The sequence below is a fragment of the Coffea arabica genome, chromosome 3c (assembly GCF_036785885.1).
Source record: "Coffea arabica cultivar ET-39 chromosome 3c, Coffea Arabica ET-39 HiFi, whole genome shotgun sequence".
Classification (NCBI taxonomy): domain Eukaryota; kingdom Viridiplantae; phylum Streptophyta; class Magnoliopsida; order Gentianales; family Rubiaceae; genus Coffea; species Coffea arabica.
The window spans coordinates 24,611,257-24,683,345 of NC_092314.1; the positions used below are offsets into that span (position 1 = coordinate 24,611,257).

Here is a 72,089-nt window from a genome sequence, read left to right on the forward strand (position 1 = left end):
CACGCATCCGAATTGTTTGAATAATTACTAACTCATGTCTTTTTCCTTTTTCTCTTTTTTGAATAAATTGCAGAAATTCAGTAATCATTGGTTTTATCTAAAGAAGTCTTTTGCATTCTCAAGTAAATTTTCAAAATAGCTTTTCGGAAAAACCCCATTATTACGCGATCCCGAAGTAGAGCCCAAAGGAATCGTGTAGACATGAGTACTCAACCAGAATCATCCGATAAGGCCGTTGCAACTACCCAACCAGAAGTTGCAAGTCCTGGGGTTCAGTTGACAGAGTTACTCACAAAATTTGGGGAAATGGCATCGGAAATGGCCGCTCAGAAGAGGTTGATTGACGAGCTTGTTAGTAGCGGAGTGCAACCTGAGCCTGTACCCGCTACACAACCACAATCCGAACCATTTGTTATTCCTCCATTTCAAACCACGTTTGAGGGAACTTTTAACCCGCAATATGCTTTTACCCAAAATCCTCCTTTCTACCCTCCTTATGGTCAAGGATTTCAGTCTCAAAGCGACCCAAACATGCATTTGAACCCACCAGTTTTTTATCAGCCTACCGCAGAGCCCGTGATACCGGAGCACACTTTCCAAAATAAGCCTGAAATGGGGGAATCTTCTGCTCCAATTGATATGAAGTTGCTCAAACGTCTAGATCGTTTCGATGAATTTATAAGGAAGAGCCAGGGGTTGAATAGGCAGGGAGTCCTGGATTATGATGAATTGTGCCTTTTTCCGAACGTGCAGTTGCCTGAGGGGTTCAAAACCCCTAAATTTAACAAATATGATGGGACGGGTAATTCCAAGACACATCTCCGACTATTTGCCAACAAATTGGGAAAGCCCGTGGACGATGAGAATTTGCCTTTAAGATTGTTCCCCGAGAGTCTGGAAGGGGATGCGCTTGACTGGTATTCCAACCTGAAACTTGAAGACGTGAAAACCTGGATTGATTTGTCTAATGCATTTGTGAGACAGTACGAGTACAACTGCGAGTTGGCTCCCACCCGAACTACGTTAGAAGGAACGAAAAGGAAGCCTTCCGAGGACCATAAGACTTATGCCAAGAGATGGAGAAAAGTAGCTGCAAAGGTCGAGCCACCAATGACCGAGGATGAAATCATACGTACTTTCATAAAAGCTCATGATCCGCCGTACTTCGAAGAGATTTTTCGTATGACCGGATGTTCGTTTGCTGCAATTGTAAATAAACTTGAGGAGTTTGATGACTTTGTGAGAGTTGGGAAGATTGTCAATGTCTCCGCCCTCAAATCTCAGTTGGATGCTTTACAAGGGCAAGGAAGCAATGCGAAAAAGCCGCCGTTCAAAAAGAAGGAGGGGGACGCAACCTTTATTTGGAACCAAAACCCTTCGCCTAGACCCCGATATCAACACAATCCAACTTACCAACCACCTTATCATTACTATTCGAACCCGTACCCTGTATATACTACCAACATCCACCACCCTCGACCTCGCCCAAGCTATCCAAACCCACCTTCAGCCCCTTTTCAAATTTCTCAACCAAATCCACCCCAAAACCGACCACGCCCTCCATATAACCCAAGATTTCCGCCTCTAAATAGACCTGTTTACAACCATCCTCAACCTTCTGAACCTTACAACCGACCCCCTAGCCGTACATTTACCAATTTAGGTAGGCCTTTAGACCAATTATATGACCAGTTAAAGGCCGCCGGGAAAATTGGTACAGTACCCCCTCCTGCCTACCCATATGGCATGCCCGCGTGGTATAATCCACAAGCTGTCTGTGCTTATCATTCTGGGGCCCCCGGACATGCCACCTTTGATTGCAAGGCGCTTAAGCATAAAATTCAAGATATGGTTGAAGCCGGGGAGATTGTAATCCGGAAAAGGGAGGCGCCAGGGCCGAACGTAAATAGGAACCCTTTACCGGAACATGCTAATATCATTGGGGTTATTCTGGATGATGCGGAGTATGTGGAACCAGCCAGAGAATTGGCAAGGGAAGCTGAAGTGTTTGGGGTCACATACCAACGTGCTGCCCAAATTTTCGCCCGAGGGCTAGGTTTCTATTTGAACTTGTATACTTTTGTTTGGCCAATACCATGACCGGTTTTCCATTTTAAAACATGATTTTTCATCCTTGGGTTCAAACAACCCTCTTCTTACTTGAAAGTCATCTTTACACGTTTTACTCCTAATTAGTCGGGTTTCTTTGTTTCCCTTAAATGTTTTGCTCGATAAACTATAATAATGTTCTCTTGTTCAACCTTAGGTTTCATTGGTGATTAAGGGTAATATCCGGAAGGATATTTTGCACGATATTTTGCATTTCTAGGTGAGTGTTCCTTATTTGATTCTATGGCTTGTTGTTATCATTTGCTAATGTGTTAAGTGCTTTTAATGATTTCCAAAACGAGCTTTCTAGGCGAGTGTGTACTTTATCGCACTCGACCTAAATAACTGTGCAATTTTCAAGGATTTAATGATTGAAATGTTACTTGCGCATGAATGTAAGCCTTTTGGGCTGAACTGGCCATTGCCCCTTGTTACCGGTCGTCTCGAGCCAGAAGCGGACTCGGTCGGGCGATTAGGGATTTGGGTGAACGTTTGGTATACTCGAGTATTACCCTGTAGGTTGGTGGAGACTGGCCAACGGCCAGGACAGGGGTGAATGAATGAATGAATGAATGAACGAACGAACGAACGAGGGTTTATTGATAAACGAAAAATGCATTTTCAAATGATTGGAGGAACAAGGGGAAATGTCAGGAGAACGAATGAACGAAATAACGAATTGCTCCTTGTGAGCCGTATCCTTTTAATGAATGTGTTACTATCGCTTTCCATTGTAAATGTTTCTTGAATTATTGATACTCCATGTTTAATGTATTGGATTGATTATCTGATTATGTGTTCGGAACCTCACTGGGCTTTTAGCTCATTCCTTTAGTTTTGTTTTCCTTACAGGGGAAGGCGAGCGAGGACGTGAGCTTGAGATAGACTAGCCAATCTAGTTTTGTTTCTTTTGTTTCTTTTGTAGTGGTTCTCGCCTAGTGCTTGGCACGGGCTGGACGTATGAAGGATTGAGAACCCTTGTATATTTGATGTTTATATTCTCTTTTGGGTTGGCAATGTATATAAGTTCCGCTTTAAGTTTGGATCAATGCCCTATTTATTCTTGTGATTGATTTCAATTTTTAATTGAGGACTGTAGCGAATGACTGAGTCCCGGCGAGAGCTGGGCAGGCGGCCCGCCGAACCCTCTGGTACGCCTTAGGGGGAGGTGGGGTCGTTACACCAACCCTTTGTCATAGAACTGCCATTTGAAGAGGACGAGAAGCCCTTTATCTTGGATCTCACGCCAGCTGAGAGTGAGTCTTTGAAGCCGGTGGTTATTGAATTCCCGAAGCAGGAGCCTGTCCTGAGCCTGCAACAAGTACCATGGAACTATGATGAACCTGTCATACAGATTGGGGAAAAGATAATTGCAAAGGAAGAAGTGTCAGCGGTCACCAGATCGGGGAAAGTTGCAAGTCCATTTGAAGCTGCCATTCCGATTCAAGCAAATAACTCCGAGCCGCCCGTTAAACCAACAATCACTGAGAAAGAAGCCTTGGATTTCCTTAAGAGACTTCAGAGAAGTGAGTACAATGTAGTTGAAAAGCTGAGCAAGTCGCCTGCCCAGATATCCATGTTGGATCTACTCTTTTCTTCAGATATGCATAGGGATGCGCTGATCGAGGTGTTGACCAAAGCTCAAATCCCTAGGGACATCTCAGTTGATAATTTCTCACACGTGGTTGGGAACGTATTATTCACCAAACAAATCACTTTCTCTGACGAGGAATTGCCGGCGGAAGGCATTGGACATAACAAGGCCCTGTACATAGTTGTGAGGTGCAACGGAAAAATGCTGCCGAAGGTATTGATTGATAATGGATCCGCTCTTAATATATGTCCCTGGAGCACCTTGGAAAAGCTAGGATTGCATGACGTCAAGATAAGGCCTTCAGGGACCATAGTCCGAGGTTTTGATGGAGCGCAAAGAGAGCCAATAGGAGAAATTGATTTAGTAGTTGAAATGGGGCCCGCCCAGTTTCAAATAACCTGCCAAGTCATGCATTTTTCTAGTGTTTACAACGTTTTGCTTGGCAGGCCATGGATTCACAAGTCTGGGGCTGTGCCTTCTTCATTGCATCAATTGCTGAAGTTTGTAGTGAATGACAAGCTGATCACTATATTTGCCGAAAAGGATTGCCTTGTAATCACCGATTCTGGGACAAAAGAGGATGGAAGCCGCAATGTCACCATGACTCCTCATAGCACGGCTGATATCGTCTCTGTAAGTTGGATCACAAACGAGGAGCAAGTTCTACCAAAGGCCAGTGTTATGATGGCTAAGGAAATGATCCGAGGAGGTTATGAATTTGACAAGGGACTAGGATGAAATCTGCAAGGAGTTTTGAAGCCAGTGGAGATTATGGAGAAGAAAGATTCATTTGGCTTGGGTTTCCAACCAACCGCTAAGGATATCAGAGAAATGAAGGAACGTAAAAGAGCAGAGAAGGAAGGAAGGCAAAGGGCTCTTGACATTCCACCCCTGTATTATACTTTCCCACGACCAGCCGAGGTGATCATGTCAGAAATCAACCCAGTCGATGAAATTGAAGCAAGTTTGGCCCAATTGTTCGTTGGGGCAACATTTGAAGATAGTGTTCTAGGCGAAGTTGAATTTCCTGACATCCCCGAAGGATCAATTCCCAATTGGACAGCCGAGTCCCTGCCCGTTCGGAAGGAGTTTCGGTAAAATGAAAGGGGTTTATCATTCATGTGAATTCATGAAAATACCTTTGCATCTGTAAATAGCCAATGAAAACAATTTTCCTTTTTGACTAACGTTTGTAAATATTGTTAAGTTTTCATTTCCATTTGCTTTCAATCAAAGGTTTTATGAAAATGCACAAGTTGTTCTTGTCATTGTTGTGTTGTTTATTCGCTTGTTTATATTCATATTGCTTGATTCATTTGTTTGTTGTATGCTTATTTGCTTACTATCCCACATTCGTTAATTCTTTCAGATGGCCAAAAATAAAATTATTTGACCCTTTGGATATCACAGTTCTGGAATACGATAATGGCAATTTCTATATCACTCACGACTTGGAGGTCTGTGAATCCGAACTCCAAAGCGAGAGTGATAATGAGGAGGTATTCGATTCTTTTGCAAAGGACCTTGAACAATATGAGGAAAAACCAAAACCGAACCTGGAAGAAACAGAAAAGGTTAACATTGGCACTAAGGATGAAGTTAAGGAGGTGCAGATCAGTATTCACTTGAATGAAAGGCAGAAAAAGGAGATGCTTGAATTTTTGACTATGTTTCAAGATGTCTTTGCATGGTCCTATGATGATATGACTGGCATTTCAACTGACGTGGTAGTGCACAGGTTACCCACAGACCCTTCTTTTCCACCCGTAAAACAAAAACCCAGAAAATTCAAACCAGATATAAGCCTCAAAATAAAAGAGCAAATTGAAAAACAACTCAAAACCAACATTATCATTGTTTCCCACTACCCAATTTGGCTTTCAAATCCAGTCCCTATTCCAAAAAAGAGTGGAGAGGTGAGAGTTTGTGTTGACTATAGAGACCTTAATAAAGCCAGTCCTAAAGATGATTTTCCTCTACCAAATATTCACATTCTCTTAGACAATACTGCCGGGCATGAGATTGAAACCTTTTGCGATTGTTTTGCTGGTTACCACCAGATCTTGATGGCAGAAGAAGATAGGGAGAAAACTGCTTTTATCACCCCTTGGGGCACATTTTGCTACCGAGTGATGCCTTTCGGTTTAAAGAATGCCGGAGCAACATATCAGAGGACCATGACAACCCTATTTCATGATATGATCCACCGGGAGATGGAAGTCTACGTGGATGATATTATAATCAAGTCTAAAAGGGCAGAGGACCACTTGGTTGATCTGAAGAAATTATTCGAGAGGTTGCGGAAGTACAATTTAAAGCTAAATCCTGCGAAATGCGCCTTTGGAGCACCTGCGGGTAAGCTGTTGGGATTCATTGTTAGCAAGAAGGGCATAGAAATAGATCCGGCGAAAATCAAAGCAATTCGAGACATGCCAGTGCCAAAAACTCAGAAGGACTGAAAAGCTTTTTAGGGAAGATCAATTTTATCGGGAGGTTCATTGGCCAACTAACTGCCACATGCGAGCCGTTGTTCAAATTATTGAGGAAGAACGTGCCGTTGTATTGGAATGAGGAGTGCCAACAGGCTTTTGACAAGATTAAAGATTATTTGTTGCATCCACCAGTCTTAGTGCCACCCAAACCGGGCCGACCTTTGATTATGTATTTATCTGTACTCGATGGAGCAGTAGGGTGTGTTCTAGGTCAGCACGATGACTCTGGAAGGAAAGAACAAGCCATTTACTATCTAAGCAAGAAGTTCACGCAGTACGAGGCTAATTATTCATTCATTGAGAAAAGCTGCTGTGCATTGGCCTGGGCAGCCCAGAAGTTGAGACACTATCTGTTGAGCCATACCACGTATCTTATTTTCCGGTCTGATCCTTTGAAGTATCTTTTGGAGAAGCCGATGTTGACTGGGCGTTTGGCGAAATGGCAGATAATTCTCTCAGAATTCGATATTGTTTTCACTTCACAGAAAGCTGTCAAGGGGCAAGCTATAGCCGATCATTTGGCAGAAAATCCAAGGGATGATGATTATCAACCACTCCGTACTTATTTCCCTGACGAGAGGGTCCTATTTGTAGGCGCTGCAGATGATATAAGTGAACAAAGTCCTGAATGGAGGCTTTTCTTCGATGGAGCTTCGAATTCTCTCGGAGCTGGAATTGGAGCTGTTTTGGTGTCACCCGAAGGGAAGCACTACCCTGCCGCTGCCAAATTGCAATTCGCTTGCACGAATAACATGGCTGAATATGAAGCCTGCATTTTAGGTCTCAAAATGGCTTTAGAGATGGAAATCAAGGAGTTGATAGCTTTTAGTGATTCAGATTTGCTCGTGCACCAAACTTTGAAGCAATGGATAACCAAAGATTCGAAAATTCTACCCTACCATTGTAGTCTGCTCACTTTGGCCAAGCAGTTTCAAAATTTGGAGTTTAGACATCTCCCGAGAGCCAGGAATGCATTCGCCGATGCTTTGGCCACCTTGGCTTCCATGATCCAATATCCAGATGAATTGAAGATCGAACCAATCCAAATTCAACTTCAAAACAAGCCAGCCCACTGCTGGGTTGCAGACGAGTCCTCGGATACTATTCCTTGGTTTAATGATCTTAAAGAGTTTCTCAAAACTGGGTCCTACCCTCAGCATGCTGGTATAAAAGACAAGAGTTTTCTACGTAGAATGGCTTCAAAATTTTTCTTAAATGGAGAGGTGTTATACAAAAGAACCTCGGATTTGAACCTTTTAAGGTGCATTGATGAGGATGAAGCTCAATATATGATGAAAGAAGTGCATAGTGGCGTTTGTGGACCTCACATGAATGGCCATTTGCTAGCGAAGAAAATCATGAGAACCGGATACTTCTGGCTTACTATGGAGCATGATTGTATAGACTTTGTCCGGAGATGTATAAAATGTCAAATGCACGGTGACATTATACGCGCTCCACCCACTGAGTTGCATAGCATGACCGCCCCGTGGCCCTGTTCAATGTGGGGTATGGACGCGATTGGTACAATCGATCCTCCTGCTTCAAATGGACATCGATTTATATTGGTGGTGATCGAGTACTTTACCAAATGGGTTGAAGCGGAGTCATTCAAACATGTCACGAAGAAGGTGGTTGCCAATTTCTTGAGAGATCATATCATTTGTCGATTTGGAGTACCCGAAACACTTATCACAGACAATGCCAGGAATCTGAACAATGACATGGTAGATGGACTATGTGAGCAATTCAAAATCAAACACCGCAATTCTGCCATTTATAGGCCTCAGATGAATGGAGCTGTAGAAGCCGCAAACAAAAATTTGAAGAAGATTCTCCGCAAAATGACAAAAAAGCATCGCGATTGGTATGAAAAGTTACCTTATGCATTGATGGCGTACCGGACTTCTATTCGGACATCGACTGGGGCAACGCCATATTCACTTATGTATGGGATGGAAGCTGTATTGCCAGCTGAGGTTGAAATTCCGTCACTACGAATCCTTATGGAAGCTAAATTGGAGGAGGCCGATTGGATCAAGCAGCGCCATGAACAATTGACTTTGATAGATGAAAAGCGATTCAACGCCATCTGTCATGGTCAGTGCTATCAGAAACGTGTGGCCCGGGCTTATAACAAAAAGGTCCATCAGCGGACATTTGAAGAAGGTGATAAGGTACTGAAGCGGATTCTGTCAATGCAAGATGAAGCTAAAGGCAAATTTGCTCGAAATTGGCAAGGGCCGTTCATTGTCCAAAAGGTATTACCTGGCGGAGCGCTCATCTTGGCGGAAATGGATGGACGGGCATTCCCTCAACCCATCAACTCAGATATGTGCAAAAAAATTTTCATTTGATCATGCAAATTTTCTTTAAGAAATTCATGCAAATGGCGAAATGCAAGTCAGGCCATCTTCTTTTACACTAAAAACATTTTATCTCTACTTGTCCCCTTTGAGCCATCAGAATTGACAAATTTCGTTTGATAACCCTTGAGAATTGCAAACCCCATACTGGGGCAAATTTATTTCGAAAGAAAAAAGAAAGAAGAGAAAAAAGAGAGAACCCTTACACTGGGGCAAATTTAGTTTTCAAAGAAAAATGCAAAAGTGAGGAAAATGCAAAGAGAGAAAAGCTAATCAAAATGAGGCAAATTTTCCTCAGTTTTGGAGTTGTTTCCAAATAGTGCAATCTCAAGTTATTTCACCCCTCGTATCAAATCTGCTTTCAAGCTTCAACTTTTTTCAAAGCACCCCACCGGACCTCATTACAAAGCCCAAAGTCCTGGCTTTCGTCACTTGCGGCATTTCTATTAGAAAATTTGTTAATCAGCTGGTAGGTGATGTCTCTAATGTCTTCACCTAATCTTACAAGGGAAGTACGTTTTACTGATGCCAGAAATCTTTAACTCATATTGCTGAGTCAATCATGGTCGAGACATTTCATTGTTCTTTAGGCGAAAACCCGAAGGGGCGCCTCGAAAAAAGGAAAAAAAGAAAGAGAGAAAAAAAAAGAAGAGAAAAAGAAAAGAAAAGAACAAAAACAAAAGGGTGGGGAAAACCTTGGTGAAAACCCGAAAGGGCGCCAAGGTAGGTTTTTCTCAGCAGAAGAGCTCGTGAAGGAACAGCTGGTGACCTGGTTCATTTGGGGTTTTCCTCATATTTGTGATACTTCTGCCAGTATCGGATTCCGAAGAGGAAATATCCGAAGTCTCGAATATGATATTCGTTGGCTAAACTTGTATTGTTCTTTACAAATATTCTTTTGCAAAAAATGTATCTTTATAAAACTCTTAGTTGTTCTCAATTATTTGTGTATGACTGCTTATGATTGTCTATATTCTTTTGCATGCTCATCTTTGCCTGACATAGGAAATCATCTTGCATATACATTGATTTTTATGTGATAAATTTTCACGCATCATTCTCTCACCATTGAATTCAAATGAATGATAAACCCTAAATTTTGTGCAAAGATAAGGGATTCAATCATCAGCTACAGTGAGTAACATGCAACAAAGCTGCCACCTAGATTGGGTGAAGTGTTAAATCCGTATTTTATCAGTCTCAAAAATTGAAAGATTTCAAGTTAGATCAAGCCAAACGTCGCAGAGCAGAAGTAAAAGCATCACAAGACTCATGTTTACACGATTCTCAAGGCAAACCGGATCAAATAATGGTGGCAAGTCCATTATTTCTTCTTTTCTTGCAGGAATGTTGCATTTACAAACAAAAGCAGGCGCTCTCTTTTTGGCACTTAAATCAATGACAGGCAAAGCTTCCCAGTAAGCAAGGATCGATGTTATTTGTAAAACTCGATCATAAGAAACAACATCAGCTCTCGCTTCAATCACAAAGATCCAAATTTCCCTCTTGGTGCAAAAGTTGAACTATTCTCAGGTAAAAAACCTCAATTAATTGTTTAAACTTTCCCAGTGAAGTCCCTTTTTAAATTCCTGTTCGGGTCAGTCCCGTTTAAATTCCTGTTCGGGTCAGTCCCGTTTAAATTCTGTTCGGGTCAGTCCCGTTTAAATTCCTGTTCGGGTCAGTCCCGTTTAAATTTTGTTCGGGTCAGTCCCGTTTAATTTTCTGTTGAGGTCAGTCGCATTTTTAGAATTCCAGTTCGTTGAGATCATTTTGCTGCCAAGCAACACAGGTAAGTGTTTTGGTGTCTACTTCTTTGTCTCAAGTTTTTTCAAAACTCAGACAAAGAGTGGCAAACTGTAGACACCAAATTTTGAATTAATTGGTATGCTTTGTTTTAGTGATAATTCTTATCGGTTGATTTGTGTTTAGATGGTTTGCATTTTAGTTCATTATTGTTTGTGTTATTTTATTTTAGTTTTATTCACTTTTTAGTTTTTAGTTGTTTTTGTAGTTTTTATTTTGTAAGTTTTAGCGTAGAATTTTTAGAAAAAAAAGAAAAAAAGTGAAAAATAAAAAAGGAGAAAAAGAGGAAAAGAAAAAAAAATGGTTTAATGCATATTGGCTTATCTTTGGAAAAAAAATGAAAAAAGTTTGAAAATTAAAAAAAAAAAAGAGCTTTTTAGTGTTATTTACTTCTTGATACATTTTAATTATTTTTATTTTTCAAAGAAAAGAAAAGCGTTCAAAAAAAAAAAGAGAAATATATATATGTTTAGTCGTTTTAGATGTGGTTTCTTTAAAAGTTTAAAATTGGAAAAATGAAAAAAAAGAGAAAAGTGCCGAAAATGGAAAAGGAAAATCGATGAAAATGGAAGTTGTAATTTGTGGTTTTTAGTTCATTTATTTTCCATTCAATGTTAATTAAATTGTTTTGTTATTTGTTCTTATTATTATTATCAATTTCTGTTTTAATTAGAAAAAAAAAAAACAGTTTCCAGTCGCTTGCAGCTTGCACAGAAGGGCCTGAGGGGTTTCGGCTGCAAATGGTTGAAAAGGGTAGCTAGGTTTCTAGGTTTTCTAACCTATAAAAAGCCACGGAAAAGGGCAGCCGCAGGGGAGAGAGAGAAAAGGGGAGAGTGACGGGATAGAGAAGAAAAGAAAAACAAACAAACTGAAGGAGGGAGCTTCTGGGGTTTTGGAAAAGACAAGCACCGAGGAGAGGTTTTGGGGAGGCATCAGGCTAACAAAAACAGAAAGGAACCAAGAGAGGGGACGGCTAGAATCCTTAAAGGAAAGAGATTTTGGTGAGTGGTGAGTAAGGGGGGAGACCGAAAGAGAAAGAGGGTAGCGATTGATTAAGGAAAAACCAGAAAAGGCTGAGGGGAGGAATCATCGTGAAAGAAAGGCTGAGGCAAAAACTAAGAGAGCTGAGAGTAAGGCTGAGAGATTCTAAGCAAAAGAAAAGGAAAAGTAGCGCATCAAAGAGAAATCCATCGCCTCCATAGTCGGTTTTCATCATCGGGGAAAGGCACGGCTGTCCGCTGAAGATCTTTCAAAGCTGCCTTTTTTTTTGCTGTTCAGCCATTTTCCTTTTACTAGCTTCACAAGTGGGGAAGGTATAATTTTCTTTTATCTTTTTTCGCCTCTCCTTATGTGATCCTACGTGCTCCTACGTGTTATGTGAATGTTGCATGTCTAAATTCGCTTTCTTTTCTTTAGTGCCTTTATTTCATTTACTCTTGTTTTTTTTGTTAATTTATTCTTTTATGGGGTATGTGTACACCTCTTGGCTTGTAATAGATAGGACTTGGAGAGCACTTGATGGAGACTATTGAAGACGTGTGCCTAGCTAGCAAATGTAATAGTTAGGGCTCTAATTGCCTTATGTGTCTTGCATGCTTATTTGCTACGTGTTAATTTGCTTTGTTAGGGCCTTGCATCTAGTCGAGCATGCTAAATGTTATGTGCTATGTGTTTACGAGTATTTAGTATGTCTACTTGCTTTCCATAGTGTGGATGAATGGAATGGATAGATGTACGTTTCCACTAGTCCAACGCTAGTCGGAATTCATAGAATGGGCTAGTCCAACGCTAGACCCTTAGGGATTTTCCCTCGTTAGTACATCATTTGCTTGCTCACCACATATCACGCATTTTCCTTAGTTTATCATTTGGTATGTTCCTCAAACCCCTTCCCCTTCACTTTAGGACTTGCACCTCATGCTAGTTAGGGTTCATTTGCGTGAAAATCCCCTCTTGATAAGGGAAACGAGCGAGTGTGGCTACTCGATAGCCTTAGCACGCTAGTTTTACCTTCTAATCCGAGGGAAAATCAAAGTCGAAAAATTAGGTGTCATCCCCGTACCCAATTTGTTGCATTCCCTTAGGAACATACTTTCATTTTTTCTCACTTCCATGCTCTTTTAATTACCTTTTTTTTTCCACATTTCTCAATCCATATTTTTCACTATGTTTTACTCATCTTACTCCACAAGTAGAATTCAAATTTCACATATATATATTTATAATCCTATCTTCATTCATTTACACCCACTAATACTTTGATTTTTCATCCAAATTCACACGTGCACTTTCTTTACACACTCACACACTAATACTTTGATTTTTCATCCAAATTCACACGTGAACCTTCTTTACACATGCACACACAAACACTTTGTTTTTTACACCATTTCATACATGAATCTTTTCATACACTTGCACACTTGCACTTGAGTCACCATTTGCATCAATCGACCTCTATGAGGTTTCCTTTTATTGGCCGCCACAATTCATGTGGTCTGGGACCAAAAACCTCACGAGAGACATCGTAGAATTTAGAATTGCATTTTTTCGTTTTTGCATTCATATAGGCATAATCCAACATGCAATACATACCCTGGGTAGAAAGTCAGGAAAGTTAGGGTTAAGTCACGCAACTAGCCTTGGCTAGGTCAAAGGGGTGCCTTGGAGTCTATCCTTGCCTTCCCCTTTGTCAAACGTGACTCCCGAACCTTTTTTCTTTGTTTTACGTAGACTAGGAGTCGTTTTAAAAAAGGGTTTATTACTACTTGACTTTAAAACTCATTTTTAGGTGACTTGGTACACCTTAAATCATTACCAAGTGGCGACTCCAAACTTTTCATTTCAAAACCCTTTTTAAAAAAACTATTTTTTGGGTCAAATCGTCGCTTTCCAAGTCCCATTGAGACCCATGTCTTTTCAACTCACAAAAATCATTTTCCAATCACAATTGAATCAAAAACATCTTTCTCAAACCATTTATTTTTCTTATCAAAAAATGGGGCGCGACACATACAACTGGTGATCTCTCAGGGTTTGCAAAACCCACTTTAGGTGTTGCATATGCTCCTCACGGGTTTTCGAGTAGACCAAAATATCATCGATAAACACGACGATAAATCGGTCCAGGTAGGGTTTGAAAACCCGATGCATTAGGTCCATGAAAGCGGCAGGGGTATTGGTCAGTCCGAAGGGCATGATGGCAAATTCGAAATGCCCATACCGAGAATTGAAGGCAGTTTTAGACACATTTTCCTTTCAGATCAATAATTAGTAGTACCCCTGTCGAAGGTCTAGTTTTGAAAAGACCACTGCACCTTGCAACTGGTCAAACAACTCATCAATGTGGGGTAGTGGGTACTTATTCTTAATAGTCACGCTGTTCAACCCTTGGTAATCGATACACAATCTCAAGGTCCCGTTTTTCTTTTTAACAAAGAGAACGGGTATTCCCTAAGGAGATCCACTCTCGCGGATAAAATCCCGCTCCAGAAGGTCTTGCAACTACAATTTCAACTCCTTGAGTTCCGCAGGTGCCATACGGTATAGGGTCTTAGAGATAGGTGAAATCCCCGGTAACAGGTTAATCTCAAATTCTATCTCTCTTTTCGGTGGTAGATTCACTAATTCATCGGGAAACACATCCGAATATTCACCGACTACTGGAACATCTTATACTTTCAACTTATCGGCGGGAGTGTTAATGAGAAAGGCTAGGAACCCTTGTGCCCCTCTACTCAATAGTTTCCTAACCCGAATACCCGAAATCATTGCAGATGAGGCTAGATTGCCCCTCACATCTAGCCTTAAGGTCGCCTCCCAAGGGATATGAAATTCCATTACCTTCCTCTTACAGTCCAACTGGGCATCATACCTAGCCAACCAATCCATGCCTAATATCACATCGTACCCCTTAATGGCCAAACTTATCAAATTCCCCAATAACTTCCTCTCTCTTACCCAGATTTCACAATTTACATATATTTTGCTAGTAACCAAACACTGGTCCCCTGTAGGAGTACTTACTTCCAGATCATATGGCAAACTAACAGGGGTGATATCAATGCCACACATGAAATCAGGATTAACAAAGGAATGGGTGGCCCCGGGGTCTATCAAAATCCTAACTAGACGGTGGAAGACAGGAATCGTATCTTCCACCATCTCCGCCGAATCAGGGACAGGACGTTGGTCAATAGAATACACTCGAGCAGGTACCTTCAGTTTCACTCATTCCACTTTCAACTGTTCCGAGGTAGCCTTCGATGATTGCATAGTCCCTCTCGTCTCTCGAGATTGGACAGGGCAATTGGCGATTTGGTGCTCCGTGCTCCCACAGCGTAAGCACTTCCTCTCTTTCCTCCAACAATTGTCCTCCCGTATAGTTTGGCTTCCCACGAAAACCACACGAGCCGCGAGAAACAGTGGTTGAGCTCCCCTGGGAAGCACTCCTCTATCGGCCTCGTTCAGTTTGGCCACCTCTTAGCGGAGTACCTCTTGTTGTACTCGAAAATCGTCTCCCTCCGGCTCCTCTTCCAAATTTGAGAGGGGTACTCTTATCCCCTTGACTGGAACTACCTCATGAGAACCCACGTTTTCAAACCTGGAAGTTCCTCACTTGGAGCCTTGCATTCTCAGCTTGTAAAGCCTTCTCCACTGCATCACTAAAAGTAGTGATTTGAGCCACAGCCAAGTCCTTTTGGATTTTCATGTTAAGCCCCTAAATGAAAAGTCTCACCCTCCTTTGTTCCGTTAGAATAAGTTCAGGAGCAAATTTCGACAAGCAGGTAAACTGGCTCTCGTATTCGGCCACTGATTGGGTGCCTTGGTGAAGTCGGATGAACTCGTCTTCCTTCTTTTTCTAGATCAAAGGTAGGAAGTACTTGGCGTTAAACTCCCTTACGAAGTTCACCCACGTTCTTGGTGTCTGCTCTCTCTTCCACTTGGTTCATATAATATTCCATCAAGAACGGGCGACCCCTTCTAGCTGAAAGACTGCAAAAGTAACTTGCCTCTCTTCTGAGTAGTGTAAGATAGCAAAAATGTCTATTATCTTCTCCAACCATTGTTCGGCCACGTCTGGATCGGGCCCTCTAAGAAACTTCGGTAGGAAAATTTTTTTAAACCTTTTGAGAGCTCGATCCTAGCTCTCTAAATGATTTCCAAGGTTTTCGAGATTCCCAATAGGTAGGTTAGGGTTGTGGCCTTGTTGTTGCACGACATGTGCTAGAAGATCAGTCATCCGCTAGATAGCAGTGGCTGCTTAAGCGTTGGGATCAAGTTGGGGTTCAGGATTTGGTTCGGGCATGGTTTTCCTAGCACCCCCTTCAGTTGTGGGTTGCCTACCACCACGTCCATGGCCTCGACCACTACGAGTGCCCTCCATCGATCTAAGTCAATCTAAGGTCAAAATATAAGTATAACATTAAAGGGCACATAACCCCTTCACTTATAATAAACATGAACAATTAGCCAAAACAAGTACCTCATAAGGCATTTAAACACATAAAACATATACATATAACACATAACAGGATCAAATAGTTACACAGTAGTTCAGTCACATATATACTGTGAGGACCCGAATTTTTCTCACTTATAAATCTATTTTTATGGCTTAGTTAATTATTTGCTCTCCCGTTTTCTTCGAATATTATTTTCTAGTCTCTTTAGACCTAATTTCATGAATCTATAGCTTTGTCATATTTTTAAAGTGTCTCGTTTCAAAAATTAAATTTTGGAAGCCGTTAAGTGAAAATAGTGCACGTGCGTTTGGAACGATAATCAATTTGAGGATACACTGAGCTTGGAAAAAATTAGAGATACGTACATTAGTCTTAAAATAGATATTTTGATATTTAAGTATTCAAGTATTAGTTAGTGAAGTTATCGTTATAAGAATTCTTGGAGATTTCGTCGTACCGCACAAAAATTGAAAGTTCACGTATACCGAGACGGAGTAGTAAATTGGAGATTTGAGAAATTATTCTAGACTATTAAGAGTGAATAATATTAACATGAAAACAATTGCATTAGAGGTTTAGTGCACTAGTGAAACAAACATGAGAGAAATCGAGCACGAAACGCGCGCGTGTGTGAGGACCCAGACCGTTCGTACGTTGAGAGTAGGGTTATTCATTATTTGGTACGGTTAAATTAAGGTTTTAGGGCTAAGGAGAAACCCTAATCTCGGCAAAGATTGAAAACCCTAACTTTGTTTTTGATAAAACCCTAGTTTATGTATTATTCGTAAACTCGAGCTATAGTTTATATGCGGTATCCTAGTGTGTGTTTTGGCATATGTAAGTTTAGGATTCGTTTTAGTTTACAAAGGTTTAGCAAGTTTGAAATGGTTAGCAAACCTCTAGTTTGTTAGAAAGTTTAAGTGGAAGATTATTTATCGCCCGCCTTTTCTACATTTTCTTTATTAGAAAATTCCCCAAATAATTTTAGGGAGTAAATATAGTTTTTAGATGATTTTTCTAGTATCCGTTAGTTTTTAAGAAATTAAGGACGCATATCGGACGTGGGACCCACTAGTACGGAAAGTTCGGTAAAATTCGGCCAATTAGGTTAAGTTCTGGATACTGGATTTAATTTATCGGGTGTTATGAGATAATTGAAGGTTGCTATATGGATGAGAGTGGAGAGAGATAAAGTGATAGAGATGCATTTAATGAGGTGACAAGTGTCACCATAGGATTGGTAGGAACTTTGACCATTCTTTCTTGTTTTATTATTTGACTTCAATAAATCAAAAAAATTGACCAAAAATCCCTCAAAACATAGCAAGCTTGGCCGGCTCTCTTCCTTGAAGAAACAAGAAAAACCTCTCTCAATTCCTTGCTCCAATCTTGCCCAATCTCTCAATTAAACCAATTAATCTCCCAATTACTCCATAAAACCTCTTAGTTTGGTGGAGTTAAGCTTGGTTGTGAAGTTGTTTGGAAGCTTAAGGTGCTAAGTGGTCTCTCTTCTTTGGTTCTAAGGTGAGTGACTATGGAACCCCTCTCTTCTATCTAGAGATGCTTAATTAATGACTTGTGGTTGTTATAAGTGTGATTTGGTGGACTATTTCTTGATTTTAGTTAAGATTGATGAAGTATTCTATTTATTTGGGATTTTTGCTGGTTGCATATGATTAATATTATGTGGCTATGTATGATGATTGGAAATGATTGAGAATGAAGCTAGTTGGTGTGAATGGTAGTTAATTGCAAGAAATTTCTGTTTTGGAAGAGAAATTGGGAATTAGGGTTTCATTGTTCTTCAATTCTGTCCGGTTTTGTATATCCTAGTTAGAGGCCGAATTGGTCTTGGCTTAAAACATGAAAGTTGTAGGGAATGACATTTTAGAGGTGCCTACAAAATTTCAGGTCAATCGGAGTAGCGTAGAATGAGAAAAGATGGATTTACCCTTGCTGTCCTGTTTCTACCCGAACCTGAGAACTGCGATTGTAATTGGTTATTTTGGTTTGGAATGCTTCAGAATTGGTTGTTCTGGTCTTCTAATGAAATGTAACCCTGTTTCTAAGCTTTCATATGGCTTTGGAATTTCTGGATTTTGACTTATGTAGGCTGTTTTATGATGTTTGTACTAGAATATGGTTTGTGAACCTGTTTTGCGATTCTGGTGTAGTATGTGACATTTTTTACGTAGTTACACTCGAAATTTAACTGAGTATCCTTCTTCAACATTGTAGACCCTTAAGTCCTGAATATGCCTGTAAAATTTCAGGTTAAACGGATTAGGGTATCATGAGTTATAGATGAAAAACTTAAGCCTGTTTTGAACATCAGATTCTGTACGTTTTTAGTTTAGCTTCTGCCCGTGACTTTTTCGGTTTTGATACCGTACGATCTGGGTGGTGACTCCTTCATAAGAAATGTAGATCTCGGTTTTGGCTTCGAAACGGTATAAATTACGTCGAAATCCGAGTTCCGTAGCTTCCGTTATGACCCAAACAATATCAATCGTCAGAACTGCCTTGTATCTGGACAGTTCTGACGGGTATTTTGGCACTCGATTTTCGTTCTATTCTGAGTGGATTCAGATCTTGGCCAAAACATCAAAGTTTTATCCTTATGTCTCAGCTTTCTGACGCCTCTGGAATTTCTTGATTTCGATTTCTGAACCGTGAGTTACGGCCTTGCAAACAGGGCCTGTTTGGTAAACCGCAATGAAACATCTGGCACTGTTTCGTGCATTTTTGACCTATACCTATTGAGATCCGGGTTGAGATACCTAAATTAAAGTTGTAGCTCTTCCTTTTAGATTCGAAACGATGTCTCACCCACCTTGATCCGACACTCCTAGCCTAACTTTTGACCAAAACGGTTTGAGATGGCAGATTTGGCCGTCCCGTTTGCCGTTCCGCGCGTGCGCATGTGCCCTTTTTTGCCGTTTCCGCACTTGCGCGTGCCAATTTTGTCGTTTTGCTTGTTTTAAGTACGTTAGTGGCCGTTTGTGATATATTATGACACAATCTTCTATTTCAGACAGTGGTGAGCTAGGCGGAGCCGGTGGGGCCCACTACTAGCGAACACGCGCGAAGCGATTTTGCTTTAGTACTACTTTTGTATTTTGAGTAAGTATTCAGGCCGCTCCTACGTGTTAGTTGCTTATGTGTTTCGCTATTGATGAAAAAGGGTACCTAGGTGAGCGTGTACTTTATCGCGCTCGACCTAAACCCGAATTTGTGCACATATTTGAACATGACATATGTATATGAATCATTTTAGAACTAAACCCCTTGAGCTTGTGGCTCGGGGTGACTTTTGAATAAATTTTGTGAAGTTTGTGAGTTTGGGGCCCGATCTTATGACCTAGATGGACTATTCGAGCCAGTTAGGGCTTGGTCGAAGTCACTCCAACCTGGTTTGAGGTCACCAAGTTTGTGAATCCGGTTCACCGATTATGTGGACCAAGTTTGTGACCCGAGCTTGTGAACCAAGCTCAATTTCGTTCGCTCGAGCAAGTTTGTGAGGTGCCTGGCCAGAAAGGGTGATAAGGTGTACGGTGGGAGTACAAGTGAAGTTCTACGGACCATTAATTGTAGTCAACGGAGTGTCGGCAGGAGGTCACGCATGGCAAATGATTTGGCTTTGGAGCCACTTGTATCCTTATTATGTGATGTTACTTTTCTGCTTTTGCTTTACTCTTACTGTGTAACTGTTGTTACGTGAAATTTATGCTTTCGCCCCTGTTTACTTACTAAGCATATAGCTTACCCCTTTTCTTTTGTTTTCTTTAGCAGGGGCCGACGCGGGGACTTTTGGCACGTACACTAGTATAGTTAGGTTTGATTGTAATAGTTGGACATATAGTATGTTTGTTTTTGTTTTGGTGGTTTGTATAAGGACCCTCCTTAGGGTCTATCTTCTGCTGGTTGTGGTTATAGTATATTAGAGTGGTTTGACTCGATACTTTTGAAGATGTAAATAGAACTTTTGGATGGTTGTATATATTAATAACAGTTCTCTTTTGGTTTAATGTAGTTTTATTAGTTTTGTGTTTCGAGTCCTGGCGCGAGCTAGGCAAGCATCTCGCCGATACCCTTGGGTTCGCCCTTGGGAGAAGCGAGGGCGTCACAGGTGGTATCAGAGCGCCTAGGTTAGAGGACTTGGGCAAGTGGGACATACGCGATAGGCACTAGGCATACTTGACCATTTTAAGTTGAATGATATCTTTTAAGCTGAAATGCCGGTTGACTGACGACTTAATGTTTTGTAGGAATGTATCCAGGCGGTTCGAGTGGTGCGGGACCCAGTGGCATGGGACCGAGATTCCCGAGTACGAGAGGCGTAGAGGATCGAGTGCTGCGTAAGCGGGCGATCCGCTATCGGCAGAGACCTGGAGAGCCTTACACTTTATACTCCCCTTTTGGTAAGGTGGCGCACCGACCTTGTGGATGTTGGTACACATACTGTTACCCTGACGAGATCGTCCTGGCTGTGGACGACGAGCGACGCAGCTTGCTTAGACAGCTAGACGAGGCTAGGGAGGTTGGCCTTGGGCAGGCGATGCGTATCAAGGACTTGGAGCAGGGTCTCCGAGAGGAGAGGGAGAGGACGGACGCTTTGCACCGTCAGCTTCAGGACACACACCAGCACCTCTTCGCTATGAAGAGGCAGCTGAGGGATAGGGCTCGGAGTATGTCTGTCGACTGCAAGCTCCTACTAGATCTAGCCGCAGAGGCACCGCCACGGGCCACCGGTCCATCCTCTCTGGACGAGGTGGACACGTTAGGTTCCGTTGGGAACCTGGGGCCTAGGGGAGGCGATTAGGGTCGCTTTTGTACTTTTGTTTAGCTAGTGTATGACTTTTGTTAGAACTAGCATGACTACTCTCTTTTGTTATTTGGTTGGCTGACTAGATTTTGGAGCCAGTGCTCATGTGTACATTGGGTTTTGTACCGACTGGAGGTCGGTAATGTGTAAATCTTTTGGTGTGACTTTGTAAATATATGTATATATTTGAAAAGCATTTTGAACTTATCTTTTGTGTGTCTTCTATGCATACGCTTTACGTCCGTACTTTTGTTCATAGTTTGGATAATAAGTATATGTAATGTGTCGCGCCCCATTTTTTGAATAAATAAATAAATGGTTTAAAAAATGTATTTGTGATTGGAAAATGAATTGTGATTTAAAAGAAAAATGGGTCTAAATGGGGTTTTGAGAATGCGACGATTTGACCCAAAATGTAGTTTAAAAAGGGTTTTTGAAATCAAAATCGGAGGCGCCACTTGGTAATGAGTTAAGGTGTACCAAGTCACCTAAAAATGAATTTTTAAAGAAAAAAATAGGAAAGAGTAGTAAGAAACCCCTTTTAAACGACTCCTAGTCCACGTAAACCAACGAAAAAGGTTCGGGAGTCACATTTGACGAAGGGGAAGGCAAGGATAAAAATCCAAGGCACCCCTTCGACCTAGCCAAGGCTATTTGCGTGATTTAATCAAAGTTTTTCTTATTTTAACCAAAGAATTTATTACATTTGGATGCACTACATGAATGCAAAAGAAAGAAAAAATGCAAACCTAAATTCTAAAATGTCTCTTGTAAGGTTTTTGGTCCCAACCACATGAATTGTGGCGGCCAATAAAGGAAAACCTTATAGAGGTCGATTAATGCAAATGATGGCTGAAGTGTAAGTGTGCAAGTGTATAAAAAGGTGCACGTGTGAAATTGTATGAAAAATCCAAGTGTTTGTGTGCAAGTGTATGAAATATAGTGATAAGTGCATATAGGTGTAATTAAGTGCAATTTTGTGAAGTAGAAATCAAAATGAACAATAAGGAAAGGAAAAGTGATGAGGAAATGTGAATTGAAAAAAAAAATGAGTAAGTGATAAATGAGAATGAATGAACCTAAAGGAATGCATCAGGTCGGGTATGGGAATGACTCCTAACTTTTTCGACTTCGATTTTTCCTTTGATTAGAAAGCAAAACTAGCGTGCTAAGGCTATCGAATAACCACACTCGCTCGTTTCCCTTATCAGAAGGGGACTCTTCAGGCAAATGTACCCTAACTAGCATGAGATGCAAGACCTAAAGTGAGGGGAAAGGGGATTAGAGGGACATGCCAAATGATAGAAAAACTAAAAGAATGCATGACATGTAATGAACATGCAAACATGTACCAACGAGGGGAAATCCCTAAGGGTCTAGCGTTGGACTAGCCCATTCTATGAATTCCGACTAGCGTTGGACTAGTGGGAACGTACATTCATCCATCACATTCATTCAAGCTATGGAAAGCGAGTAGACATGCCAAACACTTATAAACACATAGCACATAACATTTAGCATGCTTGACTAGATGCAAGGCCCTAACAAAGCAAATTAACACGTAGTAACTAAGCATGCAAGACACATAAGACAATTAAAGCCCTAACTATTACATTTGCTAGCTAGGCACATGACTTCGATAGGTCTTCATTGAATGCTCCTCCAAGCCCTATCTATTACATTAGGGAGACCCTACTACAATCTAAAAGGGGGAAAAGGAATAAAATAATTAAATCCCTAACTATTACAAGCCAAGAGGTGTACACATACCCCATAAAGAATAACTTAAGTAAAAAAAGCAAAAGTAAATGACATAAATGAAAGGAATTAAAGAAAGGCTAAGAAAGCAAAGTAGACATGTATTTCTCACGTAGCACGTTGGTTCACATAGGAGAGACAAAAAAGATAAAAGAAGTTATACCTCCCTTGAGTTGGGGCTTTAATGAAGTAAAACCACTTATTTACCCTCAAAAATAATAAACGAGTCAAGGCATCACTTTATTTAACAAATAATCATAAAAAATAAAATGGTAAACTTGAAATTGAATCAATTGAATCATGTAAGCAACTCACATTCAAGAAGTCAAAAGAAGAAAGGACTTGATTGCACAAATTAACAAAGTTTGGAGGTCAAAATTAAAGAAAAATAAAGTTTAGGGACCTATTTGCAATTAATTTAGGGACCCAATTGAAAGAAGTTGAAAATGTCCCAGGGCCACAGTATGGTTAAGGAGAAATTCAGGGACTGATTTGCAAAATTGTTTTCTGGTTTCTTCATGGACCAAACCATTGGGCCATTTCCTTTATTTGTTTGGGCCAAAGCTTCCCAGCCCAACGAAAATTCAGAACAAAAGGGAATGGACCATTTTATTATTTTGATACAAAGATTAATCAACTAAACCGGTGGACCTCTCCCCTCTAGCCCAAACCAAAGCCCAAAAGAACAATAAATTAAACCCAACTCAAAAATGGATAAACTCCCCATCAAAACCCAATCAAAAGTGCTAGATGTCAATCTTCTAAGCCCAAATCAAAAAATTCAACAAAATACACTAAATCACTTCCTTAGGCCCAAACAAAATAACCTCTTAGTCCAAAACACTTGTTTCACTAAACCTAACAAGATAAACAAATCAAAAATTATTAAGCCACAATCATGTCCCCAAATCAAGAATTAATCTATCAACAAAGTACATAAAACATGTAAACAGAGGATTAAACTCAAAAAGGACAAAATTAGTTCAATTTTTCCAGGATTTGGGTTACAGTGAAACAAAGGAAGACTTGGGGGGCCGAAGTGCAACATTCAGAAATATTTGCATGCATGCATACGTAGGAAACAAAATTTTCTGCAATGAACATCTTCTTGGAATTAAAACAATCGCTGGCTGCATTTCCATCTCATACGCAAATTCTAAGCAACTTTGACTAACCCTTTCATCTATCCAAACTTTGGATTAAGCAACAAAACAAACAACTTGAACCTCCAAACGAATCAAAACACAAAAGGAAAAACATGCAAATGCTGGGAAATTTTTATGCCAAAAGGTTTGACATTCCTCATCTCATCAAATTTCCAGCAACGTTTTTTATTATAGCTATAGCTCACATATTCTTAGACCCATACTTGCAAACTCAAATCACTCATCCAATTTCCTTTTTCGAAACAAGATTAACTAGCACATTATGTGACAAAACTCACTTGAACAGCAACAAGAAAAAAAAAATGGGTCATGGCCGAAAAACCAAAGCTGCGGCAGAATTTCCTGAGTGAACTTTGCAGTTTGTTTCATGTGGTTGGGTCCTAAATAAACTCTATCAATGCCACAAATCAATAATGAATGTAAGACTCTTGACTCATGTTGTTCACTTCATTCAAACACAAACATCTATTACCTACAAGAGAATCTAAACAACTCATCCAAGTACAAAATGCAGCAAAGTAATGCAAGGATTAACGGCTACTTCATTAGACCAGAAATTCCCTTGAGAGTGTTGTTAGCAACACCCAAATGCACATGTTCACTCTCAATTTGTCCAAGAATGCTGCTTCATATGGAAAATACAACCCAGATGAACAACAATAAAATGATCACTGCTGCAACAAAGGATGAAACAAAAACTGTTGTCCAAAACAACTTTGCTCAAGGAAGACAATTCTGATTTCAAACATAAACTCACAGCTTTGTCCAATAGAATTCAATCGAGATCCTAATCTGTAACTGAATCAGCAAAACATATGTAACACACACAGGAAAAGCTGATGTAAAAGTATAGGGACGCGTTCATGTAAAAGAATGACAATCTGAAATTCATTTTTAGCAAGAAAAATTCAGACATTTCAATGCCCCCAAACACGCAATCCTAACGTCTCTTGTCTAATTCATTTCACCAAGTAGATGATGAGAGCCTTTTGACGGACTGGGTTGTCATGGGCAAGAACAACAGCGAAAGGAAACACACGGATGAACCTTCAACATATGAATTTAAACGTCCAAAAGAAAAGAAAGGGAACGCATGCCAAAACTGAAAACAAATCCTTATTGCCACATTCTGTTTTCAACTGCTAGCATAGGCAAGAAACAACCAAAAAGATGGGCTAGTCTCAAGTATGTTCAAGGTATCAGGGCTAAGCAATAAATAAGAAACCAAACTGTAAATTAAAATTCCAATTCAATCGGCCAAAAGACAGACAGCTGCTACCAAAAGCCGACAATTCCAAACTTGTAAACATCCATCAAGAACCCAAAAGACCCAAGCAAGCATAAAAAAGATAAAAGGCATGGCCTTTAAGACACCAAGATGGAAAACTGTGGCCTTTCTACATGGCAAAACTAAAATATCATTCTTGAACCGAGAGAGAGAAGTAATAATATACCTGAATCAGCAAAAGATGAAAACGGATTGAACAAATATTCAGCAAACAACTTTGCCTTTTCAATGAGGATAGCAAACAACAATGGAAGCACAGGTTTTCTCCTCAGCTTCGTATTTCTCTCCTTCGGTCAGCCCAGTTCTTCACTCTATCTCTCCAATCCCAAACTCTCCAGCCGTCCCCTTTTGCTTTCTTTGTCCGTAACCTTTTCTTTTTCTTAGTCTTTTGTTTTTCCAAAACCCTTCCCAGCCGTCGCTAGCCTCTCCAGATTTTTCTGCCGTCACTCCCTATCTAAAACCTCCCTTCGCTGTTCTTTTTCTTCTCAGCCGTTAACTCTCCAAAAAAACTCCCCCTTGCGGCTGTTGATTGTCTTCCCTTTTATAGGAACTCAAGGCTCCTACACCCTCACCTCAATGGTGAGGATGAAGGCTTGTCCTTCCCTTTCCCTCCAGCCATCCGATGGCTATTGAGGTTGTGCCTTGCACGCTGCAAAAAATTGCAGCGTGCATGCTGCAAAAAATTGCAGCGTGCATGCTGCAGTAAAATTTTTTTTTTTACTAATTAATTAATTAAACAAAATTGATAATAATAAATAATAATAATAACAAAAACAATTTAATTAATATTGAATAAAAAATAAATAAACCAGAAACAACAAATGCAACTTTCCAATTTTTTTCATTTTTCCATTTTTCTCTTGTTTTTTTCAAAATAACTTAACAAAAATGAATAAAATGCTAAAAGATTGAATTCAAAAGAAATAAACATATTTTGTGAACAATTTTCTTTTCTTCTTTCTTTTTTTTTATGATTTTCTATGCTAAAACTTGAAAAGCTTAAATAACAACTAATATGACAAATAAAAATAAATAGCAAATGAACTAGACGAACTAAAAGGCAAAATGAATAAAACTAAAATAAAATAACGACTAAAAGTGCAAAACAAACAATAATGAACTAGAATACAAAAATCAGGAATTAGATGCACATATAAATTTTTTAAAATTTGGTGTCTACAGTTTGCCCCTCTTTGTCTGAGTTTTGATAAAACTTGAGACAAAGAATTAGACACCAAAACTCACCTGTGCTATTCGGCTGCAAAATGATTCGAACGAACAGGAATTCTAAAACGGGACTGACCCGAACAGGAATTTAAAACGGGACTGGCCCGAACAGGAATTTAAAACGGGACTGGCCCGAACAGGAATTTAAAACGGGACTGACCCGAACAGAAATTTAAAACGGGACTGACCCGAACAGAAATTTAAACGGGACTGACCCGAACCGGGAATTTAAAATGGGACTGACCAGAACAGGGACTGACCAGAACAGGAATTTAAAACGGGACTGACCCGAACAGAATTTAAACGGGACTGACCCGAACAGAATTTTAAACGGGACTGACCCGAACAGGAATTTAAAACGGGACTGACCCGAACAGAATTTAAACGGGACTGACCCGAACAGAAATTTAAACGGGACTGACCCGAACAAAATTTAAAACGGGACTGACCCGAACAGAAATTTAAAACGGGACTGACCCGAACAAGAATTTAAACGGGACTGACCCGAGCAGAAATTAAAACGGGACTGACCCAAACCGGGAATTTAAAATGGGACTGACCCGAACAGGAATTTAAAACGGGACTGACTCGAACAGAATTTAAACGGGACTGACCCGAACAGAAATTTAAACGGGACTGACCCGAACAGAATTTAAAACGGGACTGACCCGAGCAGAAATTAAAACGGGACTGACCCGAACAGGAATTTAAAGCGGGACTGGCCCGAACAAAATTTAAAAAGGGACTTCACTGGGAAAGTTTAAACAATGAATTGAGTTTTTTACCTGAGAATAGTTCAACTCTTGCACCAAGAGGGAAATTTGGATCTTTGTGATTGAAGCGAGAGCTGATGTTGTTTCTTATGATCGAGTTTTGCAAATAACATCGATCCTTGCTTACTGGGAAGCTTTGCCTGTCATTGATTTAGACGCCAAAAGGAGAGTGGCTGCTTTTGTTTGTGAATGCAACATTCCTTCACGAAAAGAAGAAATAATGGACTTGCCACCATTATTTGATCCGGTTTGCCTTGAGAATCGTGTAAACATGAGTCTTGTGATGCTTTTACTTCGGCTCTGCGGCGTTTGCCTTAATCGAACTTGAAACCTTTCAATTTCTGAGATTAATAAAATACGGATTTAACACGTCACCCAACCTAGGTGACAGCTTTGTTGCATGTTACTCACTATAATAGATGATTGAATCCCTTATCTTTGCACCAACCGTAGGGTTTATCATTCATTTGAATTCAATGGTGAAAGAATGATGCGTGAAAATTTATCATATAACAATCAATGTATATGCAAGATTATTTTCTATGTCAGGCAAAGATGAGCATGCAAAAGAATGTAGACAATCATAAGCAGTCATACACAAATAATTGAGAACAACTAAGAGGTTCATAAAGATACATTTTGCAAAAGAATATTTGTAAAGAACAATACAAGTTTAGCCAACGAAAATCATATTCAAGACTTTGGATATATTTTCGGAATCCGATACTGGCAGAAGTATCACAAATATGAGGAAAACCCTAAATGAACCAGGTCACCAGCTGTTCTTTCTCGTGCTCGTCTGTTGTGAAAAACCCGCCTTGGCGCCCTTTCGGATTTTCACCAAGGTTGCCCCCACTCTTTTTGTTGTTTTGTTTGTTTTTTTTCCTTTTTTTTCCTTTTTTTCTTTTTCTCTTTTTTTTTTCTTTTTTTTCGTCTTTTTTTCGAGGCGCCCTTTCGGGTTTTCACCTAAAGAACCATGAAATATCTCGACCATGATTGACTCAGAAACATGAATTAAAGATTTCTGGCATCAGTAAAATGTACTTCCCTTATGAGATTAGGCGAAGACATAACGGACATCACCTGCCAGTTGATTAACAAATTTCTAATAGAAATGCAGCAAGTGACGAAAACCAGGACTTTGGGCTTTGTAATGAGGTCCGGTGGGGTGCTTTTGAAAAAAAAGTTGAAACTTGAAAGCAGATTTGATACAAGGGGTGAAATAACTTGAGATTGCACTATTTGAAAACAACTCTAAAACTGAGGAAAATTTGCCCCAGTTTGATCAGCTTTTCTCTCTTTGCATTTTTCATTGCATTTTCCTCACTTTTGTATTTTTCTTTGAAAACTAAATTTGCCCCAGTGTAAGGGTTCTCTCTCTCTTTTTTTTTTGAAATAAATTTGCCCTAGTGTGGGGTTTGCAATTCTCAAGGGTTATCAAACGAAATTTGTCAATTCTGATGGCTCAAAGGGGACAAGTAGAGATAAAATGTTTTTTAGTGTAAAAGAAGATGGCCTGACTTGCATTTCGCCATTTGCATGAATTTCTTAAAGAAAATTTGCATGATCAAATGAAAAACTTTTTGCACATATCTGAGTTGATGGGTTGAGGGAATGGCCGTCCATCCATTTCCGCCAAAATAAGAGCTCCGCCAGGTAATACCTTTTGGACAATGAACGGCCCTTGCCAATTTGGAGCAAATTTGCCTTTAGCTTCATCTTGCATTGACAAAATCCGCTTTAGTACCTTATCACCTTCTTCAAATGCCCGCTGATGGATTTTTTTGTTGTAAGCCCGGGCCACACGTTTCTGATAGCACTGACCGTGACAAACAGCATTGAATCGCTTTTCATCGATCAAAGTCAATTGCTCATGGCGCTGCTTGATCCAATCAGCTTCCTCCAATTTAGCTTCCATGAGGATTCGTAGCGAAGGAATTTCAACTTCAGCTGGTAATACAGCTTCCATTCCATACATGAGTGAATATGGCGTTGCCCCAGTCGATGTCCGAATAGAAGTCCGGTACGCCATCAATGCATAAGGCAACTTTTCATGCCAATCGCGATGCTTTTCTGTCATTTTGCGGATAAATCTTCTTCAGGTTCTTATTTGCGGCTTCTACAGCTCCATTCATCTGAGGCCTATAAATGGCAGAATTGCGGTGTTTGATTTTGAACTGCTCGCATAGTCCATCTACCATGTCATTGTTCAGATTCTTGGCATTATCTGTGATAAGTGTTTCGGGTACTCCAAAGTGACAGATGATGTGATCTCTCAGGAAATTGGCCACTACCTTCTTCGTGACATGTTTGAATGACTCTGCTTCAACCCATTTAGTAAAGTACTCGATCGCCACCAATATAAATCGATGTCCGTTTGAAGCGGGAGGATCAATTGTACCAATCACGTCCATACCCCACATTGAACAGGGCCATGGGGCGGTCATGCTATGCAATTCAGTGGGTGGAGCGCGTATAATGTCACCGTGCATTTGGCATTTTATACATCTCCGGACAAAGTCTATACAATCATGCTCCATGGTAAGCCAGAAATATCCGGTTCTCATGATTTTCTTCGCTAGCAAATGGCCATTCATGTGAGGTCCACAAACGCCACTATGCACTTCTTTCATCATATATTGAGCTTCATCTTCATCAATGCACCTTAAAAGGTTCAAATCCGAGGTTCTTTTGTACAACACTTCTCCATCCAAGAAAAATTTTGAAGCCATTCTACGCAGAAAACTCTTGTCCTTTGTACTAGCATGCAGAGGATAGGACCCAGTTTTTAGAAACTCCTTAAGATCGGTATACCACGGAACATTATCGGAGGACTTGTCTACAACCCAACAGTGGGCAGGTTTGTCTTGAAGTTGAATCGGAATTGGCTCGATCCTCAATTCATCAGGATATTGGATCATAGAAGCTAAAGTGGCCAAAGCATCGGCAAATGCGTTTCGGGCACGTGAAAGATGTCTGAACTCCAAATTTCGAAATTGCTTGGCCAGAGTGAGCAGACTGCAATGGTAGGGCAGAATTTTTGAATCTTTGGTTATCCACTTTTCAAGGTTTGATGCACGAGCAAATCTGAATCACTGAAAGCTATCAATTCTTTGATTTCCATTTCTAAAGCCATTTTGAGACCAAAAATGCAGGCTTCATATTCAGCCATGTTGTTTGTGCAAGCAAATTGCAATTTGGCAGCGGCAGGGTAATGCTTCCCTTCGGGTGAGACCAGAACAGCTCCAATTCCAACTCCGAGAGAATTCGAAGCTCCATCGAAGAAAAGTCTCCATTCAGGGCTTTGCTCACCTATATCATCTGTAGCGCCTACGAATAAAACTTTCTCATCAGGGAAATAGGTATGAAGTGGCTGATAATCATCATCCCTTGGATTTTCCGCCAAATGATCAGCTATAGCTTGCCCCTTGACCGCCTTTTGTGAAGTGAAAACAATGTCGAACTCTGATAGAATTATCTGCCATTTGGCCAGGCGTCCGGTTAACATCGGCTTCTCCAAAAGATACTTCAAAGGATCAGATCAGAAAATAAGATAAGTGGTATGGCTCAACAGGTAGTGTCTCAGCTTCTGAGCCGCCCAAGCCAGTGCACAACAGCTTTTCTCAATGAATGAATAATTAGCCTCATACTGCGTGAACTTCTTGCTTAAATAGTAGATGGCTTGTTCTTTCCTTCCAGAGTTATCGTGCTGACTTAAAACACACCCTACTGCTCCATCAAGTACAGATAAATACATAATCAAAGGTCGGCCCGGTTTGGGCGGCACTAAAACTGGTGGATGCAACAAATAATCTTTAATCTTGTCGAAAGCCCGTTGGCACTCCTCATTCCAATACAACGGCACATTCTTTCTCAATAATTTGAACAACGGCTCGCATGTAGCAGTTAGCTGGGCAATGAACCTCCCAATAAAATTGATCTTCCCTAAGAAACTTTTCACGTCCTTCTGAGTTTTCGGCACTGGCATATCTCGAATTGCTTTGATTTTTGTTGGATCTATTTCTATGCCCTTCTTGCTGACAATGAATCCCAACAGCTTACTTGCGGGTGCTCCAAAGGCGCATTTCGCAGGATTTAACTTCAAATTGTACTTCCGCAACCTTTCAAACAACTTCTTCAAATCAACCAAATGGTCCTCTGCCCTTTTAGACTTGATTATGATATCGTCCACGTAGACCTCCATCTCCCGGTGGATCATATCATGAAACAGGGTGGTCATGGTCCTCTGATACGTTGCTCCAGCATTCTTTAAACCGAAAGGCATGACTCGGTAGCAAAAGGTACCCCAAGGGGTAATGAAAGCAGTCTTCTCCCTATCCTCTTCTGCCATCAAAATTTGGTGGTAGCCAGCAAAACAATCACAAAAAGATTCAATTTCATGTCCGGCGGTATTGTCCAGGAGAATGTGAATATTTGGTAGAGGAAAATCATCTTTAGGACTGGCTTTATTAAGGTCTCTATAGTCAACACAAACTCTCACCTCTCCACTTTTTTTGGAACAGGGACTGGATTTGAAAGCCAAATTGGGTAATGGGAAACAATGATAATGTTGGTTTTGAGTTGTTTTTCAATTTGCTCTTTTATTTTGAGGCTTATATCTGGTTTGAATTTTCTGGGTTTTTGTTTTACGGGTGAAAAAGAAGGGTCTGTGGGTAACCTATGCACTACCACATCAGTTGAAATGCCAGTCATATCATCATAAGACCACGCAAATACATCTTGGAACATAGTCAAGAATTCAAGCATTTCCTTCTTCTGCCTCTCATTCAAATGAATACTAATTTGCACCTCCTTAACTTCATCCTCAGTGCCAATGTTAGTCTTTTCTGTTTCTTCCAGGTTCGGTTTTGGTTTTTCCTCATATTGTTCAAAATCCTTTGCAAAAGAATCGAATACTTCCTCATTATCACTCTCGCTTTGGAGTTCGGATTCACAAACCTCCAAGTCGTGAGTGATATAGAGATTGCCGTTATTGAATTCCAGAATTGTGATATCCAAAGGGTCAAATAATTTTATTTTTGGCCATCTGAAAGAATTAACGAATGTGGGATAATAAGCAAGTAAACATACAACAAACAAATGAACAAGCAATATGAATATAAACAAGCGAATAAACAACACAATATGACAAGAACAACTTGTGCATTTCATAAAACCTTTGATTGAAAGCAAATTGAAATGAAAACTTAACAATATTTATATGCGCAAATGTTAGTCAAAAAGTAAAATTGTTTTCATTGGCTATTTACAGATGCAAAAGTATTTTCATGAATTCACATGAATGATAAACCCCTTTCAGTTTACCGAAACTCCTTCCGAACGGGCAGGGACTCGGCTGTCCAATTGGGAATTGATCCTTCGGGGATATCAGGAAATTCAGCTTCGCCTGGAACACTATCTTCAAATGTTGCCCCAACGAACAATTGGGCCAAACTTGCTTCAATTTCATCAATTGGGTTGATTTCTGACATGATCACCTCGGCTGGTCGTGTGAAAGTATAATGCAGAGGTGGAATGTCAAGAGCCCTTTGCCTTCTTTCTTTCTCCGCTTTCCTGCGCTCCTTCATTTCTCTGATGTCCTTAGCAGTTGGTCGGAACCCTAAACCAAACGAATCTTTTTTCTCAACAATCTCCACTGCCTTCAGAATTCCTTGCAAATCTCGTCCCAGCCCTTTGTCAAATTCATAACCTCCACGTATCATTTCTTTGGCCATCATGACACTGGCCCTTGGTAAAGCTCGCTCCTCGTTTGTGATCCAACTTACAGAGACGATATCAGCCGTGCTATGAGGAGTCATGGTGACATTGCGGCTTCCATCCTCTTTTGTCCCAGAATCAGTGATTACAAGGCAATCCTCTTCGGCAAATATAGTTATCAGCTTGTCATTTACTACAAACTTCAGCAACTGATGCAATGAAGACGGTACAGCTCCGGACTTATGAATCCACGGCCTTCCAAGCAAAACGTTGTAAACACTAGGAAAGTGCATGACTTGGCAGGTTATTTGAAATTGTGCGGGTCCCATCTCGACCACTAAGTCCACTTCTCCTATTGGCTCTCTTTGCGTTCCATCAAAACCTCGGACTATGGTCCCTGAAGGCCTCAGCTTGACGTCTTGCAATCCTAACTTTTCCAAGGTGCTCCAGGGACATATATTAAGAGCGGATCCATTGTCAATCAATACCTTCGGCAGCATTTTTCCGTTGCACCTCACAACTATGTACAGGGCCTTGTTATGTCCAATGCCTTCCGCCGGCAATTCCTCGTCAGAGAAAGTGATTTGTTTGGTGAATAATACGTTCCCAACCACGTGTGAGAAATTATCAACTGAGATGTCCCTAGGGATTTGAGCTTTGGTCAACACCTCGATCAGCGCGTCCCTATGCATGTCTGAAGAAAAGAGTAGATCCAACATGGATATCTGGGCAGGCGACTTGCTCAACTTCTCAACTACATTGTACTCACTTCTCTGAATTCTCTTAAGGAAATCCAAGGCTTCTTTCTCGGTGATTGTTGGTTTAACGGGCGGCTTGGAGTTATTTGCTTGAATCGGAACGATATTTTCAAATGGACTTGTAGCCTTTCCTGATCTGGTGACCACTGACACTTCCTTCTTCGCAATTGACTTTTCCCCAATTTGTACGTCCGGTTCATCATAATTCCATGGCACTCGTTGCAGGCTTAAAACAGGCTCTTGCTTCGGGAATTCAATAACCACCGGCTCCAAAGACTCGCTTTCAGCTGGCGTGAGATCCAAAATAAAGGGCTTTTCGTCCTCTTCAAATGGCAATTCTATGACGAAGGGTTGGTCTGTGACCCCAAACACTTCAGCTTCCCTTGCCAATTCTTTGACTGGTTCCACATACTCCGTATCATCCAGAATAACCCCAATGATATTGGCATGTTCTGGTAAAGGGTTCCTATTTACGTTCGGCCCTTGCGCCTCCCTTTTCCGGATTACAATCTCCCCGGCTTCAACCATATCTTGGATTTTATGCTTAAGCGCCTTGCAATCAAAGGTGGCATGTCCGGGGGCCCCAGAATGATAAGCACAAACAGCTTGTGGATTATACCACGCGGGCATGCCATATGGGTAGGTAGGAGGGGGTACTGTACCAATTTTCCCGGCGGCCTTCAACTGGTCATACAATTGGTCCAGAGGCCTGCCTAAATTGGTGAATGTACGGCTAGGTGGTCGGTTGTAAGGTTCAGGAGGTTGAGGATGGTTGTAAACAGGTCTATTTGGTGGAGGAAATCTTGGGTTATAGGGAGGGCGAGGTCGGTTTTGGGGTGGATTTGGTTGAGAAATTTGAAAAGGGGCTGAAGGTGGGTTAGGATAGCTTGGGCGAGGTCGAGGGTGGTGGATGTTGGTAGTATATACAGGATGCGTATTTGAGTAGTAAGGGTAATGGGGTTGGTAGATTGGGCTGTGTTGGTATCGGGGTCTGGGTGAAGGGTTTTGGTTCCAAATAAACGTTGCATCCCCCTCTTTCTTTTTGAACGGCGGCTTTTTCACATTGCTTCCTTGACCTTGTAAAGCATCCAACTGGGATTTGAGAGCAGAGACATTAACAATTTTTCCGGCTCTCACAAAGTCATCAAACTCTTCCAATTTATTCACAATTGCAGCAAAAGAACAACTAGTCATACGGAAAATTTCTTCGAAATATGGAGGATCATGCGCCTTTATGAATGTGCGAATAATTTCATCCTCAGTCATCGGTGGCTCCACCTTCGCACTATCTTTCTCCATCTTTTGGCATATGTCTTATGATCTTCAGATGGTCGCCTTTTCGTTCCTTCCAGAGTAGTCCGGGTTGGCGCTAGCTCACAGTTATACTCATATTGTCTAATGAAGGCATTGGACAGATCGAGCCAGGTCTTCACTTCCTCTGGCTTTAGGTTGGAATACCAATCGAGAGCATCCCCTTCTAAGCTTTCTGGAAATAATCTCAATGGCAAATTCTCGTCATCCACTGGCTTGCCCAACTTGTTAGCAAACAAGCGCAGGTGCGTTTTAGGGTTGCTTGTTCCATCATATTTGTTGAATTTAGGGGTCTTGAACCCCACCGGCAGTTGCACGTTCGGAAACAGGCACAAATCATCATAATCCAACACCCCTTGTTTGCTTAAACCTTGGCTTTTCCGGATGAATTCATCAAAACGATCCAAGCGTTTAAGTAGCTTCATATCAATCTGGGCAGACGATTCTCCCATTTCTGGCTTATTTTGAAAAGTGTGCTCCTGTACCACGGGCTCCGCGGTAGTCTGATAAAAAACTGGTGGGTTCAAATGCATGGTCGGATCGCCTTAAGGCTGAAATCCTTTCCCTCAAACGTGGTTTGAAATGGAGGAATAACGAATGGTTCGGATTGTGGTTGTGTAGTGGGTACAGGTTCAGGTTGCACTCCGCTACTAACGAGCTCGTCAATCAACTTCTTCTGAGCAGCCATTTCTGACGCCATTTCCCCAAATTTTGTGAGTAACTCTGTCAACTGAACCCCAGGACTTGCGGCCTCTGGTTGGGTAGTTGTAACGGCCTTATCGGATGATTCTGGTTGAGTACTCATGTCTACACGATTCCTTTGGGCTCTACTTCGGGATCGCGTAATAATGGGGTTTTTCCGAAAAGCTATTTTGAAAATTTACCTGAGATGGAGAAAGACTTCTTTAGATAAACCAATCGTTACTAGATTTCTGCAACTTATTCTGTGACGGCCCCACTTCTCCCAAGGGCGAACCCAAGGGTATCGGCGGGCCGCCTGCCTAGCTCGCGCCAGGACTCAAAACTTAAAGTTCGAAAGAGCACTAAATACAATATATACAATCCCAAAAGTTATATTCACATCTTCAAAAGTCTCGAGTCAAACCACTCTAATATACTACAATCACAACCAGCAGAAGATAGACCCTAAGAAGGGTCCTTATACAAACCACCAAAACAAAAACAAACATCCTAACTGTTCAACTATTACAAGCCAAACTAACTATACTAGTATACGAACCAAAAGTCCCCGCGTCGGCCCCTGCTAAGGAAAACAAAAGGAATGGGGTAAGCTATATGCTTAGTAAGTAAACAGGGGCGAAAGCATAAATTTCACGTAACAGTTACACAATAAGAGTAAAGCAAAAGCAGAAAAGTAACATCACATAATAAGGATACAGGTGGCTCCAAAGCCAACTCATGTGCCATGCGTGATCTCCTGCCGACACTCCGTTGACTGCAAATAATAGTCCGTAGAACTTCACTTGTACACCCGCCGACACCTTATCACCCTCACTGGCCAGTCACCTCACAAACTTGCCCGGGCGAACGAAATCACAAACTTGAGCTTGAGTCACAAGCTCGGGTCACAAACTTGGTCACCTTCTCGGTGAACCGGATTTACAAAATTGGTTCATAACATGAACCTACAAACTTGGTGACCTCAGACTAAGTTGGACTGCCTTTGACCAAGCCCTAACCGGCTCGAATAGTCCAACCAGGTCAAGAGTTCGCCCCAAACTCACAAACTTCACAAAATTATTCAAAATCACAAACTTTGCAAACTTCACAAACTTTATTCGAAAGTCGCCCCGAGCCACCAGCTCAAGGGTTTTGGTTCCAAAAGGTTCATATACATACGCCAAGTACAATTATACATTCAAATTAGGGTTTAGGTCGAGTGCGATAAAGTACACCCTCGCCTAAGTGCCCTTTTCACATATCTCAAACACATAGCGAAGAAAACACACCAAACTGGCCTGAATACTTACCCAGAAACTGAAATAGCAAAAGTACGAAGTCGGATCGAAATGAACAGCTAGTAGTGGGCCCCACCAGTTCCGCCCAGCTCACCACCGTCTGAAATAGAAGATTGTGTCACATAATATCGCAAACGACTACTATTGTGCCTAAAACAAGCAAAACGGCAAAAACGGCACGCGCGCACGTAAATATAACGAACGGAAACGGAGACGGCCGTTAGCGGAAACGGCAGATTTGACACTCGTTTCTAGTTTACTCATAAGTTGAGCTACGAACATCGGATTAAGGCGTATGAGACGCCATATCGAAGCTTAAAGGATGAAAAACAACTGTTATGAAGACATCCAGAACTGAAACTGGAGGCTTTAGTCCCAAATGAATCAAACACAATCACTTACGAAATCTGGCCAATGCACAAATGGTCAGTTTTGAGCGTAAACTGTTTTCTATGCTACACATGGTCAAAAGAGCTGAAAATTGGCAGTTAGATAGTTCATTCCAAATGGAACAACTTTCATGAAGGTCGGCAATCCAAATTCGGAACGAAAATTGGTCATCAGGACCAAAACAGATTTCTGGTCATTTTCACGGGCAGGCCTTGTTTGCTCGGCTATATCTCAGGTTTTATAAATCCGATTCATGAAATTCCAAGGGCGTTAGAAAGCTCTGATATAGGGCTATAATTTTGGTGTTTTGGTCGGAAGCCCAAACAGCTTGTAACTCAGTCAAATGTGAAGCCAAAGTTCCAGCCATAAACTTTCCAAAAACGTACTAGAATCACAAACCGTATTTGACCTCAATATGCGGTAATGGCACCAAATTCACTACAGTTATCGGATGGGGGTGTAAGACCCACCGTTTCGAAGCTAAGAAACAGGGATACAACAATGTAGAAGACCACTCAATCCAGTTCCTAACACAACTAGGTCAAATATGCAAAATACTATACCAGAATTCCCAAAACAGGTTTGCAAAACGCAGAAAACTGTAATCGGTATATCTCAGTCCATACAAGTCCAAATGCCGAAATTCCAAAGGCATATGATAGCTAGGACATTCAGATACATTTCACCGGAAGACACCAACTTCAAAATCCAAACCAATTCCAATCAAAATGGCCAAATACAAACGCAGTTTTCGCATTCTGTCCAAAGCAGAACAGCTACAGTAATTTCGTCATAACTCACTCTACACTAATCCAAATGACCTGAAATTTTACAGGCATCTCAAACACATCAATACCTACAACTTTCATGTTTTGAGCAAAGTCCAATTTGGCCTCTAACCCTATGATCCAAAACCGGACAGAATTAGGGGTTATCAAACCCTAACTTTTCTCAATTCATTCCAAACCCAAAATTGATTGCAAATTCTTATCAAACACACCTACTAGAGTCATTCCCCCTCATTACCAACCATCATAAACACCCACAACATCATAATCCAATTAAACCAGAAAATTCATCAATAAATTAAAAACTTCACCAATTCATCTCAAACCAAGATAAAAACCAGAAATTTCAGCACTTTAGCCACTAAGAAGCATAACTTAAGCTTCATAAGGTGTAGGAGGAAGTTCAAGTACCACTTACCAAGTAAACAAGAGAGAGGAAGTTGTAGAACACCTTAGCTCTCCACAAAAACTTCACCAAAGCACTCACTAGCACCAAGTGGTAGGATTTTATGGAGTAGAAACTAATTTAGGTGAATGGTTTTGGAAGATTGAGCTAAATGGAAGCTAAAATTGTTGAAGAGTTTCTTCTTCTTTGTCCAAGTGAGAGCCGGCCATGGAGTAGGAGGCAATGGTGATTTTTTGGTGAATTTTTGAGATATTTACCCAATTAGTCAAAAGGTCAAAATGGTGAATAGTGAATCATAAGTCATGTCCAATATAATGGTGACACTTGTCACCTCATTAAATGCAAACTTATCTTTTCTTTTTCCTCTCACATCAATCACTTCACATCCCCTACTTATCTCTTAACACCCGATAAATTTCACACAGTATCCGGAATTTAACCTAATTGGCCGAATTTTTCCGAACTTTTCGCACTAGTGGGTCCCACGTCCATTATATATTCTTATTTTCTCAAAATCTAACCGATACTAGAAAAATCATCTAAAAACTATATTTACTCATAAAAATTATCTGGGGAACTTTTCTAATAAAGAAAATGTGGAAAACGGGTTTTCAATCTTAACCGGAACTTGGGGTTTAAATCTTAATTCCTACTTAGGGTTTTCGAAATACTCCCAAAACCAAACGTTACCGCCAAATTAATGAATATATCAACGTAGTACGAACTGGGGCCTCACATATTCAAAAAAGAGAAAAAGAAAAAGAAAAAGACATGAGTTAGTAACTATTCGAATAACTCGGATGCATGTCCTATTTGGGGGGGCCCTTTTTATGCCAAGGGTAGGCCTAGCATGATGCAACACCTTCGAAATGGGACCCGTAACACAAACCTGTTTTTGACAACAATTCCAAATGAGGGCAAAAGAAAAATCATTTTCATTGATAAACTTGTCAATATTTACATCATGTCACGAAGACGATTCCGTACAAGATTGCCAAAACTTCTGAACCTATCTAATACAGAGTCCTTTGTTTCCCTAGCATATGGAATTCTAACACATTCAGTTTGGTCATATAATTCTGCACATTTCCTTTTCAGTTCTTGACGCTTTCCTCGTTCATTTTCATACAATTGCTTGTTTTGCTCGGCCATCCCTTTGTATGCTTCAACAGACTTACTTTGGGAGGCCCCAGTTCGTTCTACGTTGATATATTCATTAATTGGGCGGTAACGTTTGGTTTTGGGAGTATTTCGAAAATCCTAAGTAGGGATTAAGATTTAAACCCTCAGTTCCGGTTAAGATTTAAAACCCGTTTTCCTACATTTTCTTTATTAGAAAATTCCCCAGATAATTTTTATTGAGTAACTAGAGTTTTTAGATGATTTTTCTAGTATTAGTTAGTTTTTGAGAAATTAAGAACGTATATCGGACGTGGGACCCACTAGTGCGAAAAGTTCGGAAAAATTCGGCCAATTAGGTTAAATTCCGGATACTGTGTAAAATTTATCGGGTGTTAAGAGATAAGTAGAGTGTGTGAAATGATTGATGTGAGAGAGAAAAAGAAGTGATAAGATTGCATTAATGGAGTGACAAGTGTCACACAACCATTGGTTAGACTTTGTTGGCAACTATTCACACTTTTGACTTTTGACCAAATTGAGTAAATATCTTGAAAAATTGCTCAAAAATCACCATTTCTTCTCCTCATATGGCCGGCCCTCTCTCTCCAAAAGGAAGCAAGAAACTCTTCAAGTTTTAGCTCCAATCTTGCTCAAGGTGAACCATCCAACCATTTGATCTTGCAATTACTCCATAAAATCCCTTTAGTTAGTGATAGTGAGTGATTTGGTGAAGCTTTCTTGGAGAGCTCAGGTGTCCTACTACTTCCTCTCTCTTGTTTTCTTGGTAAGTGATGCTCAAACTTCCTCCTACACCTAATGATGCTTAAGTTATGCTTAGTAGTGATTAAAGTGCTGAAATTTCTGGTTTTTATCTTGGTTTGAAATGATTTGGTGAAGTTTTTCTATTTTTGAGGAATTTTCTGGTTTAATATGATCTTGATGTTGGGGACTTGTATGATGAATTGTAATGGTGGAAAATGACTCTAGTGAGTGTGAATTGTTGATAAATGCAATCAATTTTGGATTTGGATGGAAAAATGGAAAGTTAGGGTTCATGAACCCCCAATTCTGTCCGGTATTAGATCATAGGGTTAGAGGCCAAATTGGACTTTTCTCAAAACATGAAAGTTGTAGGTATTGATGTGTTTGAGGTGCCTGTAAAATTTCAGGTCATTTGGATTAGTGTAGTGTGAGTTATGTCGAAATTACTGTAGCTGTTCTGCTTTGGCCAGAATGCAAAAACTGCGTTTGTATTTGGCTATTTTGACTGGAATTGGTTGGGATTTTGAAGTTGGTGTCTTCTGATGAAATGTAGCTGGATGTCTTAGCTAACATATGCCTTTGGAATTTCGGCATTTGGACTTGTATAGACTGAGTTATACCGATTACAGTTTTATTGGTTTTGCAAACCTGTTTTGGTAATTCTGGTTTCGTATTTTGCATATTTGAACTAGTTGTGCTAGGATTTGGACTGAGTGGCCTTCTACATTGTTGTACTCCTTTTTCTTAGCTTCGAAACGGTGGGTCTTACACCCCCATCGATAACCGTAGTGAATTTGGTGCCATTACCGCATATTGAGGTTAAATACGGTTTGTGATTCTAGTACGTTTTTGGAAAGTTTATGGCTGGAACTTTGGCTTCACATTTGACTGAGTTACAAGCTGTTTGGGCTTCTAACCAAAACACCAAACTTATAGCCCTATATCAGAGCTTTCTAACGCCCTTGGAATTTCATGAATCGGATTTATAAAACCTGAGATATAGCCGAGCAAACAAGGCCTGCCCGTGAAAATGACCAGAAATCTGTTTTGGTCCTGATGACCAATTTCCGTTCCGAATTTGGATTGCCGACCTTCATCAAAGTTGTTCCATTTGGAATGAACTATCTAACTGCCAATTTTCAGCTCTTTTGACCATGTGTAGCATAGAAAACAGTTCGTACTCAAAACTGACCATTTGTGCATTGGCCAGATTTCGTAAGTGATTGTGTTTGGTTCATTTGGGACTGAAGCCTCTAGTTTCAGTTCTGGATGTCTTCATAACAGTTGTTGTTCATCCTTTAAGCTTCGATTTGGCATCTCATCCGCCTTAATCCGATATCCGTAGCTCAACTTATGGGTGAACTAGAAATGAGTATCAAATCTGCCGTTTGCCGTTTCCGCACGCGTGCGTGTGCCCTTTCCGTACTTGCGTGTGCCGATGTTGCTGTTTTATTTGTTTTGGGCACGTTAGTGGCCGTTTATGACATCATGTGATGCAATCTTCTATTTCAGATCGTGGTGAGCTAGGCGGAGCTGGTGGGCCCTACTAGCGAACACGCACGAAGTGATTTTCACGTTTGTACTACTTTTGTACTTTGTGTAAGTATTCAGGCCGGTTTGGTGTGTTTTCTTTGCTATGTGTTTGAGATATGTGAAAAGGGCACTTAGGCGAGGGTGTACTTTATCGCACTCGACCTAAACCCTAATTTGAATGCATAATTGTACTTGGCATATGTATATGAACCTTTTGGAACCAAAACCCTTGAGCTTGTGGCTCGGGGCGACTTTCGAATAAAGTTTGTGAAGTTTGCAAAGTTTGTGATTTTGAATAATTTTGTGAAGTTTGTGAGTTTGGGTCGAACTCTTGACCTGGTTGGACTATTCGAGCCGGTTAGGGCTTGGTCGAAGGCAGTCCAACTTAGTCTGAGGTCACCAAGTTTGTAGGTTCATTTTATGAACCAATTTTGTGAATCCGGTTCACCGAGAAGGTGACCAAGTTTGTGACCCGAGCTTGTGACTCAAGCTCAAGTTTGTGATTTCGTTCGCCCGGACAAGTTTGCGAGGTGACTGGCCAGTGAGGGTGATAAGGTGTCGGTGGGTGTACAAGTGAAGTTCTACGGACTATTATTTGTGGTCGACGGAGTGTCGGCAGGAGATCATGCATGGCACATGAATTGGCTTTGGAGCCACCCGTATCCTTATTATATGATGTTGTTCTTTTCTGCTTTTGCTTTACTCTTATTGTGTAACTGTTACGTGAAATTTATGCTTTCGCCCCTGTTTACTTACTAAGCATATAGCTTACCCCATTCCTTTTGTTTTCCTTAGCAGGGGCCGACGCGGGGACTTTTGGCTCGTATAATAGTATAGTAAGATTGGCTTGTAATAGTTGAACAGTTAGGATGTTTGTTTTTGTTTTGGTGGTTTGACTCGATACTTTTGGAGAATGTAATTATAACTCTTTTGGGGTTGTATATAGTACTCTTTTGAATTTTCTGGCTTTGATTGTTTTAAGTTTTGAGTCCTGGCGCGAGCTAGGCAGGCGGCCCGCCGATACCCTTGGGTTCGCCCTTGGGAGAAGTGGGGTCGTCACATACTTAACTGCAGAATTTTCTTATCTTTTGCTTCGACAATGGCCTTTAACCTTTTCACCTCCTCAGCTGGCTCGTCTTGTGTTTCTTGTGCAACGGATCCTCTTACCCAGTCTTCGTATTGCGGAGTGGTCAATCCCCTTTGTTTGAGTTCCGGAACGTACTTGACGCGTTCGTCGTCGGACAACGTCTCCCAGGCCTCATTAAGAAGGATCTTCATTGGAATTTCTTTCGGACATATCCCTTTGTCGAAAATGATTGTGAATGTAGTCAGTTCAACTGCAGGTGGCACATCTTGAACTCGCCCTAATTGTCGGAGGAACCTTCTTGGATTGTATGCCATGATACCCTGAGTACCCAATAAAAGAACAAGCTCGGATGCCTTGGTGCGAAGAACTGGCTTGACACAATTGGTCCAATCCAATACCCATCTCACATTTTGATTAGTCACATTTGTCAAAAAGTGCACAAACTCGGATGCATTACACGGCAAACTATTGCTATTGATCCTCTTGTGATGTGTGATTACCCAGTTATATCCAGCCATTGGTAAACTCTCGGGAATAGACGGTCGTCTCATGAAGTGCTCCATCCCCCACACATGTAAAATCAAATTTGAACCACAAAAGAACTTTTCCCCTTTCTGACAGGTTGTGCAAGCTACGAAGATGTCGGCCAAAATAGTTGGGACAATAGAACACTATTTATCATTTATTCCTAGAAACAAGTCATACAAGATTTTAGTGAGCTTGAAGGCTATCTTTTTGTCTTTCCTAGGGAAAAAGTAGGTTCCAGCCATGACCAATCCATATACCCAAACTCTCTTTCGTTCCCATATTTCCTTGGAAGTAAACAAGAAATCGCCCCGGTGCCTTTCAAAACCATCCCTTAATGCGAATCGATCATATAAGAACTTTGCCTCTATATTTCGGTCCGACCCTTGAATTACTGATTCCTTTAATCCGGTGAAACGACAAAATTCGGCTTTGTTAGATGCTAGTGGAAATATCACGGCAGTTCCCTGAATTGGCAAATTAAGAAATCCGGCAACCTCTTCAATTGTTAAGGTCATTTCCTTTTCACCAAGTCTAAATGCGGAACAAGTGGAATCCCACAAATGCACCAAGGCTTCCACCAAGTAGCCATCGGATTTAATGTCCTTAAAATCCCCGATGTGTCCTAATCGATCGGCTCTTTGGTTAAGCTCACTGGGTGAAAGTAACGTGGGCCATCTTTGTACCTCCGGCGGCACTACCAACATCTGTTGCACTCGGCGAGGACTTTCCATCTAGAAACCAAAACCGGGGTCAAATACCTTACCTACAGGTCCCATTTCTCAGGTTAACAGGAATTTAAACATGCAAATCCCAAAAATTGGGTTAAATACCCATGGGATTAAGGTTGGCTTGTCCCTAATGTGGGATTCCCTAAGTGGCATTCCCTTTCTAAGGCTTATGCATGATGCCATTTTTATCAAAGCAGGAAAAATGCAATTCGAAATGAAACGTGACCTAAGGAACCCTTTATTTGCCAGGGTAAGCCTAAAATGGTATGGCATTATTAATTTTATGAACCAAATATACCGAAATTTCTAAACGTGTAATAGCCTATCTATAAGGGTAGGTCCTAAAAGAGGATCATGCCAGACCTCTTATTTGCTAGGGTTTGTGAATGCAATGGGGACACAAAACCAAGAAAAGTTAGCTCAGCCAAATAAATACACATAACACATTGTAGCACCGAAATCAATACAAAGAAATAAAGCAATAAAAGAGAAAGAGGGGTTGGATCCCTCCCCTCGTGAATCGTGTCCCTATTAGGGTAAGGTCGACTCTACCCTAGGCAACTCTAATATGGATGCATGAGGTTGGGGTTCGCTAATGCATCTAGACTCGACAAGCTCAGGTCCCCAAGCCTTCAGACTTGGAAACCAAGGGTCATCACTCCCAAGGTTCCTTGTCGGTGGCTCGAGCGATTCCCCAGACATTGCTACGCACACGTCGTGTCACGGCCACATGTCTGAGTGAATCTATCACACATCCTCAATCTTCGACTAAAAGCTAAAGGCTATTAACCCAAAACTTAAAGCGGAAGATTAAGTGACCCCTTGGATCGTGCTACGCACACGTCGTGTCACGATCACACGTCCAAGTGGGTCGCCTAAAATCCTAATAGGGTGGAGTGGCGTGACAAGCCACTAAAAGAAAAATAAATGAGGGGTGAAAAATTAAAGTGTATGCACGTATGCTAGTGCTCGTTTGGAGGGGAGGGATCAAGAACCAATGCGAGGCTCTAGGGTGATGTCCCCCACCCAAAATGCAATGCAAGCGCGAGATAAATAAGTAAACATACATCCAATCAACCAATCATGCGAGCGAGGGAGTAGTTGGACACGTGTGAAATGCAAAATCCTAAAAAAGGAAAAAAATGCAACCCTAAAACACCCAAATGTGATATATGAAAAGGTTAAAAGAAGAAAAAGGTTGATTAAATCAAATTTGCTCGGACTCTCGAAAATCCCCAGTGGAGTCGCCAACTGTCGCGCCCCATTTTTTGAATAAATAAATAAATGGTTTAAAAAATGTATTTGTGATTGGAAAATGAATTGTGATTTAAAAGAAAAATGGGTCTAAATGGGGTTTTGAGAATGCGACGATTTGACCCAAAATGTAGTTTAAAAAGGGTTTTTGAAATCAAAATCGGAGTCGCCACTTGGTAATGAGTTAAGGTGTACCAAGTCACCTAAAAATGAATTTTTAAAGAAAAAAATAGGAAAGAGTAGTAAGAAACCCCTTTTAAACGACTCCTAGTCCACGTAAACCAACGAAAAAGGTTCGGGAGTCACATTTGACGAAGGGGAAGGCAAGGATAAAAATCCAAGGCACCCCTTCGACCTAGCCAAGGCTAGTTGCATGATTTAATCAAAGTTTTTCTTATTTTAACCAAAGAATTTATTACATTTGGATGCATTACATGAATGCAAAAGAAAGAAAAAATGCAAACCTAAATTCTAAAATGTCTCTTGTAAGGTTTTTGGTCCCAACCACATGAATTGTGGCGGCCAATAAAGGAAAACCTTATAGAGGTCGATTAATGCAAATGATGGCTGAAGTGTAAGTGTGCAAGTGTATAAAAAGGTGCACGTGTGAAATTGTATGAAAAATCCAAGTGTTTGTGTGCAAGTGTATGAAATATAGTGATAAGTGCATATAGGTGTAATTAAGTGCAATTTTGTGAAGTAGAAATCAAAATGAACAATAAGGAAAGGAAAAGTGAATTGAAAAAAAAAATGAGTAAGTGATAAATGAGAATGAATGAACCTAAAGGAATGCATCAGGTCGGGTATGGGAATGACTCCTAACTTTTTCGACTTCGATTTTCCCTTTGATTAGAAAGCAAAACTAGCGTGCTAAGGCTATCGAATAGCCACACTCGCTCGTTTCCCTTATCAGAAGGGGACTCTTCAGGCAAATGTACCCTAACTAGCATGAGATGCAAGACCTAAAGTGAGGGGAAAGGGGATTAGAGGGACATGCCAAATGATAGAAAAACTAAAAGAATGCATGACATGTAATGAACATGCAAACATGTACCAACGAGGGGAAATCCCTAAGGGTCTAGCGTTGGACTAGCCCATTCGATGAATTCCGACTAGCGTTGGACTAGTGGGAACGTACATTCATCCATCACATTCATTCAAGCTATGGAAAGCGAGTAGACATGCCAAACACTTATAAACACATAGCACATAACATTTAGCATGCTTGACTAGATGCAAGGCCCTAACAAAGCAAATTATCACGTAGTAACTAAGCATGCAAGACACATAAGACAATTAAAGCCCTAACTATTACATTTGCTAGCTAGGCACATGACTTCGATAGGTCTTCATTGAATGCTCCTCCAAGCCCTATCTATTACATTAGGGAGACCCTACTACAATCTAAAAGGGGGAAAAGGAATAAAATAATTAAATCCCTAACTATTACAAGCCAAGAGGTGTACACATACCCCATAAAGAATAACTTAAGTAAAAAAAGCAAAAGTAAATGACATAAATGAAAGGAATTAAAGAAAGGCTAAGAAAGCAAAGTAGACATGTATTTCTCACGTAACACGTTGGTTCACATAGGAGAGACAAAAAAGATAAAAGAAGTTATACCTCCCTTGAGTTGGGGCTTTAATGAAGTAAAACCACTTATTTACCCTAAAAAATAATAAACGAGTCAAGGCATCACTTTATTTAACAAATAATCATAAAAAATAAAATGGTAAACTTGAAATTGAATCAATTGAATCATGTAAGCAACTCACATTCAAGAAGTCAAAAGAAGAAAGGACTTGATTGCACAAATTAACAAAGTTTGGAGGTCAAAATTAAAGAAAAATAAAGTTTAGGGACCTATTTGCAATCAATTTAGGGACCCAATTGAAAGAAGTTGAAAATGTCCCAGGGCCACAGTATGGTTAAGGAGAAATTCAGGGACTGATTTGCAAAATTGTTTTCTGGTTTCTTCATGGACCAAACCATTGGGCCATTTCCTTTATTTGTTTGGGCCAAAGCTTCCCAGCCCAACGAAAATTCAGAACAAAAGGGAATGGGCCATTTTATTATTTTGATACAAAGATTAATCAACTAAACCGGTGGACCTCTCCCCTCTAGCCCAAACCAAAGCCCAAAAGAACAATAAATTAAACCCAACTCAAAAATGGATAAACTCCCCATCAAAACCCAATCAAAAGTGCTAGATGTCAATCTTCTAAGCCCAAATCAAAAAATTCAACAAAATACACTAAATCACTTCCTTAGCCCCAAACAAAATAACCTCTTAGTCCAAAACACTTGTTTCACTAAACCTAACAAGATAAACAAATAAAAAATTATTAAGCCACAATCATGTCCCCAAATCAAGAATTAATCTATCAACAAAGTACATAAAACATGTAAACAGAGGATTAAACTCAAAAAGGACAAAATTAGTTCAATTTTTCCAGGATTTGGGTTACAGTGAAACAAAGGAAGACTTGGGGGGCCGAAGTGCAACATTCAGAAATATTTGCATGCATGCATACGTAGGAAACAAAATTTTCTGCAATGAACATCTTCTTGGAATTAAAACAATCGCTGGCTGCATTTCCATCTCATACGCAAATTCTAAGCAACTTTGACTAACCCTTTCATCTATCCAAACTTTGGATTAAGCAACAAAACAAACAACTTGAACCTCCAAACGAATCAAAACACAAAAGGAAAAACATGCAAATGCTGGGAAATTTTTATGCCAAAAGGTTCGACATTCCTCATCTCATCAAATTTCCAGCAACGTTTTTTATTATAGCTATAGCTCACATATTCTTAGACCCATACTTGCAAACTCAAATCTGTAACAGCCCCACCTTCCCCTAAGGCGAACCATAGGGGTTAGCGGACTGCCTGCCCAGCTCTCGCCAGGACTAACGGTTCAGTTTACGTCGATCTATTACGTTTCGGAACATCCCATTGCGCGTAAACAAGTCAAAATCACGAAAATAAAAAAAACGAAAATCGAAGCCGAAGATGAATAGTGCATGACCCGTCGGAATCCGGCCGGAATTTGGCCGGATGTCCGGTCGGATTCCTGGCCGGATACCAGGCAGAGAGTTGCCAAATTTTTTTTCAAATTCTCCAAGCAATCCGGCCGGCAATCCGGCCAGTTTCTGGCCGGATTCCTGGCCGGATTCTGTCCAGTGCCTTTTGTTCAAAATTTTCCTTTGGCCGTTTGAAACGTGAATCAGTCCGAAGTTCAACCAAACATCAATTTAACATACACACATTGAAATTCAACATTTACAACCACATTGGCATGCCAAATACCATTCATCATGAATGTACAAGATCGATTCGCCAATCAAAAGAAAACGAACCCATGACACATTAGGGTTTCATTAGAGGGCTATACAAAAGACATGTACATGAGCTCAACTTGTCATTCAATTATCACAACCTTTTCCAAAAGTGTTCATTTGCCTGTAAGGAAAACAAATGGAACGGAATGAGCTAAAGCTCAGTGAGCAACTATCACGTAAGCATCTAAAATCACATAAGTGTAACCTTTCAGTTCAAGTATACAATTAAGAGTAAATCACACCAGTAAAAGGATACGGATGGCTCTCAGGAGCCCGTTTCCTCGCTTGTAGTCTTGTTCCAACCTCATTGACCCTCCGTCAATGTTGAAGAATGACCAACCGTAGACAACTCTTTACTTCCATTCCTTCCACCCAACATCCCCCAACCGGGCCCGCACTCCATTCAGTCATTTTGGTAATACTCGAGTTTACCGGAACCAAGGGTCTCATTACCACAAGGTTCCTCGGTACAGTCCCCGTGGCAATTCAATCTTCACGACCAAGCCCTCGCCGGCTCGATCCAATTGACTACCAAACGAGGTTGAGCTCAGTAATACAGTAAAGCCGTTGGATACTCGTCCAAACGACACCAAATCAGTTTCCATGCATGGAATTCAGTATCTCATATAAAAATTGTAGTATTTCAGTAAAACAGTAAATAGCCATGAAGGAAATTACAAGGGGTGAGGGCGGTCAAGTACACCCTCACCTCAATCACTTCCAATAACCAATTAAGCCTTCAAGGCATCAAATACACATGGAACAAAGCCACATTATAACAAGTAAGTGAGTAGTATACTCACAAAGCAATTAAGTGCTATGTCATGCACTTCCGTCAGGGGAATGTCGTGAACCACCGTCACGCCCTAGAACACATAAGCAAGTACAATGAGACTCGATAACGAGTCGCAAAACAATGCTAAACACAACCCCAATAGGGTTTTCATAAACATATACAAGCATGATAGCAAACCAGAAATTAAGAAAAGGGCTTTAACTTAGGCCTTGATACGAAAACCGGTTTTGACGTCATAATGCGGTAATGGCACAACTCTCACTACAATTATCGGATGGGGGTGTAAGACCCACCGTTTCGAAGCTATGGAACAGGGCTACAACAATGTAGAAGGTCACTCAATCCAGTTCCTAGCCCAACTAGGTCAAAAATGCCAAACACTAAACCAGAATCACCAAAACAGGTTTGCAAAACACAGAAAACTGTAATCGGTATATCTCAGTCCATACAAGTCCAAATGCCGAAATTCCAAAGGCATAAGTTAGCTAAGACATCCGGATACATTTCATCAGAAGACACCAACTCCAAAATCCAAACCAATTCCAGTCAAAATGGCCAATTACTATCGCAGTTTTCGCATTCTGATCAAAGCAGAACAGCTACAGTAATTTCGTCATATCTCACTCTACACTAATCCAAATGACCTGAAATTTTACAGGCACCTCAAACACATCAATACCCACAACTTTCATGTTTTGAGCAAAGTCTAATTCGGCCTCTAACCCTATGATCTAAAACCGGACAGAATTGGGGTTTTATGAACCCTAATTTTCCATTTTTCCATCCAAATCCAAAATTGATTGCAAATACTTATCAAACATACCTACTAGAGCCATTATAGTCCATTGCCAATCATCAAAGATGGCCACAACATTCATTTCATATTAAACCAGAAAAATTCCCAATAAAATAAAAACTTCACCAAAACAAGCCAAATCAAGAGATAAATCACATATTCCAACACTCAAGCCACTTCTAAGCATAATAATACCATCATTAGGTGTAGTAGGGTGTTCAAGCATAACTTACCAAGAAACAAGAGATGTAGAGAGGTGTTGGACACTTAGCTCTTCAAACAAACTTCACTACAACCCTTACTAGCACTAAAAGATAGGATTTTATGGAGTAAAATCTAGTCTAAGCTTTTGTTTATGGAAGATTGAAGCTTATGGAAGCTTGAAAGTTGGTGGAATTTCCTTCTTCTTTGCAAGGAGAGAGCCGGCCACAAGGAAGAGAAAAATGGTGAATTTTGGGCATTTTTTTTGATATTTAATCCTTGGGTCAAAAAGTAAAAAATGTGAATAGTATTTCTTAAAGTCCACCCAATCATATTGTGACACTTGTCACACTCATTAATGCATTCTTATCTTTCTTTTTCCCTCTCACATCAATCACTTCACACATTCTACTTATCTCTTAACACCCGATAAATTTCACACAGTATCCGAAACTTAACCTTATTGGCCGAATTTTTCCGAACTTTTCGCACTAGTGGGTCCCACGTCCACTATTTACTCTTAATTTTCTAAAAACTCACCAATACTAGGAAAATTATCTAAAAACTATAATTACGCATAAAATCTACCAGAAAAATATTTCTAAGCCCGAGAATGCAGAAAACATGCAATTAAGGGGAAATAAACCCTAGGAAAATAGTTAGGGTTTTACGGGTTCTCACACTCTCTCCCCCTTAAAAGAATTTCATCCTCGAAATTCCTTATCATTGACTACTCCGGGATTAAATTGAGTTTTATACTTCGCTAACAGATCTGTGCCCCTTCACTGGCCAGGTTCAGTAAATTCTTACCTTCCACGTCCTCTAATGGGTCAAAAACTTGATGTTGTTCTAAAGAGTACACCCGAGAGGACACTTTTGATCCATCCTTGTCCCCCTTCGACTGGTCAGGGTGGGTCGTGGTTGGTGGCAGAGTCCCTTGCCGCTCGCGCAGGCGAGCTGGACAGTTAGCAATTTGATGTTCGGCACTCCCACAGAGCAAGCATTTTCCTCCTTTCCTCCAGCAATTGTCCTCCGAGTGGTTTAATTTTCCGCAATACCCACAGGGTCCGCGTGCTGCAGGAGCTGAGCCTCCTCTTGACGGCCTCTCTGGTGACATTCCCGGCATCCTCACTCCTCCCATTCCCCGCCCAAATTTGGGAGGGATACTTTCATACTCCTGTCCCGAATTGTCTCCAGGAAATCCTCTCTTTTTCGCCTGAAAGTTTTCCACCTGGAGCCTAGCATTGTCTATCCGTTGTGCCTTTTCCACTGCTTCACTGAAGGCGTTAATTTGGGCTGCCGCGAGGTCCTTCTGGATTTCTACGTTCAGGCCCTGGACAAATCGCCGTATTCTTCGTTGCTCGGTCATGATTAACTCAGGCGCAAACTTGGATAAGTGGGTAAAGTGGCTCTCATATTCCGCCACAGTTTGAGCTCCTTGGCGTAGTCGAATAAACTCGTCTTCCTTCCTCTCCTGAACTAGCGGAGGGAAAAACTTCGCATTAAACTCTCGAATGAAATTCACCCAGGTCCTAGGCGTCTGTTCCCTTTCCCATTTCTGCCGAATTACGTTCCACCAGGAACGGGCTGCCCCCTCAAGCTGAAACACGGCAAAAGTCACCTGCCGTTCGTCAGGGTAGTGTAAGGCTGCAAATATATCAACCATCTTTTCAAGCCACCTCTCGGCAACGTCCGGGTCGGGTCCCCCTACAAACTTTGGCGGAGCGAACTTTTGAAAACGTTCGAGAGCTCTATCTTCGCTCTCGATATGATGGCCAGGGTTTCCAGGGTTAAGGTTTGGGTTCTGGGCTTGTTGCTGCACTACTTGTGCTAGCAGGTCTGTCATTTGCTGCATAGCGGCAGCTATTTGCACATTAGGGTTTACTTGCGGTTCCAGATTGGGTCCAGTAGAGGTTTCCCCCGTACCCCTAATCGGTGTGGGTTGCCTACCCCTGCGTCCACGGCCTCGACCACTTCGGGTGCCTTCCATCAGTCTAAGTCAATCTAGGTCATCAAATAAATACACTGTTAAAGGGCACCTAACCCTCCTTTCCGTAGCACCAGACAGGAACAATGAAACAAGAATAAGCAACTCAAACATTTACTGCGAAGTGCATTTAAACACATAACACGTATACATAGATCACATAACCAGGTTAAGCAATCATACGGAACAGTCAGTCAAGTACATACGAAGTCATTGCATGAAACAATAGGGTCCTCAACAAATACTATGAACAACTAGGTCACAAGTGCAAAAGAACTCACGAAAAGCTTTTCCCCCTTCTAGGGCTTCGTCCAAATATTTATATCTTAATCAAGGTCGATCACGCTTAACCACCCGAACAAACCACACGAAGTTCCATAGAATCACCTTTCTAGTTCACCAAATCCTTTCTAACCTAGGCCTTCATATCTTTCGTATCCGGGCGCAAGAATCTCGTTTAAGATAATTCACATCTCGAGCCGGCCGGTCCCAAGAGTAAACCATCCTTATTTAAGATTCATACCCGACATACATACCTAACTTCCTCGAGTCCCATAATAATGATTCATACACTTATCACATGCCCGGTTCATAACTTACGCTCAAACGAGCACTTAGACATATTCATGAAATTAGGACCACAACACCACTTGGCCCAGTCTCACACCGCGCAGAGACCACGCGACGTGGCTCTGATACCACTTGTAACAGCCCCACCTTCCCCTAAGGCGAACCATAGGGGTTAGCGGACTGCCTGCCCAGCTCTCGCCAGGACTAACGGTTCAGTTTACGTCGATCTATTACGTTTCGGAACATCCCATTGCGCGTAAACAAGTCAAAATCACGAAAATAAAAAAAAACAAAAATCGAAGCCGAAGATGAATAGTGCATGACCCGTCGGAATCCGGCCGGAATTTGGCCGGATGTCCGGTCGGATTCCTGGCCGGATACCAGGCAGAGAGTTGCCAAATTTTTTTTCAAATTCTCCAAGCAATCCGGCCGGCAATCCGGCCAGTTTCTGGCCGGATTCCTGGCCGGATTCTGTCCAGTGCCTTTTGTTCAAAATTTTCCTTTGGCCGTTTGAAACGTGAATCAGTCCGAAGTTCAACCAAACATCAATTTAACATACACACATTGAAATTCAACATTTACAACCACATTGGCATGCCAAATACCATTCATCATGAATGTACAAGATCGATTCGCCAATCAAAAGAAAACGAACCCATGACACATTAGGGTTTCATTAGAGGGCTATACAAAAGACATGTACATGAGCTCAACTTGTCATTCAATTATCACAACCTTTTCCAAAAGTGTTCATTTGCCTGTAAGGAAAACAAATGGAACGGAATGAGCTAAAGCTCAGTGAGCAACTATCACGTAAGCATCTAAAATCACATAAGTGTAACCTTTCAGTTCAAGTATACAATTAAGAGTAAATCACACCAGTAAAAGGATACGGATGGCTCTCAGGAGCCCGTTTCCTCGCTTGTAGTCTTGTTCCAACCTCATTGACCCTCCGTCAATGTTAAAGAATGACCAACCGTAGACAACTCTTTACTTCCATTCCTTCCACCCAACATCCCCCAACCGGGCCCGCACTCCATTCAGTCATTTTGGTAATACTCGAGTTTACCGGAACCAAGGGTCTCATTACCACAAGGTTCCCCGGTACAGTCCCCGTGGCAATTCAATCTTCACGACCAAGCCCTCGCCGGCTCGATCCAATTGACTACCAAACGAGGTTGAGCTCAGTAATACAGTAAAGCCGTTGGATACTCGTCCAAACGACACCAAATCAGTTTCCATGCATGGAATTCAGTATCTCATATAACAATTGCAGTATTTCAGTAAAACAGTAAATAGCCATGAAGGAAATTACAAGGGGTGAGGGCGGTCAAGTACACCCTCACCTCAATCACTTCCAATAACCAATTAAGCCTTCAAGGCATCAAATACACATGGAACAAAGCCACATTATAACAAGTAAGTGAGTAGTATACTCACAAAGCAATTAAGTGCTATGTCATGCACTTCCGTCAGGGGAATGTCGTGAACCACCGTCACGCCCTAGAACACATAAGCAAGTACAATGAGACTCGATAACGAGTCACAAAACAATGCTAAACACAACCCCAATAGGGTTTTCATAAACATATACAAGCATGATAGCAAACCAGAAATTAAGAAAAGGGCTTTAACTTAGGCCTTGATACGAAAACCGGTTTTGACGTCATAATGCGGTAATGGCACAACTCTCACTACAATTATCGGATGGGGGTGTAAGACCCACCGTTTCGAAGCTATGGAACAGGGCTACAACAATGTAGAAGGTCACTCAATCCAGTTCCTAGCCCAACTAGGTCAAAAATGCCAAACACTAAACCAGAATCACCAAAACAGGTTTGCAAAACACAGAAAACTGTAATCGGTATATCTCAGTCCATACAAGTCCAAATGCCGAAATTCCAAAGGCATAAGTTAGCTAAGACATCCGGATACATTTCATCAGAAGACACCAACTCCAAAATCCAAACCAATTCCAGTCAAAATGGCCAATTACTATCGCAGTTTTCGCATTCTGATCAAAGCAGAACAGCTACAGTAATTTCGTCATATCTCACTCTACACTAATCCAAATGACCTGAAATTTTACAGGCACCTCAAACACATCAATACCCACAACTTTCATGTTTTGAGCAAAGTCTAATTCGGCCTCTAACCCTATGATCTAAAACCGGACAGAATTGGGGTTTTATGAACCCTAATTTTCCATTTTTCCATCCAAATCCAAAATTGATTGCAAATACTTATCAAACATACCTACTAGAGCCATTATAGTCCATTGCCAATCATCAAAGATGGCCACAACATTCATTTCATATTAAACCAGAAAAATTCCCAATAAAATAAAAACTTCACCAAAACAAGCCAAATCAAGAGATAAATCACATATTCCAACACTCAAGCCACTTCTAAGCATAATAATACCATCATTAGGTGTAGTAGGGTGTTCAAGCATAACTTACCAAGAAACAAGAGATGTAGAGAGGTGTTGGACACTTAGCTCTTCAAACAAACTTCACTACAACCCTTACTAGCACTAAAAGATAGGATTTTATGGAGTAAAATCTAGTCTAAGCTTTTGTTTATGGAAGATTGAAGCTTATGGAAGCTTGAAAGTTGGTGGAATTTCCTTCTTCTTTGCAAGGAGAGAGCCGGCCACAAGGAAGAGAAAAATGGTGAATTTTGGGCATTTTTTTTGATATTTAATCCTTGGGTCAAAAAGTAAAAAATGTGAATAGTATTTCTTAAAGTCCACCCAATCATATTGTGACACTTGTCACACTCATTAATGCATTCTTATCTTTCTTTTTCCCTCTCACATCAATCACTTCACACATTCTACTTATCTCTTAACACCCGATAAATTTCACACAGTATCCGAAACTTAACCTTATTGGCCGAATTTTTCCGAACTTTTCGCACTAGTGGGTCCCACGTCCACTATTTACTCTTAATTTTCTAAAAACTCACCAATACTAGGAAAATTATCTAAAAACTATAATTACGCATAAAATCTACCAGAAAAATATTTCTAAGCCCGAGAATGCAGAAAACATGCAATTAAGGGGAAATAAACCCTAGGAAAATAGTTAGGGTTTTACGGGTTCTCACACTCTCTCCCCCTTAAAAGAATTTCATCCTCGAAATTCCTTATCATTGACTACTCCGGGATTAAATTGAGTTTTATACTTCGCTAACAGATCTGTGCCCCTTCACTGGCCAGGTTCAGTAAATTCTTACCTTCCACGTCCTCTAATGGGTCAAAAACTTGATGTTGTTCTAAAGAGTACACCCGAGAGGACACTTTTGATCCATCCTTGTCCCCCTTCGACTGGTCAGGGTGGGTCGTGGTTGGTGGCAGAGTCCCTTGCCGCTCGCGCAGGCGAGCTGGACAGTTAGCAATTTGATGTTCGGCACTCCCACAGAGCAAGCATTTTCCTCCTTTCCTCCAGCAATTGTCCTCCGAGTGGTTTAATTTTCCGCAATACCCACAGGGTCCGCGTGCTGCAGGAGCTGAGCCTCCTCTTGACGGCCTCTCTGGTGACATTCCCGGCATCCTCACTCCTCCCATTCCCCGCCCAAATTTGGGAGGGATACTTTCATACTCCTGTCCCGAATTGTCTCCAGGAAATCCTCTCTTTTTCGCCTGAAAGTTTTCCACCTGGAGCCTAGCATTCTCTATCCGTTGTGCCTTTTCCACTGCTTCACTGAAGGCGTTAATTTGGGCTGCCGCGAGGTCCTTCTGGATTTCTACGTTCAGGCCCTGGACAAATCGCCGTATTCTTCGTTGCTCGGTCATGATTAACTCAGGCGCAAACTTGGATAAGTGGGTAAAGTGGCTCTCATATTCCGCCACAGTTTGAGCTCCTTGGCGTAGTCGAATAAACTCGTCTTCCTTCCTCTCCTGAACTAGCGGAGGGAAAAACTTCGCATTAAACTCTCGAATGAAATTCACCCAGGTCCTAGGCGTCTGTTCCCTTTCCCATTTCTGCCGAATTACGTTCCACCAGGAACGGGCTGCCCCCTCAAGCTGAAACACGGCAAAAGTCACCTGCCGTTCGTCAGGGTAGTGTAAGGCTGCAAATATATCAACCATCTTTTCAAGCCACCTCTCGGCAACGTCCGGGTCGGGTCCCCCTACAAACTTTGGCGGAGCGAACTTTTGAAAACGTTCGAGAGCTCTATCTTCGCTCTCGATATGATGGCCAGGGTTTCCAGGGTTAAGGTTTGGGTTCTGGGCTTGTTGCTGCACTACTTGTGCTAGCAGGTCTGTCATTTGCTGCATAGCGGCAGCTATTTGCACATTAGGGTTTACTTGCGGTTCCAGATTGGGTCCAGTAGAGGTTTCCCCCGTACCCCTAACCGGTGTGGGTTGCCTACCCCTGCGTCCACGGCCTCGACCACTTCGGGTGCCTTCCATCAGTCTAAGTCAATCTAGGTCATCAAATAAATACACTGTTAAAGGGCACCTAACCCTCCTTTCCGTAGCACCAGACAGGAACAATGAAACAAGAATAAGCAACTCAAACATTTACTGCGAAGTGCATTTAAACACATAACACGTATACATAGATCACATAACCAGGTTAAGCAATCATACGGAACAGTCAGTCAAGTACATACGAAGTCATTGCATGAAACAATAGGGTCCTCAACAAATACTATGAACAACTAGGTCACAAGTGCAAAAGAACTCACGAAAAGCTTTTCCCCCTTCTAGGGCTTCGTCCAAATATTTATATCTTAATCAAGGTCGATCACGCTTAACCACCCGAACAAACCACACGAAGTTCCATAGAATCACCTTTCTAGTTCACCAAATCCTTTCTAACCTAGGCCTTCATATCTTTCGTATCCGGGCGCAAGAATCTCGTTTAAGATAATTCACATCTCGAGCCGGCCGGTCCCAAGAGTAAACCATCCTTATTTAAGATTCATACCCGACATACATACCTAACTTCCTCGAGTCCCATAATAATGATTCATACACTTATCACATGCCCGGTTCATAACTTACGCTCAAACGAGCACTTAGACATATTCATGAAATTAGGACCACAACACCACTTGGCCCAGTCTCACACCGCGCAGAGACCACGCGACGTGGCTCTGATACCACTTGTAACAGCCCCACCTTCCCCTAAGGCGAACCATAGGGGTTAGCGGACTGCCTGCCCAGCTCTCGCCAGGACTAACGGTTCAGTTTACGTCGATCTATTACGTTTCGGAACATCCCATTGCGCGTAAACAAGTCAAAATCACGAAAATAAAAAAAAACAAAAATCGAAGCCGAAGATGAATAGTGCATGACCCGTCGGAATCCGGCCGGAATTTGGCCGGATGTCCGGTCGGATTCCTGGCCGGATACCAGGCAGAGAGTTGCCAAATTTTTTTTCAAATTCTCCAAGCAATCCGGCCGGCAATCCGGCCAGTTTCTGGCCGGATTCCTGGCCGGATTCTGTCCAGTGCCTTTTGTTCAAAATTTTCCTTTGGCCGTTTGAAACGTGAATCAGTCCGAAGTTCAACCAAACATCAATTTAACATACACACATTGAAATTCAACATTTACAACCACATTGGCATGCCAAATACCATTCATCATGAATGTACAAGATCGATTCGCCAATCAAAAGAAAACGAACCCATGACACATTAGGGTTTCATTAGAGGGCTATACAAAAGACATGTACATGAGCTCAACTTGTCATTCAATTATCACAACCTTTTCCAAAAGTGTTCATTTGCCTGTAAGGAAAACAAATGGAACGGAATGAGCTAAAGCTCAGTGAGCAACTATCACGTAAGCATCTAAAATCACATAAGTGTAACCTTTCAGTTCAAGTAAACAATTAAGAGTAAATCACACCAGTAAAAGGATACGGATGGCTCTCAGGAGCCCGTTTCCTCGCTTGTAGTCTTGTTCCAACCTCATTGACCCTCCGTCAATGTTAAAGAATGACCAACCGTAGACAACTCTTTACTTCCATTCCTTCCACCCAACATCCCCCAACCGGGCCCGCACTCCATTCAGTCATTTTGGTAATACTCGAGTTTACCGGAACCAAGGGTCTCATTACCACAAGGTTCCCCGGTACAGTCCCCGTGGCAATTCAATCTTCACGACCAAGCCCTCGCCGGCTCGATCCAATTGACTACCAAACGAGGTTGAGCTCAGTAATACAGTAAAGCCGTTGGATACTCGTCCAAACGACACCAAATCAGTTTCCATGCATGGAATTCAGTATCTCATATAACAATTGCAGTATTTCAGTAAAACAGTAAATAGCCATGAAGGAAATTACAAGGGGTGAGGGCGGTCAAGTACACCCTCACCTCAATCACTTCCAATAACCAATTAAGCCTTCAAGGCATCAAATACACATGGAACAAAGCCACATTATAACAAGTAAGTGAGTAGTATACTCACAAAGCAATTAAGTGCTATGTCATGCACTTCCGTCAGGGGAATGTCGTGAACCACCGTCACGCCCTAGAACACATAAGCAAGTACAATGAGACTCGATAACGAGTCGCAAAACAATGCTAAACACAACCCCAATAGGGTTTTCATAAACATATACAAGCATGATAGCAAACCAGAAATTAAGAAAAGGGCTTTAACTTAGGCCTTGATACGAAAACCGGTTTTGACGTCATAATGCGGTAATGGCACAACTCTCACTACAATTATCGGATGGGGGTGTAAGACCCACCGTTTCGAAGCTATGGAACAGGGCTACAACAATGTAGAAGGTCACTCAATCCAGTTCCTAGCCCAACTAGGTCAAAAATGCCAAAAACTAAACCAGAATCACCAAAACAGGTTTGCAAAACACAGAAAACTGTAATCGGTATATCTCAGTCCATACAAGTCCAAATGCTGAAATTCCAAAGGCATAAGTTAGCTAAGACATCCAGATACATTTCATCAGAAGACACCAACTCCAAAATCCAAACCAATTCCAGTCAAAATGGCCAATTACTATCGCAGTTTTCGCATTCTGATCAAAGCAGAACAGCTACAGTAATTTCGTCATATCTCACTCTACACTAATCCAAATGACCTGAAATTTTACAGGCACCTCAAACACATCAATACCCACAACTTTCATGTTTTGAGCAAAGTCTAATTCGGCCTCTAACCCTATGATCTAAAACCGGACAGAATTGGGGTTTTATGAACCCTAATTTTCCATTTTTCCATCCAAATCCAAAATTGATTGCAAATACTTATCAAACATACCTACTAGAGCCATTATAGTCCATTGCCAATCATCAAAGATGGCCACAACATTGTTGACCTTGGTCGATCAATCCTTGGTTTTGATGATTAACAAACCAAAATGTAGATTTGGGCTAATGTTTTTATGTGAGTAATTTGTTAGAACAGATTCTTGTGGCATAAAAGAAGAAGCAAAAACAGGGCACTCATGTCGGACGCTATCGGACGTCCGAAAGGATGAAGAACATCAAGAAGGAAACTCTGTCGGACGCTCGTGAGGAAGCATCGGACGTCCGGAAGGATCGGACGCACGCCTCGGACGCACATCGATCGCATCGGACGTCCGAGAAATTTCGCAAAGATTTGATGACTCTCTGCCTACGTTCGGACGCAGGGTTCGGACGTCCGACAGGTGGTTCGGACGTCCGACAGGCACCTGTCGGACGTCCGACAGGCCAACGGCTAGTTTTGACAGCATTTAATATTTGACCGTTGGAGAGTCTTTTGGAGCCATTTCTCACCTTCTATAAAAACCCCAAAGCACAAGAAGACTAGAGACTTTTGCCAACACAAAATACAAGCTTACAAGTGAGATTTTTGAGTAGAAAGATTCTTTGTTGGTTGTATAAGGGGTTGGGAAAGTTGGGTTGTGAGGTTGCTCAAGTGAAAACCTTGGTGAAGGTGAACCTATCACTTGGAGTGGTAAAACCTTGGTGAAGGTTGCCTCATTTGTATAAAATAGTTCTTAATTGGGTGAGTGATCTTTCAAGTGTAGGTTGTTGAGGGTTAACTAGAATTGTTGTAAAACTCCTTGGCTCAACCAAAGAGTATTTGGGGTGAGGAAGGAGTGAACCTTCACTTGTACATCTTGGTTAGCATCGCCATCAATTGAAGAGGCTATTGGATTGATATTTGGTTTGCATTTCTTATCTTTTCTCTTTAATTAAGTTTTCTTTATTGTGCTTATATTTGATATATCTTTGTGCATCATTGTGAAATTGTTTGTACTCATTGGGTTGCACCGGGCATAACAATTGGTATCAGAGCTTGGTCTCTTTTGATCAAGCTTAACCGCTTAGAGTAAAGATCATGGCAACCATAAAAGTTTCTTTTTTAGAAGGGCAATCTATTGATAGACCACCTATGTTTAATGGTTCTCATTTCAGCATGTGGAAACAAAGAATGATGATTTTCTTACAATCCGTTTATATTGAATTATGGCATGTGGTAGAAGATGGTCCTTATGAAGCTAGAATAGTTGACTCCACCACCAATTTGAGTAGATTAAAGACTAGACAAGAATTGAATGAAAAAGACAAGAGATACCTTTCTTTGAATGCCAAGGCCATGTGTATATTGTACAATGCATTAGATGTAAATGAATCTAGCAGGATTAAAGGTTGTAAATCAGCTAAAGATATTTGGGATAAATTGTGTGTATTTCATGAAGGTAACCAAGATATTAAAGAACAAAAGAAATCTTTGCTTGTTTCTCAATATGAATTTTTCAAAATGCATCCTCTTGAAAATGTTGATAAGATGTGTAGTAGATTTTGTGACATTATTGAAGATCTTAAATTGCTTGGAAAAGAATATTCTTTGGGTGAGAAAAATAGAAAGATTTTGAATGCCTTGCCAAAAGAATGGGAAAACAAAATAAATGCTATAGAAGAGGCAAAGGATTTAAATTCTATGTCCATTGAATCTCTTGTGGATACCCTAACCTCTTATGAATTAAAGCTGAAATTCAAAGTGCAAGAGGAAGAAAATGCAAGAATGTATAAGAGAGGCATAGCTTTTAAAGCATCTCAACTGGGGGATAACCCATCCTTCATGGGTAATGAATTCATGGAAGTGGACAATGATACAACTCCTCACATCAAAAGTTCCAAGAAGACCTTCAACAAGAGATGCTCAAGAGGAGATTGCAAAATTACATGGGATGAATGCAATTCAAAAAGAGAAAAAGAAGAGTTGGCCCAAATGGCACTAATGGCCGTTGGAGAAGATGAGGTAAGTTCTTATCACTCTTCTTGTGATGAAGATAATGAAGATGATGATGTGAAAATTCTTATGATTAAAATGCATAAAAGTTTGAGAAAATCTTATGCTAAAAATAAAGATTTGAAAACAAAAATAAATGATTTGTTGGAAGAAAACTCCAAACTGTTTCAAGAAAACAAATGTTTGAGAGTGGAAAATGATGATTTAAAAAAACAAAAAAGTGTTTTTGATTGCAAAAATAATTTGAAAAGGAAGTTAGAAGAGAAAACAAAGTTTTATGAAAAAATGTTGGAGGAACAAAATGTGTTAAAGAAAAGAATTAATGACTTGAACGAGTTTCTCCAAAATGAAAAACAAAAGTTTTCTCAAACAAAAGAAAGCAAATCTTTTCAAGGCACAAATAAGTTTGCTATGATAAGAAATAAGAAAATTAGTTGCATTAAATCCACCTATGTGCAAAATACTTCTATCATGTGTAACTTTTGTTGCAAATTTGGACATATGCAAAATGATAGCTATGTAAAGAAAAATATGAGAAAAGGCATGAAATTCATGTGGATTGCTAGATCATGTCGTATTAACTCCCAAGGACCCTATAAAGAAAGGGTACCAAATGAAATTTCTCATATTTAGGCACATCATGATGATTTGATCCAAGAAGTGCTATATGGTTGTAAGTACAATTGAAAATTTTGATATTCAATATGGTCTTGATTTGAAAAATAAAGGGGGAGTTTGTTTTTGATTGATGCCAAAAGGGGGAGTAGGATTTATTGAAATTTCTTTGTATGTTGGCACTTTCTAAGGGGGAGCTTTATTTGAACTTATTTGATAAAAGAAATCTTCATTTTGTTTGTCATCATCAAAAAGGGGGAGATTGTTGACCTTGGTCGATCAATCCTTGGTTTTGATGATTAACAAACCAAAATGTAGATATGGGCTAATGTTTTTATGTGAGTAATTTGTTAGAACAGATTCTTGTGGCATAAAAGAAGAAGCAAAAACAGGGCACTCATGTCGGACGCTATCGGACGTCCGAAAGGATGAAGAACATTAAGAAGGAAACTCTGTCGGACGCTCGTGAGGAAGCATCGGACGTCCGGAAGGATCGGACGCACGCCTCGGACGCACATCGATCGCATCGGACGTCCGAGAAATTTCGCAAAGATTTGATGACTCTCTGCCTACGTTCGAACGCAGGGTTCGGACGTCCGACAGGTGGTTCGGACGTCCGACAGGCCAACGGCTAGTTTTGACAGCATTTAATATTTGACCGTTGGAGAGTCTTTTGGAGCCATTTCTCACCTTCTATAAAAACCCCAAAGCACAAGAAGACTAGAGACTTTTGCCAACACAAAATACAAGCTTACAAGTGAGATTTTTGAGTAGAAAGATTCTTTGTTGGTTGTATAAGGGGTTGGGAAAGTTGGGTTGTGAGGTTGCTCAAGTGAAAACCTTGGTGAAGGTGAACCTATCACTTGGAGTGGTAAAACCTTGGTGAAGGTTGCCTCATTTGTATAAAATAGTTCTTAATTGGGTGAGTGATCTTTCAAGTGTAGGTTGTTGAGGGTTAACTAGAATTGTTGTAAAACTCCTTGGCTCAACCAAAGAGTATTTGGGGTGAGGAAGGAGTGAACCTTCACTTGTACATCTTGGTTAGCATCGCCATCAATTGAAGAGGCTATTGGATTGATATTTGGTTTGCATTTCTTATCTTTTCTCTTTAATTAAGTTTTCTTTATTGTGCTTATATTTGATATATCTTTGTGCATCATTGTGAAATTGTTTGTACTCATTGGGTTGCACCGGGCATTACAAACATTCATTTCATATTAAACCAGAAAAATTCCCAATAAAATAAAAACTTCACCAAAACAAGCCAAATCAAGAGATAAATCACATATTCCAACACTCAAGCCACTTCTAAGCATAATAATACCATCATTAGGTGTAGTAGGGTGTTCAAGCATAACTTACCAAGAAACAAGAGATGTAGAGAGGTGTTGGACACTTAGCTCTTCAAACAAACTTCACTACAACCCTTACTAGCACTAAAAGATAGGATTTTATGGAGTGAAATCTAGTCTAAGCTTTTGTTTATGGAAGATTGAAGCTTATGGAAGCTTGAAAGTTGGTGGAATTTCCTTCTTCTTTGCAAGGAGAGAGCCGGCCACAAGGAAGAGAAAAATGGCGAATTTTGGGCATTTTTTTGATATTTAATCCTTGGGTCAAAAAGTAAAAAATGTGAATAGTATTTCTTAAAGTCCACCCAATCATATTGTGACACTTGTCACACTCATTAATGCATTCTTATCTTTCTTTTTCCCTCTCACATCAATCACTTCACACATTCTACTTATCTCTTAACACCCAATAAATTTCACACAGTATCCGAAACTTAACCTTATTGGCCGAATTTTTCCGAACTTTTCGCACTAGTGGGTCCCACGTCCACTATTTACTCTTAATTTTCTAAAAATTCACCAATACTAGGAAAATTATCTAAAAACTATAATTACGCATAAAATCTACTAGAAAAATATTTCTAAGCCCGAGAATGCAGAAAACATGCAATTAAGGGGAAATAAACCCTAGGAAAATAGTTAGGGTTTTACGGGTTCTCACAAAATCACTCATCCAATTTCCTTTTTCGAAACAAGATTAACTAGCACATTATGTGACAAAACTCACTTGAACAGCAACAAGAAAAAAAAATGGGTCATGGCCGAAAAACCAAAGCTGCGGCAGAATTTCCTGAGTGAACTTTGCAGTTTGTTTCATGTGGTTGGGTCCTAAATAAACTCTATCAATGCCACAAATCAATAATGAATGTAAGACTCTTGACTCATGTTGTTCACTTCATTCAAACACAAACATCTATTACCTACAAGAGAATCTAAACAACTCATCCAAATACAAAATGCAGCAAAGTAATGCAAGGATTAACGGCTACTTCATTAGACCAGAAATTCCCTTGAGAGTGTTGTTAGCAACACCCAAATGCACATGTTCACTCTCAATTTGTCCAAGAATGCTGCTTCATATGGAAAATACAACCCAGATGAACAACAATAAAATGATCACTGCTGCAACAAAGGATGAAACAAAAACTGTTGTCCAAAACAACTTTGCTCAAGGAAGACAATTCTGATTTCAAACATAAACTCACAGCTTTGTCCAACAGAATTCAATCGAGATCCTAATCTGTAACTGAATCAGCAAAACATATGTAACACACACAGGAAAAGCTGATGTAAAAGTATAGGGACGCGTTCATGTAAAAGAATGACAATCTGAAATTCATTTTTAGCAAGAAAAATTCAGACATTTCAACGCCCCCAAACACGCAATCCTAACGTCTCTTGTCTAATTCATTTCACCAAGTAGATGATGAGAGCCTTTTGACGGACTGGGTTGTCATGGGCAAGAACAACAGCGAAAGGAAACACACGGATGAACCTTCAACATATGAATTTAAACGTCCAAAAGAAAAGAAAGGGAACGCATGCCAAAACTGAAAACAAATCCTTATTGCCACATTCTGTTTTCAACTGCTAGCATAGGCAAGAAACAACCAAAAAGATGGGCTAGTCTCAAGTATGTTCAAGGTATCAGGGCTAAGCAATAAATAAGAAACCAAACTGTAAATTAAAATTCCAATTCAATCGGCCAAAAGACAGACAGCTGCTACCAAAAGCCGACAATTCCAAACTTGTAAACATCCATCAAGAACCCAAAAGACCCAAGTAAGCATAAAAAAGATAAAAGGCATGGCCTTTAAGACACCAAGATGGAAAACTGTGGCCTTTCTACATGGCAAAACTAAAATATCATTCTTGAACCGAGAGAGAGAAGTAATAATATACCTGAATCAGCAAAAGATGAAAACGGATTGGACAAATATTCAGCAAACAACTTTGCCTTTTCAATGAGGATAGCAAACAACAATGGAAGCACCGGTTTTCTCCTCAGCTTCGTATTTCTCTCCTTCGGTCAGCCCAGTTCTTCACTCTATCTCTCCAATCCCAAACTCTCCAGCCGTCCCCTTTTGCTTTCTTTGTCTGTAACCTTTTCTTTTTCTTAGTCTTTTGTTTTTCCAAAACCCTTCCCAGCCGTCGCTAGCCTCTCTAGATTTTTCTGCCGTCACTCCCTATCTAAAACCTCCCTTCGCTGTTCTTTTTCTTCTCAGCCGTTAACTCTCCAAAAAACTCCCCCTTGCGGCTGTTGATTGTCTTCCCTTTTATAGGAACTCAAGGCTCCTAAACCCTCACCCCAATGGTGAGGATGAAGGCTTGTCCTTCCCTTTCCCTCCAGCCATCCGATGGCTATTGAGGTTGTGCCTTGCACGCTGCAAAAAATTGCAGCGTGCATGCTGCAGTAAAATTTTTTTTTTTTACTAATTAATTAATTAAACAAAATTGATAATAATAAATAATAATAATAACAAAAACAATTTAATTAATATTGAATAAAAAATAAATAAACCAGAAACAACAAATGCAACTTTCCAATTTTTTTCATTTTTCCATTTTTCTCTTTTTTTTTCAAAATAACTTAACAAAAATGAATAAAATGCTAAAAGATTGAATTCAAAAGAAATAAACATATTTTGTGAACAATTTTCTTTTCTTCTTTCTTTTTTTTTTATGATTTTCTATGCTAAAACTTGAAAAGCTTAAATAACAACTAATATGACAAATAAAAATAAATAGCAAATGAACTAGACGAACTAAAAGGCAAAATGAATAAAACTAAAATAAAATAACGACTAAAAGTGCAAAACAAACAATAATGAACTAGAATACAAAAATCATGAATTAGATGCACATATAAATTCTTTAAAATTTGGTGTCTACATAATGTTCCGATCTATAGACTTTTGCAGTTAAATGGCCTCCGGTACTCGAGGTGGAGGTAGAGAGCGAGCACGAAGCCCTGAAAGGGAACAAGGACAAGAGCCAGATCAAGTCGCTACAGCCATCCAGCGGATGGCCGATCTACTCGAGCAACTGACAAATCAACAGGGCCAGGGAAGCAGTACTGGGAATCCGGGACATAATCCGGGTAATCACGAAGGAGAGGACCGTGCTTTAGAATGGTTCCAGAAATTTGCACCTCCTAAGTTTGTAGGTGGACCCGACCCTGACCTAGCGGAGGGTTGGATGGACCGTATGCTAGATATTTTTGCCGCGCTTAGGTACTCGGAGGAACGGCAGATATCCTTTGCTGCTTTTCAATTTGAAGGGGCCGCCCGAGCCTGGTGGAACGTGATTAAAACCAAGTGGGAGCGCGAACAAACCCCCTGGACCTGGATCAACTTCACACGGGAATTTAATGAAAAATATTTACCACCCATTGTGCAAGAAAAACGGGAAGATGATTTCATCCGCCTACGTCAAGGGGCATCGAGTGTGGCGGAATACGAAACTCAATTTACGAAACTTTCCCGTTTTGCCCCCGAGCTGGTGCTGACGTTGCACAAGCGAATTCGCCGTTTTACCCAAGGCTTAAATGTGGAGATCCAGGAGGCACTAGCAGCTGCACAGTTGGACACGTTTAGCCAAGCGCTAGAAAAAGCACAACGGATTGAGACTGCCAGGGGACAGGTTAAAGCCTTCCATGACCGGAAAAGGAGGCAACCCAGCTCGAATGACTCAACGATTGGACAGAGTTCGCGAAACGAGCCACCAGCTAAGACGAGTAAAGGCACAGATGGTCCGCGACCTACAAGAACCCTGAATAGCTTTGGGCGAGGTCAGATAGTGCAAGAGCCTCAGAGGAGTGCCCAGCGTGGAGGGTCTGGTACGGCCGCTAAACCAACCTGTAGTTTCTGTGGGGGCAACCACACTGATGAAAATTGCTGGAAAAATAGTTCGGTGCGGAAATGCTTCAAATGTGGTAGCACTGAACATTTGATTGCCCGGTGCCCTAAGATGCAGAAGGAAGGACTCAAACCACCAACAGAAGGGACCGCAACGAAGCCGTCAAATGCAGGGGAAAATCGACCCAAAGGGCCAGCAAGAGTGTATGCAATGGGTCAACATGAGGTGACTGATCCTTCGGCGGGTTTCGAAGGTACGCTTTGACCAAAGAATTAATTTCGAGGACGAAATTGTCCTAAGTGGGGGAGATTGTGAGGACCCAGACCGTTCATACGTTGAGAGTAGGGTTATTCATTATTTGGTACGGTTAAATTAAGGTTTTAGGGCTAAGGAGAAACCCTAACCTCGGCAAAGATTGAAAACCCTAACTTTATTTTTGATAAAACCCTAGTTTATGTATTATTCGTAAACTCGAGCTATAGTTTATATGCGGTATCCTAGTGTGTGTTTTGGCATATGTAAGTTTAGGATTCATTTTAGTTTACAAAGGTTTAGCAAGTTTGAAATGGTTAGCAAACCTCTAGTTTGTTAGAAAGTTTAAGTGGAAGATTATTTATCGCCCGCCTTTTCTACATTTTCTTTATTAGAAAATTCCCCAAATAATTTTAGGGAGTAAATATAGTTTTTAGATGATTTTTCTAGTATCCATTAGTTTTTAAGAAATTAAGGACGCATATCGGACGTGGGACCCACTAGTGCGGAAAGTTCGGTAAAATTCGGCCAATTAGGTTAAGTTCTGGATACTGGGTTTAATTTATCGGGTGTTATGAGATAATTGAAGGTTGCTATATGGATGAGAGTGGAGAGAGACAAAGTGATAGAGATGCATTTAATGAGGTGACAAGTGTCACCATAGGGTTGGTAGGAACTTTGACCATTCTTTCTTGTTTTATTATTTGACTTCAATAAATCAAAAAAATTGACCAAAAATCCCTCAAAACATAGCAAGCTTGGCCGGCTCTCTTCCTTGAAGAAACAAGAAAAACCTCTCTCAATTCCTTGCTCCAATCTTGCCCAATCTCTCAATTAAACCAATTAATCTCCCAATTACTCCATAAAACCTCTTAGTTTGGTGAAGTTAAGCTTGGTTGTGAAGTTGTTTGGAAGCTTAAGGTGCTAAGTGGTCTCTCTTCTTTGGTTCTAAGGTGAGTGACTATGGAACCCCTCTCTTCTATCTAGAGATGCTTAATTAATGACTTGTGGTTGTTATAAGTGTGATTTGGTGGACTATTTCTTGATTTTAGTTAAGATTGATGAAGTATTCTATTTATTTGGGATTTTTGCTGGTTGCATATGATTAATATTATGTGGCTATGTATGATGATTGGAAATGATTGAGAATGAAGCTAGTTGGTGTGAATGGTAGTTAATTGCAAGAAATTTCTGTTTTGGAAGAGAAATTGGGAATTAGGGTTTCATTGTTCTTCAATTCTCGGTTTTGGCTTCGAAACGGTATAAAGTACGTCGAAATCCGAGTTCCGTAGCTTCCGTTATGACCCAAACAATATCGATCGTCAGAACTGCCTTGTATCTGGACAGTTCTGACGGGTATTTTAGCACTCGATTTTCGTTCTATTCTGAGTGGATTCAGATCTTGGCCAAAACATCAAAGTTTTAGCCTTATGTCTCAGCTTTCTGACGCCTCTAGAATTTCTTGATTTCGATTTCTGAGCCGTGAGTTACGGCCTTGCAAACAGGACCTGTTTGGTAAACCGCAATGAAACATCTGGCACTGTTTCGTGCATTTTTGACCTATACCTATTGAGATCCGGGTTGAGATACCTAAATTAAAGTTGTAGCTCTTCCTTTTAGCTTCGAAACGGTGTCTCACCCACCTTGATCCGACACTCCTAGCCTAACTTTTGACCAAAACGGTTTGAGATGGCAGATTTGGCCGTCCCGTTTGCCGTTCCGCGCGTGCGCGTGTGCCCCTTTTTGCCGTTTCCGCACTTGCGCGTGCCAATTTTGTCGTTTTGCTTGTTTTAAGTACGTTAGTGGCCGTTTGTGATATATTATGACACAATCTTCTATTTCAGACAGTGGTGAGCTAGGCGGAGCCGGTGGGGCCCACTACTAGCGAACACGCGCGAAGCGATTTTGCTTTAGTACTACTTTTGTATTTTGAGTAAGTATTCAGGCCGCTCCTACGTGTTAGTTGCTTATGTGTTTCGCTATTGATGAAAAAGGGTACCTAGGTGAGCGTGTACTTTATCGCGCTCGACCTAAACCCCGAATTTGTGCACATATTTGAACATGACATATGTATATGAATCATTTTAGAACTAAACCCCTTGAGCTTGTGGCTCGGGGTGACTTTTGAATAAATTTTGTGAAGTTTGTGAGTTTGGGGCCCGATCTCATGACCTAGATGGACTATTCGAGCCAGTTAGGGCTTGGTCGAAGTCAGTCCAACCTGGTTTGAGGTCACCAAGTTTGTGAATCCGGTTCACCGATTATGTGGACCAAGTTTGTGACCCGAGCTTGTGAACCAAGCTCAATTTCGTTCGCTCGAGCAAGTTTGTGAGGTGCCTGGCCAGAGAGGGTGATAAGGTGTACGGTGGGAGTACAAGTGAAGTTTTACGGACCATTAATTGTAGTCGACGGAGTGTTGGCAGGAGGTCACGCATGGCAAATGATTTGGCTTTGGAGCCACCTGTATTCTTATTATGTGATGTTACTTTTCTGCTTTTGCTTTACTCTTACTGTGTAACTGTTGTTACGTGAAATTTATGCTTTCACCCCTGTTTACTTACTAAGCATATAGCTTACCCCTTTCCTTTTGTTTTCCTTAGCAGGGGCCGACGCGGGGACTTTTGGCACGTACACTAGTATAGTTAGGTTTGATTGTAATAGTTGGACATATAGTATGTTTGTTTTTGTTTTGGTGGTTTGTATAAGGACCCTCCTTAGGGTCTATCTTCTGCTGGTTGTGGTTATAGTATATTAGAGTGGTTTGACTCGATACTTTTGAAGATGTAAATAGAACTTTTGGATGGTTGTATATATTAATAACTGTTCTCTTTTGGTTTAATGTAGTTTTATTAGTTTTGTGTTTCGAGTCCTGGCGCGAGTTAGGCAGGCGTCCCGCCGATACCCTTGGGTTCGCCCTTGGGAGAAGCGGGGGCGTCACAGCGTGTGCGCGGGAGAGAGAGTTGACTTTCTAGTGAATTGTAGCCACACATTAAAGCTTCCTTTGGAAGCCTCATTTCATACCAAAATCCCTCTCTCCAACTCTTATCAGCCGTGCAACACCAAGAGCCAATAACCAAACCTGCTTCATCCATTTCTTCTTCATTTCTTGCACAAATCTTTCACCATTTCGCTCCAAATTTTAACTACACTTAGTTAATCACTTAGAGACCACATTAAGCTACAAAAGGGGGCTGCTTTCCACGGTTTTCTTGGGCAAAGGAAGGGTCGAAAATTTCTGTCTTGTTCATCTAGCGAAGTAAGTCACGATCAACCTCGATAATCTTGAATTATGGAAGTTCTATTGCACATCTAAGCTTATGTATGCATGTGGGTAGCTTGTTTATATTGAAAAAATTGTTGTGTAGGCTCTATGAACTCCCACCTTAGATATATGGACTGATTTGTGATGTTTTGATGGTAATAATCTTTATTTAGTGCTTAAACTAGTGGATTAATGTTGGGTTGTTGATAGAAACTCAAATGAGATGCAATGGGAAAAAGTGACCATTTTACCCCTGCTTTATTCGAGCACTTTGGTGTGAAATTTTGAGGTTCTAATGGCTTTTCTATGTTGTTTACATGTTATATTGAGTGAGTAAAAATTTTCATTGAAAAATAACATGATTTGGTTGGTCAAATGTGTTGAATTCCAAAGTTCACCAAATCTGGAAAATTTTCCCGGATTGCCCAGGCAGTCATTTTGTTTCAGCTATATCTTTTTATTCCGATGTCAGAATCGAGTGTTGTTTCTGGCAGTGGAAACTAGACATCCCCAGCTTTCCAACGGTTTAAAATACGCATCCTGATTCCACCCGAGCAAACCATACCACTCATTTGAACTTGACTGTTCTGTTTCTCGGGT

At 40.8% G+C, this 72,089-nt stretch overlaps 2 protein-coding genes across 2 annotated transcripts; one reads left to right on the top strand and one right to left on the bottom strand.

The window, feature by feature from the left end:
- Nucleotides 1–318: 318 nt before the first annotated feature.
- Nucleotides 319–4,441, top strand: LOC140037891 (uncharacterized). The gene is made up of 4 exons (XM_072083048.1): nucleotides 319–351; nucleotides 814–1,449; nucleotides 1,693–2,026; nucleotides 3,324–4,441. Exons 1-4 carry the CDS (start codon nucleotides 319–321, stop codon nucleotides 4,439–4,441), a joined length of 2,121 nt encoding a protein of 706 aa, XP_071939149.1.
- A 19,674-nt stretch (nucleotides 4,442–24,115) lies between these two features.
- Nucleotides 24,116–33,972, bottom strand: LOC140037892 (uncharacterized). Its single transcript, XM_072083049.1, has 2 exons — nucleotides 32,219–33,972; nucleotides 24,116–24,203 (listed from the first exon to the last, which is right to left on the bottom strand). The coding sequence occupies exons 1-2, from the start codon at nucleotides 33,970–33,972 to the stop codon at nucleotides 24,116–24,118; spliced, it is 1,842 nt and encodes a 613-aa protein (XP_071939150.1).
- Nucleotides 33,973–72,089: the final 38,117 nt, after the last annotated feature.

Coding starts and splice junctions, on each gene's coding strand:
- LOC140037891 (XM_072083048.1), top strand. CDS start 319: ATGGCCGCTCAGAAGAGGTTGATTGACGAGCTT. Junction 1,450..1,692: donor ACTATTCGAACCCGTACCCT/GTATATACTACC, acceptor TTATATGACCAG/TTAAAGGCCGCCGGGAAAAT. Junction 2,027..3,323: donor GTTTGGGGTCACATACCAAC/GTGCTGCCCAAA, acceptor TGCCATTTGAAG/AGGACGAGAAGCCCTTTATC.
- LOC140037892 (XM_072083049.1), bottom strand. CDS start 33,972: ATGCCCGCGTGGTATAATCCACAAGCTGTTTGTGCTTATCATTCTGGG. Junction 24,204..32,218: donor ATTCCCAATTGGACAGCCGA/GTCCCTGCCCGT, acceptor TTCCATATGAAG/CAGCATTCTTGGACAAATTG.